Source organism: Salvelinus namaycush, chromosome 7, assembly GCF_016432855.1.
Source record: "Salvelinus namaycush isolate Seneca chromosome 7, SaNama_1.0, whole genome shotgun sequence".
Classification (NCBI taxonomy): domain Eukaryota; kingdom Metazoa; phylum Chordata; class Actinopteri; order Salmoniformes; family Salmonidae; genus Salvelinus; species Salvelinus namaycush.
In genome coordinates this window covers 42,714,859-42,784,445 of record NC_052313.1, presented here as the reverse complement: position 1 = coordinate 42,784,445, position 69,587 = coordinate 42,714,859, and the positions used below count along the sequence as shown (strand labels likewise).

The 69,587-nt window shown below is 42.7% G+C and overlaps 2 protein-coding genes and 1 pseudogene across 3 annotated transcripts in view; 1 reads left to right on the top strand and 2 right to left on the bottom strand.

The window, feature by feature from the left end:
- LOC120051258 (septin-10-like) overlaps window positions 1-5,216 on the top strand; it is a 6,670-nt gene extending 1,454 nt beyond the window's left edge. The window contains exons 3-11 of one of the 2 annotated variants that reach the window (XM_038998024.1): window positions 1-20; window positions 309-495; window positions 1,203-1,364; window positions 2,398-2,494; window positions 2,619-2,787; window positions 2,942-3,074; window positions 3,340-3,524; window positions 3,900-3,988; window positions 4,165-5,216. The exon at window positions 1-20 is cut by the window's left edge and continues 176 nt beyond it. In XM_038998024.1, coding sequence (XP_038853952.1) covers window positions 1-20; window positions 309-495; window positions 1,203-1,364; window positions 2,398-2,494; window positions 2,619-2,787; window positions 2,942-3,074; window positions 3,340-3,524; window positions 3,900-3,987 — 1,041 coding nt within the window. In that variant the 3' untranslated portion in view covers window position 3,988; window positions 4,165-5,216. The remainder of the gene's footprint in view (window positions 21-308; window positions 496-1,202; window positions 1,365-2,397; window positions 2,495-2,618; window positions 2,788-2,941; window positions 3,075-3,339; window positions 3,525-3,899; window positions 3,989-4,164) is intronic. The other variant, XM_038998025.1, reaches the window with a different exon arrangement.
- A 42-nt stretch (window positions 5,217-5,258) lies between these two features.
- Window positions 5,259-11,622, bottom strand: LOC120051259 (annotated as a pseudogene).
- Window positions 11,623-16,935: 5,313 nt separating this feature from the next.
- On the bottom strand, window positions 16,936-44,595 carry LOC120051257 (double-stranded RNA-specific editase 1-like). The gene is made up of 11 exons (XM_038998022.1): window positions 44,375-44,595; window positions 37,913-37,939; window positions 29,027-29,101; window positions 26,051-27,024; window positions 24,853-24,967; window positions 24,391-24,559; window positions 24,066-24,220; window positions 23,819-23,987; window positions 22,741-22,922; window positions 21,337-21,515; window positions 16,936-21,146 (listed from the first exon to the last, which is right to left on the bottom strand). The coding sequence occupies exons 1-11, from the start codon at window positions 44,481-44,483 to the stop codon at window positions 20,970-20,972; spliced, it is 2,331 nt and encodes a 776-aa protein (XP_038853950.1). The 5' UTR covers window positions 44,484-44,595; the 3' UTR covers window positions 16,936-20,969.
- Window positions 44,596-69,587: the final 24,992 nt, after the last annotated feature.

The following is a 69,587-nucleotide window of genomic DNA, read 5'->3' as shown; positions in this document are numbered from 1 at the left end:
CAGATGAACAAGCAGGAGAGGTGAGAGAAGTGCAGTCATGATATACCTGGGTCGTATTCATTAGGCACCAACCCTAACAGCCTACCTGAACTTGTCCAATAACTTAATTAAGAAACCCTTGTTTTAGTGTTCCGTTTCAAAACGTTTTGCTACGGTAGCCTATGCCCTAATGAATATGACGCTGATGCTGAATGACAAAACAAAGCACATTATTATGTCTTTCTATCTAACACAAATCACTTGTTTTACCACATATGCTACACAACTTCTGATGGAATTATGTCCTCTCTGAATGTTTCCTTTGGCAGCTACCAGCATGTTGTGGACTACATTGACACCCAGTTCGAGTCGTATCTACAGGAGGAGTTGAAGATCAAGCGGTCCCTTCACAACTACCACGACTCCCGTATCCATGCCTGTCTCTACTTCATCGCCCCTTCAGGACACTCTCTCAAGTCCCTAGACCTGGTCACCATGAAGAAACTGGACAGCAAGGTGAGGGCCTAAAACTAAAACTGTCACTATTGAATTTTGTTCTCTCTTTTGATTTTGTTTCTGGCACAGTTATACAGCAGTAGTCTATAAATATAAACTTTCATAATTGTTGTTGTGTTTAAATGTAGAATTAAGGGGGTGTTTTACATTTTATTTAGTGTTATGGAGTATTTGGGCAGTTTAGGAAGTGTCATGGCGGTTGGTTAAAAACTGGGAGTTGCATGATGAGTAATTACTACTGTGTTACTGTGACAAGGCTGACAAAGCATAATGTTGACATTGGGCAATCACAGAAGTCTGTCCTGACTGTGCTTTAGTTGTATGTATTTTATTATTTTTTTTTACCTTTGTTTAACTAGGCAAGTCAGTTAAGAACAAATTCTTATTTACAATGACAGCCTACCCCGGGCAAACCCTAACGACGCTGGGCCAATTGTGCGCCGCCCTATGGGACTCCCAATCACGGCCGGTTTGTGATACAGCCGAACCAGGGTCTGTAGGGATGCCTCTAGCACTGAGATGCAGTGCCTTAGACCGCTGCGCCACTCGGGAGCCCCAAAGTTGTGTTTTACAGTACTATTCTTTCACAAAAGGGAATTTGTTTCTTCTTGAAAAATGAATTTCATGTCCTGTTTGATTCTTGAGGGAATAATGTCAATTTAGAAAGAAAATGTATTATTTATAAGACAAACTGTATTTTTCTGTAGGTCAACATCATTCCTGTCATCGCCAAAGCAGACACCATCTCCAAGAGCGAGCTCCACAAGTTTAAGATCAAGATCATGAGTGAGTTGGTCAGTAACGGTGTCCAGATCTACCAGTTCCCTACCGACGACGAGACCGTCTCCAAGATCAACACGGCCATGAATGTGAGTTGTAGAACACTCCCTTGGTATCTTTCAGGATCTCTGCCCAATTCCATTCCTCACAGTGGTGAATTTGACTGTGCTAGACAGTGCACCTCAGTGAGTGGCTACATGCACACAGTAACACGATTATTGTGGGTAACATTTACATGCTTCGCAAGAAGAACGAACGATTTCCCTAATAATCCTGTTTACACGGGACTACCTGATAGGACTTTGACCAATACAGAAAATATGCAATAAAAATAATGTTCTACGACAGCGACATGTTGTTGTTTTTTTAGAAAGAGTTTGGACTTCTAAAGTTTGTATGAGAACTACTTCAAATATTCCTACTTTCCTTTTTTCCCCCGAACTCACTTCACTCACGCTAAAGAGGGAGGCTCGTTCGGCTGGTGCTAGCACATGCGCAGATAACTTATTCATACCTCGCCTATTCCTCTCTGATTTAGAAGATACTGTTGCACAAACTACATGCTGATTTAGGCCTACCACAGCCCTGGTATCAGGGTGTATTAGCTAGCTATGTTTGCTCTGACTCAGTACATTTATTAGCTAGCCAGCGGCTAACAATAAAAACATTTGCTAAGTAAAGGCAAACTATCTGTTTGCAGACAGTAATATACACAAACTAATAGTGTCATTTATAGAATGCTTGTGGATGTGACAAATACAATTGTGTTATATTTTGATTTATATTAAGAAGCAAAGCAGCATCGTTATCATCAACATATTGATGAGAGAGAGAGAGATGAGTCGCATATCACATTTAACAAACCAAACATTGAAATAACACTATAGAAGAAAAAACAGTCCATGCATCAATACCGGTATATAGTAAATAAGAATATAGCGCACAACCCCAGAGTATGCTTTCTTCAATTTTGACCGTACTCCGATTAAGATATGCCGAGTAAGGTGTTTACATGACTAATGCCATACTTATCCTACTGCCAAAATCTGTTTAATATTATCTTAGTGTGCATGTAAATGTACTCAGTGTCTTCTATGCCTATGATCTATTTGCTAATGTCAGGGTATCCTGCCTTTTGCTGTTGTGGGGAGCTCAGAGGAGGTGAAGATTGGAAATAAGATGGTCAAAGCTCGACAGTATCCCTGGGGTGTGGTGCAAGGTTGGTAAACCTGTTTTACCGTGTAGGCTTCAGGCTTACGGCTTGCTTTCTTTGAAGTGAAGTGTCTATGGCTCTGCAGTACAAATGCCAGGAGGTAAAGGTATGTCTGCCTGTCTTGTTTCAGTGGAGAATGAGAACCACTGTGACTTTGTGAAGCTGAGGGAGATGCTGATTTGTGTGAACATGGAGGACCTGAGGGAGCAGACCCACACGCGCCACTACGAGCTCTACCGCCGCTGCAAACTGGAGGAGATGGGATTCACAGACACGAACCCAGAGAGCAAGCCAGTCAGGTACGGAGAGAGCAGTGTGTGCGCGCACAGTTATCATCATTTGGGGCCTGTGATAACTAGATAAGCTGCATAGATTAAAAGGTCTGTGAAAAAACATTTAACGTTATACAGCGAGAGGAGGCTGTATATTTGTATTAAACTGTTGTGTCTGCAGCCTGCAGGAGACCTATGAAGCCAAGCGTCACGAATTCCTGGGAGATTTGCAGCGGAGAGAGGAGGAGATGAGGCAGATGTTTGTCCAGAGAGTCAAGGAAAAGGAGACTGAGCTGAAGGAAGCCGAGAGAGAGGTACTGAACACACACACACACAGGGTGACCTACTGTGACAGCATGCTATACAGGTCAGCAAGAGACATATAGGCCTAGACGTGGCTTTCAGACTCATGATTTGTAACAAAAAAATTGTAGGGGAAATCATCACAGAAAACCCATCTTCAATGATCTTTCATATTAAATGCATGTATTTTTGGTTGAAGAGAAGCGTCTTTGGGTTTTAGAAAAGCACTAGAAATTCGAGGTATTAAAAACACTGACGTTTGATGTTTTCCCTCAGTTGCAAGGGAAGTTTGAGCAGCTGAAGAGACTGCACTCTGAGGAGAAGAGCAAGCTGGATGAGAAGAGACGGTCTCTGGAGGACGAGATCAACACCTTCAGCAAGAAGAAAGCAGCTGCCGAGCTGCTCCAAGGCCAGTCCTTCAACACTAACGCCAACCTCAAGAAGGACAAAGACCGTAAAAAGTAAGATATAAGTTTTTGATACTTAATCACAGGCCTAAAGGGTTGCAAACAGGACAAAGACCGCAAGAAGTATGATGCATGTTCTTGTAAAATACCTTTCAGGACGGCTATTTAATTCCCTTCAAGATGTTTATTGCTGAAATGTTTTGGGACAGCTCAAAGCTCTATTACACATTGTTAATCACATTCAATCTATCCTAATTCAATCATAACTTATTTCCCCTATTCAAACTTTATTTCCCCTCTCAATTTCGTGATGCATGTGCAGAGACTAACAAAAATGTATGTACACCAGAATGATATATTTTGTGTGTGGACTGCAGGCGTTATACAGCCATTTTAGTTAATCAGTGTGATTGCATTTCTGATTGACAGGAGTCCAGAAATGGAAGCGAAGGATGTTAACTTGACTTGTGACGAGGCTACTAACCAAAACCACAACTGTTGCTTCAGAAACCTGTGAAGTCAGTGAGATGATGGGGAGGGAAGTAGGGTATAAAGAAAACGTCAGTTTGTGTTTTTAGATGAGGAAACTATTGATTTGACAGTTGATAGGAAAGCTTAGTTAAGGAGTGTAGCTGTGTTGACACATTTTGCAAATGAGTGATTTTATATTTTCTCTTTTTCATTGGTTCTTTAGCTCTGGGTTCATGTGAAGAAATAAATGGACAAAGACCCCCTCCCACCATCAGTCAGAAGAAATAAATACAAAACGGAATACATTCACCGATAGTCGTCATTGTTTGCCTTAGTCAAAGCACAAATGTTAGTCAAATACCAGCCAGGGTATTGATAAGGCTCTTTAAGACTGGTAACCCTTTGTATTACTTTTCACTTCTACAGCTAGAGGGCACCAAATGATCAAGGTCTGGTTAGGGTTATCCTTTGAAAATACTGTACTTTACACTAAACAGAAATACAATTTGTTTGACATTCAAGATGTATTTAATTGTCCAATCTCGGAATTCGTTTTCTTACCGGGTTGTCTTGAGTATTCATTTTAAATGGGATATCAGATGTTTGTAAACCTTCACTTAATTCTGCAGATAGCAGAATATATTTGCATGTCTTTTAAATATGCTATTCACCAGTAGTGTGTATTATATATAGCTTGATATTTATTCCATGCATTATTATTGTAGACTCGTGGGTTTCTGGATGGATTCCATGTTTAGAAATACCTAGCTCTGATCCAGGACATTAGTGCACGTTCCTCATGTTACATTAGTGGAGGAACGTGGACCAGAGCTAAGTTCTACCCACTGCATGTGTTACATTCCAATCACAGGTATTATTGATATTACTTTTTAAAAACACTTATTTTATGTGCCTTACTGCCACATATGCCTTCCTGGTATTTGATTCAAATGCTAAAGAATGAAGCAGCTGCTGACATGGGAATTCATTTTTGAAGAGTGAAACCATGTTTTTTTTGTTGCTCAATGATCTTTCTAAATAGAGGTCTAGGTCAAGTGGTTTTGACGTTGTAAAGAACCGTCATGCATCTAACGTCGTGTGTGTGTGTGTGGAATGATACTTGCCAAACTTCCCCCCTCTCAGAAGGGATAGCTTTGAAAATAACTTACCTGCAATATTTTTGTACACAGCATTTTTCTCAACTCATATGAACTGAGGTTTGTTCTTAGGTGTGGAGAAAGGGTTTATCACAAAATAAAACATATGTTTCTCATACATGTCATGTTATTTCACTGTACTAATGAATTGAGATCGTTGTTGGAAGAGGTATTAATTCATGTTTATTTACATATCAAAAGTAGAACGCCATAAAATCACTCCAGCAAATACACAAAACATAAAGGCATTGTTACATAATTACAAAGCACCGGTGTTACTCTGCTCTTGACTTTAGTGACCTCAGAACGGGCATGATGTCATCCAGACAGTCAACATCTGTAAGAACAACCAAAATAGACGTACTAATAACCACATGATCAGTAAACGATTTCAAACAAATGCATTATTGGATGGTAATAACATTTCCCCACCTAGAGTCTGGAGCAGCTCCTGAACCAAAAAATAGAATGCAGGGAAAAAAACCATGTTCCTTTACCTTCAAAATAATACTGACAAGCACACATATTTAACCCCAGGCAATAGGCAAATTTTATGACATTAACAACATTACTCAGAATAAAACAAAATAAATTCTGCTGCTTGTACCTGTCAATATCACTGGTTCCCAGGAGGACGTGGCCAACCGTGGCCTCTGGGGAGTCGACCAGACTGGCTACCTGGTTTACCACCTCACTAAGGGGTGCTCTGTCATCTGAAATTAAATTGTTAGAAGTGGGAAAGGAATTACATCCCTCAACCAAGTATACTGAACAAAAATATAAACAACATGTCAAGGGTTGGTTTCATGAGCTGAAATAAAATATCCCAGAAATGTTCCATACACACAATTCTTATTTCTCTCAAATGTTGTGCACAAATTTGTTTACATCCCTGTTAGTGAGCATTTCTCCTTTGCCAAGATAATCCATCCACCTGACAGGTGTGGCATACCAAGAAGCTGATTAAACAGCATGATCATTACACAGGTGCACCTTAAAATGTGCACCTAAGGTATCTGTGACCACCAGATACATATCTATATTCCCCGTCATGTGAAATCCAGAGATTAAGGCCTAATTCATTTATTTCAATCGAATGATTTCCTTAAATTGTTGCATTTTTATTTTTGTTCAGTATTATGTTCTGGAGAACATGAATTGACCAGTACAGTATGTGCTAATGGTGCTGTAGAATAGCTCAAATGAGTTGTAGACAGACAGTCCTACCCAGGGCCAGGATGTCCCTGAGGTTCCTCATAGCGTTGGTCATCTCCCCAAGCCTGGTGTAGACCTCGTTCATACGTGGATACACCCCGCTGAGGGAGGTTATATCAAACAGCTTCTGGAAGTGGGACACCATGGATTGGAGAGTGTTCCTAGTGGGGCTCCTCAGCACCTGGTTAGAGTTGGTTTCACAAAGAGTTCGGCTTTCACCTATACGCAACTTTTCATACATTTTTTTTGAAAGAAAAATAATTGGAGAATATCGCTGTATCACAAACATTGTACATGAGAAATGATCTGCGGTATAATGTTTTGCCTCATCTAAAAGTCTAAATTTACATGGTTACTCCATCCACTGCTGTAAGCCAGGACTACCAACCTTATCCTCCCCAGAGTTGGTCTCCTCTAGCAGAGTGTCCACCAGTAGCATAAGGTCCTCCACTCGAACACTTTCCATAACACTAGTAGCGCCTGCTGGCTGCCATGGTAACAGTCTCAGCATCAACTTACTCAGGGCACAGTGCAGGTCCTAAGCACACAGAGAGAGAGAGAGACAGACAGACAAGTAAAGACTTGGGTCTCTAGACAAGAGACAATGATAAACAGACGTGGTTAAAGAAGCCTATTCAAGCCATACATATCACAGACAACTGAGATGTTGTAGATATGAAGAGTTCTTAAACTCTGGCTTTCAGTGACAGGGCAAGTTGACACTGAACTGTTGGACCTGGCTGCATACATGTTAGATGCGCTTTATAGACAGTCAGTCAGCTCTCACCTTCAGTGAAGCCAGTTGGTCAGCCCACATCTCCAGAGTGGAGAGGAGTTCGTCAAACTCGACCATCTCTGAGGCCCTGTTGGACAGCGGATGGCTGGTTGATGGCCTCGCTCTATGGAGCCTCAGTGGAGCCCCGGAAGTAGTCAAAACCGCTCTGATGTCATTCAGAACCTGAAAGTCAGGTAAGGCAAATAGTCCAGCAAAGTCTGAATCAAAAACATAAAGTAAAGTGAGTTGATACTCGCTCCCGCTTTAGACAAGGGGAGATAAACGGAGTACCTTCTCGTGTCTGGCAGCCAAGGCCCTTGCCTTCACCACCTCCTGGTTACTCAGAGCAGCCCTCCCCTCTTCTTTAAACTCCTGAGCAGACCTGGGGTGGAGGTAAATGAGATATGACTAACAATAGGACAGGCAGCATTCTAGGTTAAGGTAAGGAAGGGGTTAACTATGGGGTTAAGCTGTGGTGCTCGTCATATCCAAGAATGACAGTTGCATAATTTTTTCCCACCTCATGTTACTCTGGTGAATAAGTCTGTCCATGCGTTTCAGTTGTTCTTTGTAGGACTTCAGCTCTTTCACTGTGGGTCTAGATTCCAAGTCTTGCTTCAACTGCTGAATTTCATTCCTAAGCTCCTCCCTCTGAGCTTTGGTGTCCTTTAACTGTTCCCGAAATAGGACTATTGGGGAGAAGTAAGATTCAGAACTAAGATCATGATCATGGAATGTGGGGAAGAGGAACAGCCGTTACACTGTTCAAGACAAGTCATCCAGAACCATGAAGAGTTCTGGTGTTCATCATGTTACAAAAGTACATGAAGTCACCTTCAGGAGAGCTTTGTGATTGGGGGAGACCCCGGTGGTGATTCTCATGCTGCTCTGCAATTGGTCAGATGTTTTTGATCCCCCAGAATCTGCTTTGAGGGACCTGAGGGAAGAAGTAAATGTTGGTTAGTGACATCCGCCTACGTTTCTTTAGTCTTACAGTGAGAAAGGGTGTTGTCATAAAAATGATGCAAAACACTGAAAATAAGATTGTCTTTATAATATTTACTTGATATTATCGCGGAGCTGTTCCATTTGGGCCTCATAGATGTCAATTACATCCAACACCCTGATCGAAAATAAAAGGTATTTTAAATCCTATAACTTCCAGCCATAAATCTGTAATAATCTAGTTAAGCAATGGTAAAATGTTGTATTATGAATCCTAATCTATGGTCTTAACGACAGCAGCGGTTTATCTTACTGCTGGTCCACTGGTGAGTTGGGCCGAGCTGATCTCAAGTGGATCTGCTGAAACACCTGGTTCTGCCTAGCAACCCGCCTCTCTTCCTCTGTCACAGTGAAGTAGAGCTTCCTCTGCAGCTGGGAAACCACATCTTTCTCCTCAGACAGCTTCTGCTCCAGGCCCTGGCACCATTTCTACCAAGCGGCAGAGCAGACAAACAAAACAACAAGAAAAGACAAACAAGAAAGTTACAGTATAATCAGGGGATATCATGTGCTGTCGGAAAAAAAATATTAGTGCCCAACTCTTGTCGCCAGTTCCCCAGACACAGATTAAGCCTCGACCTGGACTAAAAAGCATGGTGAATAGAGAATCTCAATTGAAAGTGCTTTTTAGTCCAGGACTAGACTTAATCTGTATCTGCCGGTTAAACCAGCCCTGGCTATTTCCAGGGCACCACCTACCTGTGCATCTCTCTTGTCCTGCTGAAGTTGGTGCACTTTGCTGTGCTGCTGCGCGGCCGTGCCAATGTAACTGTCTTCCAGGTCCTGCAGCTTGCTCTTCACCCCGTCCAGAACTCCCTCCAACTCGGTCACCCTCTGGGACTGACGGGCAGCGCGGCTAATGTGCTGCTGAGCCTCTTCTCTGGAACAAACACCGGTAACACTTTACTTAAAGCTGACAGGTATAATGGATTATGATACAATACAGATAATTGTAAAGCAACACAAAGACAGAAATGTCACACTTCGAAGCATTGCTACTACTCCTTTGGGACACACAATTAACCCTTACTAAATGCTAGATAGGATTTAATAATCCTATGTAATACTACATTTACATTTGAACATTTAGCAGACGCTCTTATCCAGAGCGACTTATAGGACCAATTAGGGTTAAGTGCCTTGCACAAGGGCAGACAGATTCTTCACCTAGTCAGCTCCGGATTCGAACCAGTGAATTTTCGGTTACTGGCCCAACGCTCTTAACCGCTAAGCTACCTGCCGCCTTTCTATTTTATTGGATAATAAAAATTGAGGATGGGGCATATTGAACTAATTGGGATAAGTACATATCAAACAGAAGATCTTTCGCAGGAAATAATGGTTAAGAGAATATACATAATTATTCAAGTGATCAACTGGGCAATATGAAATATAAAATCCAACTTTCAATCATATTGATTCGTCAGATACATCAATAACCTATCCTAGAAAAACAGTCAAAAACCATCAATTATCTTTCCAGGAGAGAAGCTAAAGTGAGGTAGCCTGGAATCCAAACTGATGTTTTGGGAAAAAATACCATATCAGATTGAATTCCAGGCTAAAGAGAGGGTCTCTGACAAACAGGCTTAACATGGTGATAGATTGATGTTCAGGCCAGGTGATCTCCCTCTGTCACGCCCCAATGGTTAACACTTGCTGGCTGAGCAGCTGGTGTAAGCCGGCCCCATGTCTACCTCTTACCCCTCTCTGCCTCACTATATTAGGCTTACTACTCATGTCCACTAAGACTATTGTGTGACAACAGCTGGCAGGTACATGATCATGGATCTATATTATTAGGTAGATGGATGAACAACAGACCTGCCAAAAACATATTTCTTTCTGACATGGAGATTATTCTAATAAATCATATAAGGTGATGGGTGTGATGGAGGAATGTTTTGAGAGGTTAGAAACAGGATCAAGTAACTGGGGGTTCAAAAATATTAGGCTTCAAGAAGTGAGGTTTCCTACATACTGGAAAAGCAATGTTCTGCATGTCCGTGAGTGTCTAAAATGATAAATATAACGATTTAATATGAATTTTATAACTACTTACTTAAGTTGGTTGTTGGACTGGATGAGCTCCTGAATCAAGGTCTGTCTCCTCTCCGAGTCTGTAAGCATCGTCCGCAGCATAGTCCTGATGTCACAGGCCGACTTCTTCTCCAGAAGAACCAAGTCTATGAGCAAGATGACAGACATTAAAAGTTGAATATCTTATTGTCCATTTTCCGTCCAGTTCTTTTTACCTATAGGCCTATATTGTTTGGGTACCATGACCACTGCCTCACTAAATAACATTGAGAAAACTAGCCAGAAACATTGAGACCCTGGCTGGCAGCCTACCGGAAATAGAAGAGCCAGTAAGTAGAATAGGAGCAATGCATGCGCCGAATGGTTTCCCTTTGGGAAAAGGCTCATCACACAGAGGGGCGAGTTTGAGTGCTAACTTAGACGAGACAATGCACACCTAGAGCCAATAATGATTCATTATTTGCACACACAGAAACACAAGACAGACAGTAGAATGTTCAGCGGTCTAAAGCATTTAACACTCCTCCTTATAGACTTGTTCAACATGATCCAATAAGTGAGTTAAGACATTTAGCTAAGATATGACAGTTCAGAATGTTACAGCAAGAAGATAATACAAAAACCATACTAAACCATTACCTGCAAGGTTCTTATTCGCGACGGGATCAGCAAAGTGAACCGGCTTGAACCCATGGTGCTGGAGGAGTCTGTTCACAGCAACCCACTCTGTCTGCTCCTGCTGCTAGGTCCAAACACACAACAAAACCACCACATCACACAGTCCATTACAATACAACACACAAAGGATGTAGTATGATGCAGATTGTAGTATGATACAATGCTTAATATGAGCTCTGCTCTACCTGAAACTGGCTGTAGGTCCACAGAAACACGTATGTCTTGTCTCTTGAATGAAACACAGCATGTGTTCTCCCTATCCATTTCCTCAGTATGTTATACACTTTAGGCTATACACACCACCCTGTCTGTTCCTGACGAGATACAGAAATTCTAAGCGTTCCTCTTGCTCCATCTTCTATTTGACAGGAGGCTGTCGGTGTGTCAGCCTCCTACTGTACCCTCCCCCCAGTCAACGCCTAACGTTATATGGGGTTATCGAATTACTTGGTCCCCCTTTGAGACCACCATGACAACACACAAACACATATAGTTGTAATACCTGTTCCATCTCTTCTCCACCTGCAGGAGTGAAAATAGGTTAGGTTACTAGCTAGCTGAGATAGCAGTGATGTTGAACACATAGGCTACCTAGATAGCTATGTACTGTTAGCTAGCTAGCAGTCTACGTTGCTAACTAGTTAGCCAAGTATTGCATGTTTCACAAAACAAAAGATAGAATTCCTAAAACATTCTGAATACTAATTTCCTACAATAACGTTTGGCCATAACATATTCACCATGTGTGTGCTTGTTGTGATGATTGGCTTCTCCAAAAATGTCAGTTCCCAAATTTCAAACCAAAAGCGCGGAAGTAAAGTAGAATTTATTGTGGACGGTTTCAACCAATAAAATAAAGCAAAATGTAGGGGATAGTTCATGTAGGATTTTGATTGGTGAAGCCAGATTCTTCTCAGACATGGGCGAGTTTGGTTTCTGGGTATAAAAATACGTTCCATATAATTTTATTGCAGTCACGCTGCGCAGGTAATTCGACCGATGTCGAATATGACGAAGACTAGTTTGTGAATTTAACTATTATGATTACTGACCTTTTTACTATTGAAAGCAAGATGCAATGAGCATCTTGACCCACGATATGTCAAACTTGCTTCAGGAGAATAAAGCCATCTGCTATAAATCTCAAAATAACCTTATCTCAAAATGATAAACGTCTGTTCAGGAAGTTAGTGGCACCTTAATTGGGCAGGACAGGTTTGTGGTAATGACTGGAGCGGTATTATTGGAATGGTATCAACAATATAAATGCAACATGCAACAATTTAAAAGATTTTACTGAGTTACAGTTCATATAAGAAAACCAGTCAGTATCTGGTGTGACCACTGTTTTCCTCATGCAGCACGACACATCTCCTTCACATAGAGTTGATCAGGCTGTTGATTGTGGCCTATGGAATGTTGTCCCACTCCTCTTCAATGGCTGTGCGAATTGGTGGAGATTGGCGGGAACTGGACAACGCTGTCTTACACGTATATCCAGAGCATCCCAAACATGCTCAATCGGTGACATGTCTGGTGAGTATGCAGGCCCTGGAAGAACTGGGATATTTTCAGCTTTCAGGAATTGTGCACAAATGAGGCCGTGTATTATCATGCTGAAACATGAGGTGATGGCAGCTGGTGAATGACAAGACAATGGGGCTCAGGATGTTGTCATGTTATCTCTGCCTTCAAATTGCCATCGATAAAATGCAATTATGTTCGTTGTCCGTAGTTTATGCCTGACCATACCATAACCCCACCATCACCATGGGGCACTCTGTTCACAACGTTGACATCAGCAAACCACTCACTCACACAACGCCGTACACATGGTCTGCGGTTGTGAGGTAGGTTGGACGTACTGCCAAATTCTCAAAAATTACATTGGAGGAGGCTTATAGTAGAGAAATTAACATTCAATTACAGTGCATTAGGAAAGTATTCAGACCCCTTCCCTTTATCCACATTTTGTTACGTTACAGCCTTATTCTAAAATGTATTAAATACATTTCTTCCCTCATCAAACTACACACAATACCCCATAAGGACAAAGCTAAAACAGGTTTTTAGAAATGTTAGCAAATTTATAAAAAATGTAAAACTGAAATAGCTTATTTACATAAGTATTCAGACCCTTTGCTATGAGACCCGGAATTGAGCTCAGGTGCATCCTGTTTCCATTGTCCACCTGTGGTAAATTCAATTGATTGGACATGATTTGGAAAGGCACACAACTGCCTATATGTAGTCCCACAGTTGACAGTGCATATCAGAGTAAAAACCAAGCAATGAGGTCAAAAGAATTGTCCGTAGAGCTCCGAGATAGGATTGTGTCAAGGCACAGATCTGGGGAAGGGTACCAAAAAATGTCTGCAGCATTGAAGGTCACCAAGAACACAGTGGCCTCCATCATTCTTAAATGGAAGAAGTTTGGAACCACCAAGACTCTTCCTAGAGCTGGCCGCCCGGCCAAACTGATCAAACGAGGGAGAAGGGCCTTGGTCAGGGAGGTGACCAAGAACCCAATGGTCACTCTGACAGAGCTCCAGAGTTCCTCTGTGGAGATGGGGGAACCTTCCAGCAGGACAACCATCTCTGCAGCACTCCACCAATCAAGCCTTTATGTTAGCGTGGCCAGACGGAAGCCACTCCTCAGTAAAAGGCACATGACAGCCCACTTGGAGTTTGCCAAAAGGCACCTAAAAGGACTCTCAGACCATGAGAAAGAAGATTCTCTGGTCTGATGAAACAGAGAGATCATTGATGAAAACCTGCTCCCAAGTGCTCAGGACCTCAGACTGGAGCGAAGTTTCACCTTCCAACAGGACAACGACCCTTTGCACACAGCCAAGACAATGCAGGAGTGGCTTCGGGACAAGTCTCTGAATGTCCTTGAGTGGCCCAGCTAGAGTCCGTACTTGAACCCGATCTAACATCTCTGGAGAGACCTGAAAATAGCTGTTCACCGACACTCCCCATCCAACCTGACAGTGTTTGAGAGGATCTTCAGAGAAGAATGGGAGAAACTCCCCAAATACAGGTGTGCCAAGCTTGTAGCGTCATACCCAAGAAGACTTGAGGCTGTAATCGCTGCCAAAGGCGCTCCAACAAAGTACTGAGTAAAGGGTCAGAATACTTTGCTGAAATTTGCTAAAGTTTCTAAAAACCTGTTTTAGATTTTGTCATTATGGGTTACTGTGTGTAGATTGATGGGGGGGAGGGGGGACTATTTAATCCATTTTAGAATAAGGCTGTAACCTAACAAAATGTGGAAAAAGTAAAATACTTTGCAAATGTACTATATCTGGCAACAGCTCTGGTGGACATTCCTGCAATCAGAATGCCAATTGCACATTTCCTCAACACTTGAGACATTTGTGGCATGGTGTTGTGTGACAAAACTGCACATTTTAAAGTGGCATTTTATTGTCCCCAGCACAAGGTGCACCTGTGTATTGGTAATGCTGTTTAATCAGCTTCTTGATATGCCACACCTGTCAGTTGAATGGATTATCTTGGCAAATGAGAAGTGCTCACTTACAGGGATGCAAACAAAATTTGTGCACACAATTTGAGAGAAATAAGCTTTTTGTGTGTATGGAACATTTCTGGGATCTTTTATTTCAGCTCATAAAACATGGGATCAACACCTTACATGTTGCATTTATATTTTTGTTCAAACACATGGTTTGATTCCATTCCATTTGCTCCTTTCCAGCCATTATTATGAGCCGTCCTCCCCTCAGCAGCCTCCACTGACTTCTAGGTATGAATTTTACCCATTTACCCAGACTAAAACACAGTATGGACATTTGAAAATCACTCTGTCCTAAGATAATAATGCTAGTAAGAAAGAGACTAAAAGGATATCTGTCAACCTCTTACACACGAGCTGGTGCAAGCTGGTGGCATTTGATGTCTTTCTCCCGTCACTGGACAGCCACACTGGAGAAAGGGCAAACCTGTAATTGTCTCAAGAAGGTCAAAATGCAAATCTTAGTCGCCACACTATCACCCATACAGTATACTCGTGAATAAATAGACGGTCTGTTTTTTAATTATTCTGTATGCTTCTTTTCAGACTTTTGGCCAGGCAAAAAAATATGAATATTGTACATTACCTGATGTCTCCCTTATTGGCCAATGTGGTGATGAAAAAACAGTGGTCAGATACAGTAAACAACCACTTGAGACTATTGGATATAGCTGAACCATCTAAGAAATCCCATATGTTATCCCTAGAGTATGTGTGAATGCTGTGAGGCTTTCAAATTCAGCTAGATAATTTCTGTAGGCCTTATTCATTCTAGGCATCACCTGCCTCCCTGTGGAAGGTAGACTGGAGTTCATACAGGCAATAAGGAAAGGTCATCCCTTCCCTATACCATATGGAAATACATACTGTTGGAATAGAACCGTCCGAAGAGCCTCCATGGCTACTCACTGTCCCCACATACTGTACATCAAGTCCACCAAGCAGAACATTTTAATAGAAATTTAAGCCTTGAACTAGTGTGAATCCTGTTGACATAAGGCTGTGTTTACACAGGTAGCCCAATCCTGATATTGTTGGAATAGAACCGAGCTGATCTGATTGACCAAAAGACAAATGAGTGAAAACAAATCTGAATTAGATCCGAATTGGGCTGCCTGTGTAAACGCAGCCTTAGATTAATGATTCATGGTAGATGGGTGGTCCCTATAGAATGATACCTGTGACCAAAGTGGATACTGGATATTGGATAACCACCATTACCACCAGCCATATAAGACATTGGGCAATATAAATAAATGTCTTCAAATTTCGAGGAAAACGATGTTGTCTCATTAAATATTTACTTTGACACTTATAAAAGTGTAAGATATTTTGCAAAGAACTAGTTAATTAACCTCATGCTGTTATCTGAAATGCAGTTAAATGCCACGTAATGTCACCAAACAATTGCCTCCTGATTGCAAATGCCAAGAGCTGACATTCACATCACCTCATGCCAAGGTCAGCTCTGCAACGTAGAATTTGGCATCCTTCTTTGTAAAAAAAAACGTACTTGGGGATTGTATAATCTTTTTTAAAATGATGCAGGTTTTTTATTGTAGTTTGTTTCTACTGCAAGTCGCCTATCTTCAGTTTGTTAATTAATGTAAAGAGCTTTTAATGCTGTCCTTGTATTTTAAATGAAACAGTTTAGTGGCATCTGTTTCACGTGGCCTGATGGTATAAATGTGTTTCCTTCTGCAGCCTCAGCAGAAAGCGTGGCATTAGCTTCTGTTCTGCGGTTCTTCAAGTCTCAGGAGACTTATTCTATGAAATAAACAACTAAGCAACGTGTAATGTGCCATCTGATATCTATTCTAAGGCTATTTGCATGGCACACTGGTTCATTCTGTTGTAGCTTTCTCTTTTGCTGACCAATGACCAATGTACTGTATAGAAGTCAGCATTGTATCACCACTATTTGCAGTTGAGAATGAGATGCTCCCAAAACTAACATTAGGCCAACACAGCAGCATGGTTATAGTGCGGGTGGTATACTGCTGATGAGGATGTCATTCTGCTGTTAGGAATGCTGCTATAGGAACTGAATGTTGTTAGGAACTCAAGTTTAGTTTTTATTGTGCAGTGCATGGGGCTGGGGCTAGGAGGGGAGGATAAACACTGCTGATGTAGAGTTCTGTCTGTTTCCTTACCATCTGTTAAGGACTAGTGCTGGATGTACGTTGGGTCCACCGCTCCATTAGGTGGGTAATGGAGGTTGATCATCATCGTCAGGGCAAATGAGCTGTGATAAATGAAAAGATGTCCAAAAGGATGGACCACTACTGTATCCAAGTCAAGAGGTGGAAAATAAAGGGGGGGGGGGGGTGTTACAAAAGTATGCACAAGGTATAACAAAAATAAATTGAAGCTATATGAACGTAAGTTTATGTCCATGTTGTATTATCAATGTCATGCAATTTAAGACACAATATTATTGGAAAGCCAAGAAAGTCGTTTCCATTTTGACCGTATTCTACAACCAAATAATACTGTATATTTACATTTGTTAATTTAAGAGCATTGTCTTTTACAATAATATAACTTGATGTATCGTTTTGGATTTATGAACTGAAATAGACAGGAGAGGGGTACAACAAATCTCCCAGCAGTCACATCTGTCAAGGTCATGGAGGGAGAACCTTTTTATTTTTCACCTTATAGAGACTTAACTTCCTGAAACATCATTTGCAGATAAAACATGAAAGTGGGGAAAGCATGAAGAGCTCTCTCCACTAATCCCACTTCCCCTTGACACACAGCCACTTCCCAGCGTCATTCTTTCATTTGTCAATTTTCATTCATTCATTAACTTCTTTCAACTGTAATGGGCAAAAAAAACATTTCCATCTAACAATTTTTTTTCCTGAATTGGCATGGAACCTGATTACTGAGGTCTCTCTCGCTCTATTTTCTGTTTGTTTTGCTCCCTGTTGAGGCAGAAAGGACAGGTAATCCACGCGGAGATTATCTGGCTCTCATGTAGCACAGGTGCAAGAGGCTGATATGACACAAAGTAACATCCCTGCACCACCTCATGTGGAGATAGTGTTAGGGATTGTCCAGATAACATCTAAAGTCTCTGTCATGCGTTCCAGGTTTCTATGAAATATTTACCTAAAATTAAAGGTAGACTCAATGAAATGACGTTGCCACAAGCAGCACTGGAGATATTGAAATGAGCGAGATGCAACACTTCGCTCTCACACAGTATCTGCGCTTGTGCACGGGTTCGCTTCACACTGTGTATTGCGTGGTAGCCACAGGACCAAAACAGCGGAGAAATTGAGCCTCGCGCTTTAACGCTCTTAGTTGTTGCAGAAATTGACCCACTATGCAGTTTACTTTCTGCATCTATGTCATATCGCTGAGTCCACCTTTAATTAAAATATGAATTAAATAAATTATAAATAAGGATGTTAAAAAGCTATGTGCCCCTGCTTGGCCTGAGTGGAAACAACAGAGTGGTCTGGGGCAACAACAAAAAAAGCATACACTTGGATATAAAAAGTAGCTACCAAATCCATATGAGGCAGGGCTGCACACAGCCTAGCAGGGCTAACCCTTTCCCCCCAAATAGCTAGTATGAATGTTCAGGATTTGGAAACATGATGGAACTACTAGGTCACTTTACTATAACAGCAATAAATGCAGAGTGATTATTTTACAAGCGTGAGTCGTTTCCGTCCATTGCTTTCACTATTCCTGTATTTTTGTTTGTGGTTTCTAGGCGCTACTGTAAATTAGCTAGCTAACTGCTGCTACATATATCAGTCAATCACAGCAAACTAGGATTCCTCTTGGCATCCAACTTTTAACTACAAACCACAGGATTTAAAATATAAGGGAATGGCGATATGGTTGTTGTGTGGAGGATATACTTTGGCTAACTTTCTTGTTGGCTAGTCAGCTAGCTAAGTTAGTCTCGATAGCTAACGTTAGCATGCTAGCTTACTGTTTCTAAACAGCCAGCAGGCCAACTCTTACAAACCACAACATTTGAAATAGAAGTGACTGGCGAGATAGTTGTATAGGCTTTGTCCTGTTTGCTAACACTAGCCGCTTGTGCGCCCTCCCATAGACTCCTTCTCCCCACCAAAGAATTTGGGGGTAAAAAGGAAAAAGCTGCTGGACCCAATCACAGACAGGCCTGTCCCGGCCAAGGAGGATGATATCATTCTCCAAGCAAATTTCAAGCATTTTTTGAGATGGGGTTTAACTGAGTGGGTTTTCTCAAATGTATTATTTGTCCACAACTACAAGTAAAGGATGAGTCAACAACATTATTTGGGTATGAGCAAACAGAATATAAGCTTTTAAAGTTTGATTTTCACTGGACAGTTACTTTAATGCAAACAGAGCAGCTGCCTAGCATTGTGTTAACACCATTGCTATTACACTATTTTCTATAAAATCATCATAGTGCCACTTTTTACTTTTCATACATTTCTGTCACATTTTTTAAAAGTATTGTATTGTCAATATAATTTCTTTTTTTTGTATAAAATAAGAAATTACTTAATGCAGTGAACTTGGCAGCAAATAGTGTATGAAATAAAGACAACTATATACAACATCTACCTATGTTACCATTTATTATATTTCTCATTTATAGGTCTTTTCTCATTTTCTACATGTATGATTTTTGTTTATCTGCTTTGTTTTATTTTATTTTTTCCTCATGCTTTATAGCGAGAGCTCATGCATTAGGGCCCTTATTCTAGAGACTACAGTGGACTGGGCACATCAATCAAACGGTGCATGAACCATTACAGGACGGCAAAAGACCCGGTCAAAGTTCACAGTCAACGCTCACAACTTGGTCAGAGAAAGCAAACATACGTAGAGCAGACCCCTCAGAACACCCAAAGGTTGGGAGGGAGTGATCAAAAGTTATTCACAATGGTTAACCAGCCATTCACTACTGATGCAGTTCAATTTTTTTTTTTTTTTTTTTAACATCACAAGTTGTGCTTGGTCCCCTTTCAAAAACTGCAATTGCCTTGATTCTTGTGGATTCTTACAACTCTATTCAAAATAAACAAATAAGAAAACATGCCAGGTGCGAATGAGAAGTATGACAACACAGAAGGGGGAAAATTACAAAATGGGCTTTTTCACGGGAGTTGTCTGATTCCAATGAGTATACTTAGATAAAGTACTGTACATTAACATTTCCGAGCCTGTTAGAAATACATTTTGGGTATATTTTCTTTTTTTGGTAACATGTTAATTGTTAAAAACGACACAGAACAGGTCAAAATGATCTACAGTTTCATACTTTTAAATTGCTACATTAACACAGGGATCCATTTCAATTCATTTCAAATAAATAGTCCAAAGAGATGACATTGAGCAGTATAAAACACAGTAATCAAAATGAAGTGACCAGAAACTTTGTTCAAACAAACATTACAGATTAAAGAAACAAAAAGCAAATAAAAATCGTCTTTGGTGAGGTAAGGCTTATGATGACAGACAAAGAAAATTAGCTCAAGTTACCTCAACACTCATGGCTAAATATGAGCTAAAATAATTTCAGTCGTTTTTTGTCAAGCGCCCAACAAATGCTACATGATGATAGCAAAATGTTGTCTGTGTGTTCAAATAAAAAGCAGTACACAAAGTCCACTGCATCTGTCTGGCAACCACAAGAGTGTGAGCCATTCTGCAATTGCATAGCAAATAACCGCGCTGCAAGAATATCTTTCCATAGAAATGTACGTTTCAAAGGCCATATGCACTTTAGTATAATTTACGTCATTCACTGTAAAGGGACAAAGGAATCAAATATTTTTCAGAAGTTAATTAGGACCGACTTCAGATAGATTTAGATAAAACATGTCATTATCAGAAAGCATTCTCAATCAAATTTTTGGAATCAAAAAACACACGTATCTACCACTATTCAAAAACAAACAAACATATCGTCCTCAGACAGTGCAATGCTTTACATCTCACAGCAGAAACAAAGAAAAGACTGCACATGAAAAGTGCAAGAGAGGACATAAGCCTTCAAGACAAGAGGAACGGGCACAACACTAATACTTAGGAAAAAAACAGCAAAATAGTTATTGGTATGACCACTACTGGGAGGTGAGCTTGAACGCTTTCTATATATTTGGCATAATCATACAGTGAGTGTAGACAAGGTTTGTCTGTAGATAGCCAACTGATTTCAGTTGATTTTTGCATGTATTGATTTATAAAATGTAATCAACAAAATCCGTTTAAAAAATCCCAGGTTTCCAGTTGTACAGCTGTCGTATGTCACGTGTTAGGTTACTAGTGTAAGTGGAATAAACAACATTAAACTAACAAAACATCAATAACAATCGTTCTGTTGACGCGAACAATAATGAAAACAAGTCTTTACGGTGAGTCAATGAGGAAAAACAACAAGACAAAATTCAACCAAATTCAATGTCTCAACGGTGAAAAGTGGAGTGATCAGGAGAGGGAACAAGGGGTTGGGTGAGCGTCATCCACACACAGAACAAATAAAGTCGAAACAGCTGGTAGGAGTAGTATCTTCATCTGAGCCTCCTCTTCCTCCCGTGACAACAACCATACACATTTTAGAACAACATAGTCATTCTATTTCTATGAAAACAACCCACTCAGGACTGGAGTGAGAACTGGTCCTGTTCGATAGGCTTCTTGACCCAGGCTCCCAGTCCTGCCTTGTGGAATTCCTTGGTCAGAGTCTGCTTGGCAGCATGGTACTCCAACGCTGCCTGTTTGGCGTCATGGTACAAGCTGGGTTTGGCACCTTTGATTCTCAGAGTCTGTGAAAGCTAAAAAGCAGGAAGAGAGAGGTTTTAATTGGACAAGAATATAACACAGTAAGAAATGATTCAACAATCAAGTGAACAAACAGACCTTTTAAATGGAGTTCTTGGAACATAATAAGTCTCAACGACCCAGCCACGCACAGCAACAGCTACCTGAGAGTATATAAGGTGTTGTGCGGGTTAAGTAGCCTACCTTGCAGTATAGGCGCACCCAGCGGCTGTAGAGGGCGTGCTTGCAGAGCCTCGAGGGCCGTCCCAAGTCGTCCTTGCCTGTCATGGCGTTGATAACCTCCAACCCCTGGTCTCCCACAGCCCAGTTCACACTGAAGTTAGGAGCTTTACCCGGTTGCCGTGCTTCTGCGTTGCTTATTCCTGTAGAGAAGAGAAAGTGACGTAAAAAGATTCCTTTGTGAGATATACAGCACCAGTCAAAAGTTTGGACACACCTACTCATTCAAGGGTTATTCTTAATTTTTACTATTTTATGCATTGTAGAATAATAGTGAAGACATCAAAACTATGAAATAACACATGGAATCATGTAGTAATTTTATATTTGAGACCCTTCAAAGTAGCCACCCTGTGCCTTGATGACAGCTTTGCACATTCTTGGCAATCTCTCAACCAGCTTCTTGAGGTAGTCACCTGGAATGCATTTCAATTAACAGGTGTGCCTTGTTAAAAGTTATTTTGTGGAATTTCTTTCCTTCTTAATGTGTTTGAACCAATCAGTAACAAGGTAGGTGTGGTCTACAGAAGATAGCCCTATTTGGTAAAAGACCAAGTCAATATTATGGCAAGAACAGCTCAAATAAGCAAAGAGAAACGACAGTCCATCAGTACTTTGACGGTCAGTCAATGTGGAAAATTTCAGTGCAGACACAAAAACCCTCAAGCGCTATGATGAAACTGGTTCTCATTAGGACCGCCACAGGAAAGGAAGACCCAGAGTTACAGTACCTCTGCTGCAGAGGATAAGTTCATTAGAGTTACCAGCCTCAGAAATGGCAATGCTTGGGCCAAAATTCACAAGCAATGGACATTAGACAGGTGGAAATCTGTCCTTTGGTATGATGAGTCCAAATTTGAGATTTTTGGTTCCAACCACCATTTCTTTGTGAGACACAGAGTAGGTGAACGGATGATCTCTGCATGTGTAGTTCCCACCGTGAACCATGGAGGAGGAGATGTGATGGTGGGGGGGTGCTTTGCTGGTGACACTGTCAGCAATTTATTTAGAATTCTAGGCAGACTTAACCAGCATGGCTACCACAGCATTCTGCAGCAATATGCCACCACATCTGGTTTGCGCTTAGTGGGACTATCATTTGTTTTTCAACAGGACAATGACCCAACACACCTCCAGGCAGTGTAAGGGCTATATGATTCCATGTGTTCTTTCATAGGTTTGATGTCTTCACTATTATTCTACAATGTAGAAAATAGAACAAATAAAGAAAAACCCTTGAACGAGTAGGTGTGTCCAATCTTTTGATTGGTACTGTATGGTTTTCAGGACAATCCAGGGGCTGTTGCCTGACATAAACTAAGTGGGAGCAGGATGTGGGATGAGTAGGACGAGAGCCAGACCCCTTACCGCTCAGAAGTGGCCGGTTGAGGTTGAACGTCTGAGGCAGGTCCTCAATGTCAGCGATCCTCTGGTACATGGCTCTGGAGAGGTGGTCTGCGTGGTACAAGCTGCCCAGGATGATGCTGGAGAAGTAGACGGGCTCTGTGAAGTAACACATCAGAGAGCCCTGGATCCCTACTACGTTCCACCTGAGAGAAGGGCGGCAGTGAGAAGTGGTGTTCATAGGGAGGCACTGCTTTATGAGTCACATGACCTTTTGAGCCTCACCACCACAAAGCACAGATATTCCTGAGCGCAAGATATGAATAAGACCCAAGTCTAAGTTTTAAAAACTCTTGACATTTCGGGATTCTATCCTGGACATTTTGATCAATCTGAACGCAGAGGTTGAATTTGAAAATGTCTACTTGTACCCGGTTTTTCTCCACCTGATAATGCAACCTGGGTTGAAGAAAATAATATGTAATAGCCTCTCAGTTGGACAGTTCCCATTTTTCGAACATTAAGCTCCACTTTTAGTGATGAAGGGTGTTTATTGCCTGGAGTCAGATGCTATTCAAATGATTCTGATTAGTGCATTCCTCAGGCTAGCTACCCTCGCTCAAGTCCCAATCACTTGTGTATCACTCTGCCAACAGAGCAGTGCTACAGGTGTGATTATGCTAGAGCCGTGATTAGCCCTTTGATTAATCTCCACGGAAATGGCATCCCTGCTGGGAGTGCCCTAGGAACTGTAACAGCTCGTCAATCCGCAGGTGTGTAATCATGAACAATATTGTTGATTACACACTTTAGATCTCAGTAAAGTTTGTTAGATTGTTCCTTCAAGGCTTGTTCTCTGGGCTTTTTCTGTCCATGTGATTTGCTCAAGCAAAAGCCTTCTATCTCTGACTTGTGAAAAGTCGGACAAAGTTCACAATAATGGCGTAAATGGTAGATTTACATTTTTGTTGTTTTTATGAATATCACATGTAAATTCTTCATTCCATGGAAATGACTGGACACCTGCTGTATGGTTACAGTTTGACTGGTTGCTAAACTGTAAACATAGTAACAAGGAGTGGTGTCAAAGAGAGAGACAGACCTGGCGATCTTGTCACTGCAGGACATGGTGAGCAGCCTCTCTCCCTGCAGTACCCCGTCCCAGGTCTGGATGGTGTTACTGACTTTCACAGGGATGGTCCCCTCCCCAGACTCTATCTTGGTCCTCAGCTGACCACGAGCCTTCCTGTTAGGGTGCCTGTCTCCCTGATCTGTGGATGAAATGGAAAGGAAATAAGAAGAAGCATTTTTAAAATGAAGAAGAAGAGCCACCTAGGGAGAAGTCTCACCCTCAAAGGCAGCCTCGTGGGGTGAGAAGATGCGTGCGTCTCCGCAGGGCGACGTGCTGATGTACAGGTGGAACTGCACGTTGTCCTTCAGACGGAAGCCCTGCTTGTTCTCACACCTCGTGAATATCGACTTCTGCTGCTCCTCTCTGATGTTACTATGGCAGACGGACGGACGGACGGACGGACGGACACACAGACAGAGACGCGTGGTAAGAAAAGGGTAACCGTTTCTCTACATTGGCATTTGTTTCATCCGGTAAAATGTCATTTTTTTGTTGACCAGTCAGTTTCTACTAACCCAGTCTCCGTGGTTACAGTGACTTACCTGAGGAAGTGCTCCAGCTGTGCGTACAGGTACCTAAGGAGGGAACGACGAGCAATGATCTCAGCATGGCAGTCGTTCAAAGCCAGGCCGCGGTCGCTCATGTACTCGCCGTTTATACACTTGGTCCCCGTGGAAACACAGATCACTTGTGCCTCCTTGACATCGGTGCCTGGGTGGGATGTGTGGATTGTGAGACAAAAATAGTATATAAAACGACATAGTCTACTGAATACAGTATATCATTTGTTCCTCTTGTTTCATGATGCAGTGATAAAATCAGCTAGGAAATGTGAATTGATACCTAATTTACAATGTAAATTACACAAACATCTTTTGTGATTAGTGTCTAATGAAACCCCCCGTTGTGATCCATTCAGCACCAGCAGGGCTCTCTCGATTTGACAGAGAGTCAGAGATTAACAATCAGGTTGAAGTAAAAAAAGAAAGTTATTCTAACAGTACCTGTTGTCATGACAATGCCTGCTAGGACTTTCCGTCGCGCGTGAGGGGATGTGAAGTTATCCGTCAGCTCACTGAACTTGTCAACTACCAGACCGGACACAGCGTCAGCTAGAACCTGAAATAAACACCAAGCAGAGCATGAGATACCGAGCTTCTGCATCATAACATCAGAAGAAAAACCCAGGCCTTAAAACCAGAGACTAAACCCAGACAGAATAGAACGTTCCTGGGGAAGTTCAAACGTTATGACGATGCCCTTCTGGCTTATCATGTAGCTCTGATGAAACATCTATGATCAATTGAAAATCTACATGAATGTGTACATTAGAAACCACAGAGGCAATGACAACCCAGGGTACCCCAAAGAGACACTGCTTTCTCAAACTGAAGCTCAGGTAGCAGAACAGAAGACAGGCTAGTGCAGTATAATAGATTAGCGGTGCCTACTTCTTCAGGGATCAGACATACTAACTGCAGATAAAAGGGTTTAGATAGGGATGAGTGACAGACAAGACACCAGGGAGCTTAAACGCCGCAACGCAAATCATCCATCCGCTTCATTGACTGATCTGCTCGAAAACAGGCCAACGGAGCAGGGAGCTTGTCTAATCAATAGGTATGTTTGAATAGCATTCAGGAGCTGATGTTAATTAAGATTACAGTTTAATTTACCTTGCCTCGTCAGTCGTTATCTCAGGCAGGAGGGATTAGGGGTACGGGATTAAGTGACGTGTAAATAGATTTGAGTGTACACAATGCAACGTGGAACGTTCAAGGCTGTAATGCACCACTGTCTCTCAAAGCCTCGTCTCCTTTTCAATTAAGCCCTGTCAGAGGCTTATAATGAGCTGGTTAAACCATTAAGTCAATTAAACTGAGAATAGTTCATAGGAAGTGAACACTGAATACTGCCTGCAATGCAGGATGAACCAAACGGACATATCTGACCATTGCGCTCTTATTTCATGGGGTTAAACCACCCAGATAGAGTTAAGAAGAGTCTCTGCATACTACTACAATTGTTCTACTGCTCCACAAGATTTTTGATGGGGAGAGTGAGTTTGTCCTGCGTTATGAGTTTACTATGTGCTATTCTGTGCCATACATTCAAAGTAAAACTTTTCAAATAACCAAATGAAACAAGCATGTCATCCAACAGTCTCCTATTGAACGTGGTGTCGGCAGTAGTAGTTCTTACCTGTGGCAGGTGCAGTTGCAGGCCCTCTCTGGGTATGGGCTGTCTGGACGGTGTCTGGTCCAGTTGCATGTTAAAGAGGGCAGAGAGAGCAGCCTGCGCCGCCCGGGCCTTGGCCAACTTCTTATTGCGCCCTGAGCCTTGGAACGTCTGTGTGTCCACCACCACGGACATGGCAAAGTTCTTGGCGTGGCTCTCTCCACTCTCTGACACAAAGTCGTACTTTAGCCCGGGTCGTAGTTCGTTGAGGATCATGACAGGGTTCTTGGCAATAGCGGGGGAGACAAAGGCTGGGACGGAGGGGGTGGGTGGTAGGCCTAACGAGGACTGACTCAGGCCGGTAGTACCTGAGTTCGCTAGCAGGGGGTACTCTACTAGTCCCAGGGTGCTGAAGGAGCCATTGGTACCGTTAGAGCCCAGGTAGAAGGACTCCTCCGGAGGGGCCGGGGTCTCAAACCCATTAAACAACATGTCCGGGAAGTCAGCCTGGTCGGAGGTAAAGTCTGTGTTGACCGTTAGCGTCCGACCCATTGCCATGTGCGCCTCGGAGGCGTTGGGGAACTGAACGAACGACCGCAGAGCCTTCTCAGCCGAGTTGAGCTTAGCCTTCTTCTTGGTGGGGCCGGAGCCCTCGAACAGCTGCCCATTGACCTCGACAGTCATGACGAACACGGGCGCATGGACCGGACCGGTCTGAGACAGCAGCTTGTACTGCAGTCCAGGCTTGATCTCATTCAGCTGCATCAGGGCATTTTTGGGCAGAATGGGCCCGGGCATTTTCTTACGCTTCTTGGGCCTGTACTTGTTATTGTGATGCCCGTTATTACCCTCTTCTAAGGGACGCTTCCTGCCCCCTCCACAACCTGCACTGCCCCCATTAGGGAGGTGAGCTGCCCCCTCACCCCCCAACCCCTCCTTGGAGGAGGAGACCACGTTGTCCAGGTTGCGGTTTTCCTTAACGTCGGTGCTGCTGGAACCTGCGGTGCCCAGAAAGAGTAACTTACAACGCCTTCGTTGCAGGATCTTGTAAATGTAAAATTTATAGATTCCTTTATCTCTCTTTGTAACTGGACAAGTGATCTGTGTTCCTTTGTATGTTAGATTTTCAAAGAGTCATAAGTAGTCATTACAGAAAACAGTGTATGTTAAATACACAGTAATATTAGTATCAACATGAACCTTCAATACAATCAAAGGGGGGCCTGAAAAGAAATTGATGTATTTTTCAGAATAAGCACTACCAAAGACATAGGCAGTGTAAATACAAAAGTAACCCCACCAAAATGTCTAAACATTTCAGTGTGAATCTATCCATCTGTGTTATTGAAGAACGGGCTCAAAACTTCTAGAAATGTCCTGTGAAGGACTGCATGACCAATTTAACTGTAAGGCTTGTATTAATCATGGTATCAATAAATTAGGTATAGCTGTGGTTGAGGGAACACATATCGCCACGTCCTGATTATAAAGCTGATGGAACTTGGTGTAAATTTTCATTTATAACATCCTCCAGCAAAAGCTCGATAGGTTACTCCTTTCGGCGCTCAGGGATTAAATACATCCTTGTACAAAATGCAGGAGGAGAGAAGAAGGTAGCGACAAGGGGCTTGGAAAGAAGAGGGACAAAATAAGGATATCGCCACCTCCCAAAATGGAGGTGCTGGAGACAAACAAACAAGTGTTTTCTGGGATTTTCATGCACCACTGCAGTCAAAAATGTATTCAAATAATAACTTTATTTTCATTTTACTTAGCTCTGGACCAAGCTGTATATCATAATTTTCTGAAACAAAGTTTACAGAGTATATATATATATATCAGATTTTTTTTTCTGACTAGGCTGGTGGTTGTGGTAAAGTAAAAAAACAAGCATGCAAGAGAAAATATAAACGGTGTAAAAAACACAATGCAGCTGTGCAACAGGAGAGGAGTAGTGATTACAACCCTGTTGGGAAAAAGATTTTTGAACAACAGAGCATTGTGATTGACCGCGCCACGACAACACTGTCCGTCGCCAACCATGCTCAGTTCTGACCCAGACACACATACACACAAACACATCCACCAGAAAGCCCTTGAGTAACCTTGGCAACGTCTGCCCGCCAACAACCCCTCCCTGCAGTGAGGACGTCCCTGACCAACACAGTAATCCAAGTGAGCTCCCGTCTGGGTTGGGCTTGGTGTAACAGGGAAGCGGGAGGATTAGGGTTGTCCTAACACATAACATGTCCTAACATCATAACTGTCAAGTGTGTAATGGGATCTGCATGATGTTCCTGGGGCAACGCACTGCCAGCCAAAGCACTGAATTCAACATCTGCTCCATACTGTGGGCATAGATACATACAGCCCCTCTCTCTCTCTCTCTCTCTCTCTCTGTACCTTACAACATGAGAAAGCCTCATTGGGATTGGGGGAAAAAATGTTTTGTTGCCAAACCCTGTATTTTGACTATAGAAAGAGCATCCTTTCCTCAATAACCCTCCCAGGCTTGTTGCAGGTAGTTTAAGACTGAACTATAACTGCTCTCAGAACCTAGAGGAGGTACTCCGTGGGGTTTTAGGAGCTTTGAGAAGAGGAGCAGGGGGTCAAGCTTCAAATCCGTCTCTTAAAATGGTCAAATAACGCAGGAGATATCCCCTCATCCCCCCCTGAATGGGAGATTTAAACTCTGATCCTACCCTCCTGAGCCAGGAAACCCAGTCTGATGGCACGTTCTCAAGGTCAATCCTACACAAACAAGTCAGGAAGAGGAGATTTAATAGGCCTACAATTCTCCTCCCTGGATTCCTTCCAATAATGTGGTGTTATTGGTAACAGTATCCAACTTGAAAACATATAACCGAGTAAATAGTTTTGCACAACTAGGGATATTCTACTATTAGTGTGTGTAAGCACTTCACAAGCAGAACAACAAGACAGCAAGTGGAGGGACCGGTGTGGTGAAATGGGGGGGGGGGGGGGGGGGGGGGGACTCACTCATGCTCTCTTCTTCATCTCCCTCCATGGTGAAGAACCTCGGCTGGTTACGGGGCTGCTTCACACCAGCTCGACCTGTAAGGCAGACAGAGAGACACACACACACACATATACACCCATCAGAAAGGAATCAAGACATATCCTGCTATACAGCGCATTCGGAAACTATTCAGACCAATTGACTTTTTGTTCCACATTTTGTTACGTTCCGGACTTATTCTAAAATGGATAGATTTTTTTCTCTCTCTCTCTCTCATCAATCTACACACAATACCCCACAATGACATAGCAAAAACAGGTTTAGATTTTTTTGCAAATGTATTACAAATAAAAACTGAAGTATCACATTAACATAAGTATTCAGACCCTTTACTCAGTACTTTATTGAAGCAGCGATTAGAGCCTTGAGTCTTCTTGGGTATGACGCTTCTTGGGTATGACGCTAGGTTAATCTTAGAGTATATATTATACATATAGTACCAGTTAAAAGGGTTTTTATTTATTTTTACTATTTTCTACATTGTAGAATAATGTCAAAACTATGAAATAACACATATGGAATCATGTAGTAACCAAAAAAAGTGTTAAACATATTTTAGATTTTAGATTCTTCAACAAAGTAGCCACCCTGTGCCTTGATGACAGCTTTCCACTCTCTTGGCATTCTCTCAACCAGCTTCATGAGGAATGCTTTTCCAGCAGTCTTGAAGTTGTTCCCACATATGCTGAGCACTTGTTGGCTGCTTTTCCTTCACTCTGCGGTCCAACTCATCCCAAACCATCTCAATTGGGTTGAGGTTGGGTGATTGTGGAGGTCAGGTCATTTGATGCAGCACTCCATAACTCTCCTTGGTTAAATAGCCATTACACAGCCTGCAGGTGTGTTTTGGGTCATTGTCCTGTTGAAAAACAAATGATAGTCCCACTAAGCGCAAACCAGACGGGATGGCGTATCGCTGCAGAATGCTGTGGTAGCCATGCTGGTTAAGTGTGCCTTGAATTCTAAATAAATCACTGACAGTGTCACCAGCAAAGCACCCCCACACCATCACACCTCCTCCTCCATGCTTCACGGTGGGAACCACACATGTAGAGATCATCCATTCACCTACTCTGCATCTCACAAAGACACGGCGGTTGGAACCAAAAATCTCAAAGTTGGACTCATCAGACCAAAGGACAGATTTTCACCGGTCTAATGTCCATTGCTCATGTTTCTTGGCCCAAGCAAGTCTCTTCTTCTTATTGGTGTCCTTTAGTAGTGGTTTCTTTGCAGCAATGAAGGCCTCATTCACGCAGGCGCCTCTGAACAGTTGATGTTGAGATGTGTCTGTTACTTGAACTCTGTGAAGCATTTATTTGGGCTGCAATTTCCAAGGCTGGTAACTCTAATGAACTTGTCCTCTGCAGCAGAGGTAACTCTGGGTCTTCCTTTCCTGTGGCGGTCCTCATGAGAGCCAGTTTCATAGTATCAGACTGATTTGTAATGAACTGTCATAACCCCCCAAAAAAAGAAAAGTAAACATTAGCTGTTGATTACATAACTTGGTGGGGTCGCAAACACTTTCTGATATGAAAATGGGGTCGTGGGACAAAAAAGTTTGGCAACCCCTGAACTAGCTCTTCTGGAAAATTCTGCAAGTTCACACACTATACAGTACAGTAGCCTATGTTGTTAATTTGAGAATACACAGGAAGTCCTCCAGAAATATAATACCTCAATTACATTTCCCCAGACAGCCATGAAAAAATGTCCATGTTAAAAAAAATACAGTATCAACGCGACAGTGTATAAGATTGAAACCCACTGACGGAATGGAGTAGCGGATATCTGAAAATAGTGTAACCAGAACAAATGTGCATGACAGTGATAGCAACTGTAGGAAGCTACGGGCCAAGAGATATACCCTTGCCATCGGGAGGAAACCACCGCTCATGGTGTTAATCTCAGATACTATATCAACCCACAAACAGACAAAGCGAAAAGTCAGGGAGAGAGGGAGGAGAAGAGGAGAAAGGAGAGAGAGAGTAAATCAATATAATAATTGTAAAACAGAGAAACAGCCTTAAGCTAATCTAACTCTACTGTTACATTTTACACAGGCCATTTCTCCAGCCAATCAACCCTACGGTCACAGAGCATTAAGGAAGCTGTTGCATATATTCGTTTGCTGAGGAAATCATATAATTAAATAGTGATTGAATCTACAGTTTATACATCAGTCAATACAAGCTGTATTGTATCGGGCATACTGTCGTTTTCCCAATACTCATCTCCACAATCTATCTTGACCAAAGACAAGAAATGTGGAAAAATAGTCGTCTGTTCTCTCTATTCCTCCCTGTGGGATTAAATAGGGTGTTAGATTTGTATTCTGTCCCCCCGTGGTCTGTGGTGTGGCGATAACAACATAGCACTTCTGTAGGATGGAAGAGTAGCCAACAGAATGAGATGCAGTAACTTCATAGGAACACTGAGGGGGAAAACCAATTGCATTGGCGGGTTACAGAAACTCTCAGTGTTGTCCACACAGCTCTTCTTCAGAAGAGAGGGGAGAGACCCTTGAAGGACAATTGCAAATAGGCCCGAAAAGAAGCAGAGATTTTTTCGAATGCACATTTTCTGAGTTTCAGAGAGTGGATATATCCAACTAGGACCACAGCAGCACCTATTGCTCAAACATACCATTTCAAAACACTACTGGAGTAATCTCGACACGCTTGATTTATTTTTTTGGGGGGGGGGAATAAATGACTGAGGGTTTCAAATAGAAACAATAATATTTTGATGTAAATACTTCACATAGACCGGGACAGTATAATTGGTGTCGCCTCTCTCGAAAGGAACCAAAATGCAAAGTCCTCCTGCCAACTGAGAGAAAATGGAGGAAATTGAACGGAGGTGATCTGTGATTGCCGCAGAAGCATTTCTTTGGTGCCGTTGCCTTGAAGCGGTTGCATTTGATAAGCATTCCCACAGAAAAGCAGCCTGCTGAATCTATCCAATCAGGCCAGCCACTACAGACGGAGTGATTGAGGAATACAGACTCCGTATCACTTCCGTAATGACACTTTCAAGAAGAAGCGGGTGCAGACACAACTAGATATAGAACACATAAAAAAAATGTCCAACTGAAAAGTTTTTGCTTTTTTACAACTTTTCTCATTCAATGACAATAAGAAAGGAAAATACTATTTGGGAGCAAACGGCACGGTTGTTGTTGTCGTCTGAAAGCAGAGTAGATAATAGTAGATAATAGAAACCATTCATTTAGACAGCGCTTCTGCAACTGCCACCTTATTGAGTCAAATCAAATCAAAGTTGATTTGTCACGTGCGCCAAATACAACAGGTGTAGTAGACCTTACAGTGAAATGCTTACTAACCAACAGTGCAATTTTTAAGTTAAAAATAGGTGTTAGGTGAACAATAAATAAGTAAAGAAATAAAAAACAACAGTAAAAAGACAGTGAAAAATAACAGTAGCGAGGCTATATACAGTAGTGAGGCTACAACAGTAGCGAGGCTATATAAAGGCACCGGTTAGTCAGGCTAATTGAGGTAGTATGTACATGTAGGTATGGTTAAAGTGACTATGCATATATGATAAATAGAGAGTACCAGCAGTGGAAAACAGGGGTTGGGGGGGGGACACACAATGCAAATAGTCCGGGTAGCCATTTGATTACCTGTCCGGGAGTCTTATGGCTTGGGGGTAAAAACTGTTGAGAAGCCTTTTGGTCCTAGACTTGGCGCTCCGGTACCGCTTGCCATGCGGTAGTAGAGAGAACAGTCTATGACTGGGTTAGCTGGGGTCTTTGACCATTTTTAGGGCCTTCCTCTGACACAGCCTGGTGTAGAGGTCCTGGATGGCAGGAAGCTTATCCCCAGTGATGTACTGGGCCGCACGCACTACCCTCTGTAGTGCCTCGCGGTCGGAGGCCGAGCAGTTTCCGTACCAGGCAGTGATGCAACCAGTCAGGATGCTCTCGATGTTGCAGCTGTAGAACCTTTTGAGGATCTGAGGATCCATGCCAAAACTTTTTAGTTTCCTGAGGGAGAATCGGCTTTGTCGTGTCCTCTTCACGACTGTCTTGGTGTGCTTGGACCATTCGAGATTGTTGGTGATGTGGACACCAAGGAACTTGAAGCTCTCAACCTGCTCCACTACAGCCGCGTCGATGAGAAATGGGGGCGTGCTCGGTCCTCCTTTTCCTGTAGTCCACAATCATCATACATTGAGGGATAGGTTGTTATTCTGGCACCACCCGGCCAAGTCTCTGACCTCCTCCCTATAGGCTGTCTCGTCGTTGTCGGTGATCAGGCCTACCACTGTTGTGTCGTCTGCAAACTTAATGATGGTGTTGGAGTCGTGCCTGGCCACGCAGTCGTGGGTGAACAGGGAGTACAGGAGGGGACTGAGCACGCACCCCTGAGGGGATCCAGTGTTGAGGATCAGCGTGGCAGATGTGTTGCTACCTACCCTCACTACCTGGGGGCGGCCCGTCAGGAAGTCCAGGATCCAGTTGCAGAGGGAGGTGTTTAGTGCCAGGATCCTTAGCTTAGTGATGATCTTTGAGGGTACTATGGTGTTGAACGCTGAGCTGTAGTCAATGAAGGGAAGTGAGTCTAAGCTATTAAATGACATCGCTCACATTTCTTCTTATACCCCTTTCGCCTACCCCTTCCTGTCAGAGGGCCATCACTCCCCCCCCCCCCCCCCCGCCGCCTTAAGCTGCCAGCGCTTGCCTTCCAGTACGATAAGGGACGCGACGGTGCTGTTATTCACGTTAGGTTAATCACCAAACTGCCACTCTACATGTCATCCACCAAGCAGGAAATGTATGAATGAATGAATTACCAGATAATTATCATCGCTGCTTTCTGGGCTGAAACAAACGTTGACGGGATGGTTTTTACTGTGATACTCTTAGCTAGGGATTAGGGACCTTGCTTTCCTGGCTGTGGGGGGTGGTGACTGGACGGTCACTTCCTGGAGAGTGGCCTTGTGGGTAATCGCTGGCATTTCCATGACAGGGGTCAAGGGAGAGGAAGTGTCATATTTGCATCACTGAAGATTAATGGAGGTCTGGGTTAAGTTACAGTCTTACTCATTACTTTGTATAAATGTCATCTTTGTTTGGTTTGCTCTCACTTTCAAGTGGACAAATGCTGAATGAAGCACCAGGTCTATGATGGTTCATATTGCCTTGGCCCTCTGCATGAACAGATCAGTTTTGCTGAGTGATGAAGCATGTGTCAGTGCCAAAATGAGCTCTCACTGAACCAAGATGTCTGTAGCTAATGATATCCAACCTTGCTATAATGGTATCATCCATCCAGACCCCATACAGCCACCCAGCTGCACCACGTCCTATTCCACTAACATGGTGCTGGAGGCAACTGCGTGGCTGTTGGCTCAACATGTGTCAGAGTCATATTGGCCAGGCGCAGGGAGCCAGATGGGTATTAAAGAAAGGGCAGCGGCCATTGCGGCCATAGCCTCCAGAATAGGTTTCATTAGGAATATAGTAGCTCTTTGTCAGCAGTCAGCACCATGGACAGCGCTAGTGCTGCACAGCTCTCAGCACAGCAGGCCACTGAATTGGCCAGAACCATAGCAATAAGCATATGGTGTGGTAATGTGCCCATTGCTATATTTCTCCAAGGCCACATACATAGCTGTAGACTGCTAGGGGCCATAGCTGAGCTAATATTCCATGTAGGGGAACAACAACAACCAGAATCAGCAGGGTGGTCAATGCACATTCCAGGAAGGGAAATCAGAAGGATATGTATGCTGCTCTTAGTGCTAGGAGCTGGTGGACAGGGATGAGAAGAGGGTCTTTACCTTCCTTTCTTTGACACATATGGTATTGCACAGTGCTACATACAGAGTGCTTTTGTTAACCATATGACTCCTTTATTCTTTATGGCAGTCAGCTTTCCCAGGGGGTTTTCTATGAGCCTGGTTTTAGACAGTCTTAGTAGGACGACACACAAGAATTATGCACACAACAGTGAATGGTGCACATCATAGTAAGTAAATCACATAAGTGAACCAAGTAGAAACAAGAAAGCCTTGTTGTTAAGCTGCTTTGGTTGTACGAAGACCAGAGCTGGCTTTTGTGTTAACCAAACCAGCCTCTCTCTCTCAGCCTGAACAGTGTAATCTCGTCTCTCCGCGTGACAAGAAGTGGCCTTGTACCCCCGCCGCCACTCAACTCCGTCCTCCCGAACATTAGCACTGACAATGTTATCAGACCACCGAGCCCTGGCGCCTCGCTCTGGAAATGCTGGCTGCTTGCTTTGTGTGTGCTGGATGGACGGAGACCAAGGCTTAGGTTGTCATTCGCTCACCAAGATAATGGGCGACAGATATTAGCTGGGGCGGAATGAGAAAATGTCAACAAATGTAGCTATCTGTGAGGGAGTTTGTGTACACACATTTGAAGAAAAGGGAAGTAGGGAGACAGACTTCAAGGATTTGGAGTGGCATTCTGTTCACTGTCAAAGCTCACAGATATCAACACTGGATTGTATCCACAGCCTGTATAGCCTCTGTTAGCCATTCATGTTAAAAGGTTTCACATTAAAAACATGATTGAAGTTTTCTTGTAAGAACTTTAGCTAGCATACAGTTGAAGTCGGAAGTTTACATACACCTTAGCCAAATACATTTAAATTCAGTTTTTCACAATTCCTGACATTTAATCCAAGTAAAAAATCCCTGTCTTAGGTCAGTTAGGATCACCACGTTATTTTAAGAATGTGAAATGTCAGAATAATAGTAGACAGAATGATTTATTTCAGCTTTTATTTCTTTCATCACATTCCCAGTGGGTCAGAAGTTTACATAAACTCAATTAGTATTTGGTAGCATTGCCTTTAAATTGTTTAATTTGGGTCAAAGATTTCGGGTTGCCTTCCACAAGCTTCCCACAAAAAATTGGGTGAATTTTGTCCCATTCCTCCTGACAGAGCTGGTGTAACTGAGTCAGGTTTGTAGACCTCCTTGCTCGCACACGCTTTTTCAGTTCTGCCCACAAATTTTCAGGGCTTTGTGATGGCCACTCCAATATCTTGACTTTGTTGTCCTTAAGCCATTTTACCACAACTTTGGAAGTATGCTTGGGGTCATTGTCCATTTGGAAGACCCATTTGCGACCAAGCTTTAACTTCCTGACTGATGTCTTGAGATGTTGCTTCAATTTATCCACATAATTTTCCTCCCTCATGATGCCATCTATTTTGTGAAGTGCACCAGTCCCTCCTGCAGCAAAGCACCCCCACAACATGATGCTGCCACCCCCGTGCTTCACGGTTGGGATGGTGTTCTTCAGCTTGCAAGCCTCCCCCTTTTTCCTCCAAACAGTTCTATTTTTGTTTCATCAGACCAGTGGACATTTCTCCAAAAAGTATGATCTTTGTCCCCATGTGCAGTTGAAAACTGTAGTCTGGCTTTTTTATGGTGGTTTTGGAGCAGTGGCTTCTTCCTTGCTGAGCGGCCTTTCAGGTTATGTCGATATTGGACTCATTTTACTGTGGATATAGATACTTTTATACCTGTTTCCTCCAGCATCTTCACAAGGTCCTTTGCTGTTGTTCTGAGATTGATTTGCACTTTTCGCATCAAAGTACGTTCATCTCTAGGAGACAGAATGCGTCTCCTTCCTGAGCGGTATGACGGCTGCGTGGGCCCATGGTGTTTATACTTGAATACTATTGTTTGTACAGATGAACGTGGTACCTTCAGGTGTTTGGAAAATGCTCCCAAGGATGAACCAGACTTGTGGAGGTCTAAAAAAAAATGTCTGAGGTCTTGGCTGATTTATTTTGATTTTCAAATTATGTCAAGCAAAGAGGCACTGAGTTTGAAGGTAGGCCTTGAAATACATCAACATGTACACCTCCAATTGACTCAAATGATGTCAATTAGCCTATCAGAAGCTTCTAAAGCCATGACATCATTTTCTGGAATTTTCCAAGCTCTTTAAAGGCACAGTCAACTTAGTGTATGTAAACTTCTGACCCACTGGAATTGTGATACAGTGAATTGTAAGTGAAATAATTTGTCTGTAAACAATTGTTGGAAAAATTACTTGTGTCATGCACAAAGCAGATGTCCTAACCGACTTGCCAAAACTATACTATGTTAACAATAAATTTGTGGAGTGGTTGAAAAACGAGTTTTAATGACTCCAACCTAAGTGTATGTAAACTTCCGACCTCAACTGTATGTTTACAAGGATATGTAGCATCAACATATTTGAGCTTATTGCTATTCACAGTCACTATCCCCAAGTTATCAATGTTGGGAGTCTTAGGACTATGAACATCAAACCGCGATATTAGCAAATCAATGCGAGCACACTATTTCATCCTAAAGACCAACATGTCAAAGCCATAAAGGATTGCTATAGACATATTTACATTGCTGATCCACCATCAAATATGTGGTTCTACAGTACAGTATCTATAGCAGCATATGCTGTCTGTGTGGTGTAAACATGCATTTAATCGGAAACCTAGGAGAGTCTGGAGCTGTGTGTCTGATACATGAGAAGCCTGTCATTCACATCCTATGGAGAAACAGACAGTATCTCACACAGCCTGGACCACGGAGACCAACACCTAGTTACCATGTCTGCCGATGTTGTTCACCTTCAAATAATACACTCCTGTCTCAGACATACATAGACATTCATGCGCCACAGCACACAGATACGCAGGCGGAACATATCTTACAAATCGTGTTATGTACTCATAGTGTACTGTACACACAAGCAGGCTTGCACGTGAGCGCACACACACATGCTGTGAAATGGCAGGACCATATTAAAGTGTGTTGAAGTAGCATAGAACTAGACAATATGAGCAACATACCTTCTGTCATTGCTTTGCTGATAACACCTATGAAAATAAGAGAAAATAAGAATATTATTATTATTATTATGGAAATATAAAAATGATATTCCATAAAATCGGAGGTATTGTCCCCTGATAAGATAAACCCATTCCATGCTTTCTGGTGATGAAAAAGAATCATTCGAATTTTTGGGAGCGAAAATGCAGAAATATGAAATGTAATGTTATGATATACTAACATGAAGTTCACCACAATATGTATTTAACCACCTGGTACCCTGGTCTCAATCAGCAGTCAACCATCATCAGCCCTTGTCAAAAGCTGGTAATACCCTCAATAAACCACCGACTCAAATCCCATCAGAGAGGAAAACAATGCTAAACTCATGATGATGATGACGGGAGACGCTGTGAGGAAGACACCAGCCAGAGGTGTCAGAGCTAACCAGACAACGCATGAGGAGACACTGATGAATGGAAAGTTGGGGAAAGTTTTTGTTCTAGAAGTGGAATAGTAACACAGCTGGAGGGGAATTCTGAAACCAACTGTCAGAGCCACCCCTCGGTGGTCTAATGCAGATGGATCGATCCACTGGGTTTGGGCGGACTGGGGAGAAATAAGGTGTCGGTGCCGGCACAAAAAGCTTCCTTGAACATTGCCGGCAGCAGCGGCAGCATATATTTCTCTCTCACACCCTCCATTTTCTCCCCGTGAAATATCATTTTAGACACGCTGGATAGGACCCTCGACCAGGCACCGTCAAGCCACAGGCGTGACTTATCGATGTGCCATGGTGAGGTGATGAGATGAGATGGTGGAAGGGAGACGGAGGCAAGTGAGAGCTGAAAGGAACAGACAGACTCTGTTTAAAAAAAAATGTAACCTTTATTTAACTAGGCAAGTCCGTTAAGAACAAATTCTTATTTACAATGACGGCCTACACCGGCCAAACCCTAACCAGGACGATGCTGGGCCAATTCTGCGCCGGCCTATTGGACTCCCAATCACGGCCGGTTGTGATACAGCCTGGAATCGAACCAGGGTCTGTAGTGACACCTCTAGCACTAGAGATGCAGTGCCTTAGACCGCTGCGCCACTCGGGAGCTGTCTGTACCTCACTACTTTTTATTTGTCTTCCTATAACAGGTTGAGAGAGTCAATCCAAACATAAGATGTATCAAATTAGAAGACCAAACCTCCAACCAAATCATCAGAGTTCCTACTGTATAAAATGAATCACAATCAACTACCAGATCGAGAAGGAACTGAGCAGTAGGCTAGTTCATAGCTTTTCCTTTTATTTTCTTCATCAGCAATAGTGTACAAACTGAGGGAGCTAATTGAAGATGTAACAATGACATGTTATTAAAATCACACAATTGTTGACCTTATAATGCAATCGGGTAAATCAACCTTATTGGTTGACCTTTTTCAGTTTGTCAGGTACACATGTTGTGGCTATTAAACTGAAAGTTCCAAGGGGAAAAAATCATTTTGCAGTAGTCGATGGAAATATGACATTTAGGGCGAAATCACATGAAAATCTAAATATTAAGAAAGCATACCTATTTAAACCCTGAAATGGGCTGAAACTGAACTGCAATAAATCAAAAAGCACTACAGTATATATCAATCTGTCTGATATACAGTACCAGTCAAAATTTTGGACACACCTACTCATTCAAGGGTTTTTCTTTATTTTTGACTATTTTCTACATTGTAGAATAATAGTGAAGACATCAAAACTATGAAATAACACATATGGAATCATGTAGTAGCAAAAAAAGTGCTAAACAAAACAAAATATATGTTATATTTTAGATTCTTCAAAGTAGCCACCCTATGCCTTGATGACAGCTTTGTACACTCTTGGCATTCTCTCAACCAGCTTCATGAGGTAGTCACCTGGAATACATTTGAGATTTTTCCCCCCAACCTTCTTAGTAAGGGTGAGTCCTGTCCATTTTATTGTAAATGGTAGCCTTAGCTAATATAGATCAGTGCTCCCATTGCTGCACAGCAGCGGGCTAGGGTCGGTGGGGTCAGCCCACCCTGTGGGTCTTCTCCAATGGGAGAGAAGTCTCCAGATCTATGCTGATGACAGCCTGGCATTCATACGCAGTATTCAGTCACCTCTCTCTCTTAACTCACGCACGCAGGCACAAACACACACAAACACACACTATGCCATCACCTCTCACCTTCACTCTAAGGGCTCAGCAGAGCAGAGGGGTCTGTCACTGTCATGCTCAAGGGTAAACAAGGGTTAACCTTAGGCTTATATCTCTCAGCCTCTGGTCTGCAGGTCTGATGACGACAAAGGCAGAACACACAATCATAATCACAAGTTGATATTATTTGATCTTTCTGGGAATACCAGGTCAGACTGGAAGCCAATATTCCTGTTCAATTCTTCTAGCTGCCCCGAGTCCTGAAACCTTGATGCAACCCACCGAAGCAGCCCCTCGTCCTTCCTATCCAGCTGGCTGACTGGCAGTTGGATCAAATCCATTTAACGCCATCACAGGTTGCCCTGTGGTCCCTGGCCTTCAGTGCTGAAAATTGCTACTGTGTAAATGCCCTGTATGTGACAGTCCAACTGTGTCACAGGTAGCCAGCTACCTTCCTAGACTCAGGCAGGTGATTTTGTACTCTCTCCCACACTGTACATTGAGGAGGCACACCATTTTTTTCATGTGCTCAGCAGGTAGGTACACGACAGATGAGAGATTCCAGGTTCCTAGCTCTGCCTAGCTCTGCCGCTCTCTTCCCATCCCCAGCCATTCTCTCTGCACCACTACCCCCATAGCTCACAACAGATGACTATCGCTGTCTTCCCCTGCTGCCGCTGCCATCAAGGCCGGGCTAGGTGCTCCTCTATCTCTGGGAGAGAAGGGAGGGAATGGAGAGAAGGGAAGGGTAAGATGTTGAATTTCACACCTCACGGCTCCTGGATTAACCAGGTCTGGAGGTAATGTTGACAGACAGGCCGACTACCCAGGCGAGGGGTGAGGTGGGGGATGGGGAGGGAGAGGTGGCCCCTATTTGAGAGGGTCAGCTGCATGTAACATTATAGTTAGTGGTGTAGTGGAGGTTATACGCAGGTATACGGTGTATACCCATTTATTTTTCAGTGGGCATTGCGTATACTCACTTCTTAAGCCCCATGATGCGTATCATGGTAGTGTAGTGGAGGTATATGCCATATCAATTAATAAGGCTGATAGATCAGATCAGAATGTTTAGCTTAAAATGTTGGTAAACTATTATTTCTTCACATTTTCAGCGCAGCAATGTGCACATGGCAGTAGGCTAAGCACAAATGTTCTAAAATACAATTTGCAGAAAACACATGTTCTAAAATGCAAGTGGTTCCATAGACAGAAATATCCATTCAAAATGTAGAAAGAGGGGAGATCTAAAGATGCAACAACTAATATGACGAGGATAATGCCTTCTAGACAATGAAAGAACGTTTAAAGAAAACCAATAGAACAGGAGAATGCAAATGAGGAAGTCTTTATAAAATAATTGCTTCCACATTTCTATGGTGGGATTTACGCTATAGGCAACTTTGACGCAAGGTAAAATGTCTTTATAAAATAATATGAAGTAAAACGTCCAGGTTACAAACAATTAAAGAACTGTCACTGTTTCCTTCGCTGGGTGGGACAATTTATTTATTTTTGTGCAAAATTGGATTATACCCACTTCTCCAGCTACCACTGATTATAGTGGCGGTGGTATCAAAGCCAAAGCTACAACACAACCTAGGTTCATTAAATCATATGCCTAGAACAACCTAGAACGGAACGCAGCTATCTTAGGGTTCACTGGAGACCAGGATTATCTGGATACAGCAGAGCCACTTAATCAAGTATCACTATCAACCCCCACCTATCAGAGAAGAGGATACTGCTATGTCTGACAGACAGACTGACGGAGATTCGTGACGTACGGCTCAGGCAGACTAGACAGACGCATTCCTTTAGCGTCACGGGGCAGCCAGGTACGTCTCACAGAGGAGCCGTGTGCGCTGTCCATCCGCTGACCTTGTCTGGAATTCACTTTCCTCCCCAGTAGATTAAACTCACACGTCACCTCACCTCGCAGCACACCAGTTAGCATGAAGGTACAGCGGAAATTACGGTACGCATAGCTTCCCAGTGTGCAGGGTGTAAACAGTGGGGAAATTCTTTGTAATATTGTTTGAACTATTTACCTTGTTTTTACAATGGGTTAGAGCTACATTTATGTATTTTATACATGGGGCAGAAGGAGACAAAAGTAATTGCTGCGTTGCCTTTTGAGTGTTTCAAGATGACAGGGAATCTGCATTCAAATATTATGTGAGGGTTGTGCTGAGTAAGCTTCAGAGTTATTAAGCCACTGAAATATTAGCAGCCATTGACAATCATGTCTAAACCCAACGAAGCGAGAATATTACAAAAATGACTTCAGCAGGCAGCACAGCACATTACAGATAATGCTCTGAGAGACAACAATATCTTCAGTCCCAAATATACTCACTAAATGTTCCACTACAATAGATTTGATTTACTCATTCAGTCACGGGAGGCTGCTTTATGCCAGAATATTAAACGTGTCTAATAATTAAAAGGTTCTTCTGAACTTCCCTTTAATTAATTCATATGATTAATCTGCCAAGGTGGCAACTCATTGTTTACCTCTTGACAGACTATTATAGCAACAATGCAATAATCCCTACTGGCGGCCTTCCTCATAATGCGTCAACAGATAGATTATTATGTCGCTCTGAGGAATCAGACCAAGCACTTCAAGAAATCATTGGAAGACTGGGGGAAACTAGATTCCTCTAGTTTCTTATAAAGTTAGACATTGTCTATAGCGCTCGCGCTGTCTATAGCGCTCGTGGATGTCGATTATGGCAGATTCAGAGGGGTTGGGTTTAAATGCGGAAGACACATTTCAGTTGAAGGCATTCAGTTGTACAACTGACTAGGTATCCCCCTTTCCCTTTCCTAAAAAACGGAAACGAGTTACCTCTGGTTCGTTCAGCCTGTCTTATGGGGAAAATGAATGGAGAAAGAATGGGGTTTTGGCATAAACGCCAAAAATAAGGTCTGAGGTCAACACGGCCTTAGGAGATCTAATACGTTTTGTTCTATGAGAAAATATCTGTCAGTTAACATGACCTTTATGAATTAGGAAGCCTTTACGTTCTTTACCTGCTTTTTAAAAATGACATAAATGCTTAAAAAAAAAATCACAAAAAGTGACATTAGCTGGTGAAGATTATCTCATAGAACAAAACATATACGATATCCTCAGCCTGTGTTGACCATAGACCTTATTTTTAGCATTTATCCCCAAAACCCCCCTCCCCAAAAACATTCATTTCCCCATAGGCTTTGACCAACGAGGCATGGCGGAGAGACGCTATTACTATTTCTCTCTATACCTTCCAGACTCTATATAGGGTGAACAACTGAAGAAACAAGTGCACAAGAGTTCATCCACTTCAGGAATATTATTTGATTTGTGTATTTTTTATAAATCAACATCAGATATTTTTTTTTTACTAAACCATCACATTCCTAATCTCCTTTCAGTTTCCCCTTTCTATAGTAGAGCTTTGGATCTCAAAGACTGTGTATGACGGGGACACATTACAGTACGCAAAGAGACAAAACTGCCTATCGCCATGCTGTACCCATGCTCCAGAGATTAAAGCCCAGGAGTGGAAGGAGGGTTTATACTTCCTGCATGGACACCTCTCTGAATTGAAACTCCTATCTGCTCGTCTTGCAATAGACTACCGGTTCCCCCATCGTTGCAGAAAGTTCATATATCTGCCTATTGCCATCACCCAAAGCAACGGGCGTGGAACTGAGCCTGTATCCTGTCATAGAAAATGACAGAATACATAAGGCGTACTGTATATAGTGTGTGAGTCTGAGTGGCACTGACAGTACGCTTCAGAGTTAAATGTACGACAACTATAGTGCTGTTTAAAGGGGAAAAACTAGATCCATAGAGAAAGTGACAACAGATGTGTGGCCTGAGGCAGGGCCGGTCCTGGCCGTTCTGCCACCCTAGCATGACTGCAGCTCCTACTAGAATAGTCCAAGAAATACAGGTTTGCCTCAAAAACTTTGAACATGCATTTTAGGCACTCAACCACAACATTGTACATTTCTATGCCTGAATTCTCCACCATATAATCATCACAAACTCAATGACATATTTCCAGTATCTGAAAACTGCCTGCATCATTCTCAGACACAACATACACAGTAATAACGCTCACAACTCTGTAAATACCAAATACACAAGCACACAAGCGCAATCCTTGCATTAGTCAATCAACCAATACATCAACGTTACGTACAGTCACATAAAAAAAACAGACCTACAGACACACACACAAGCCCACACGAGCACTCCCCTCCACACACACAATGCCTATCCCTCCGAGCTATCCTGGAGAGGAGTACCTTTGCGCTCGGAGCGTTTCTTGCGCCTCCTCTTGAACCTCCTCCGGATCAAGCAGTAATAGGCCCCCGCGGTTCCCACGGCCTGGGAGCCATCCAGAAACAGAGCCATGCCAAACAGGGCTCCTCTGTTGCCCCTAAGCAGTCCTTTTGCCCCTTAGGCTGCCCTGTTGCCCCTAGGCTCTCTTTAGCCTGGAGAGTCTAGGAGGCACTGCACTTCCCCTCCCTCTCTCACTCCGCTAAGTACTGTACAGGCGCCAGGCACAGACCCTCCCTCCTTCCCCTCACACTCAACTTTGGGAGGAGGAGGAAGGGCGAGGAATAAGTGGAGGAGGGGCAGTCAGGCTATGACAGAGGAGGAGGAGGAGGGTGATGTCTGGCATGTTGATCCAGCATGGTAAACAGCTGTCAAATGAATATAGCAAAATACGCCTCTCTTTCTTGCTCTCCTCTCTCTCTCTCTCTCTCCTGTCTGTCGTTCACACCCTCAGATGTCATGAGCTTTGCCAGCCGGTACTTTTACATGAATGCTGTAAAACGAACCAACGTCACTCCAGTGGTAGCCAATACTCGCCCTCTCCTTACGGACCCTCGTGATCTGAGGAGACACATGTCACAGTCACATATGTCACATTCAAAGGATCTATATTGTCCCATTGCTGTCATGGTGTCACAGTTACCCCAGTGTCACATTCAGGTATTGCCTAACACCTGTCCCCCATCCAGACCTCTCTAATCCTGGGGGTAATTATTGTCCTGACATGCACCAGTGGCTCCCTGGCTGGGTGTCTGTAGAAGCGCCACACCACTTAGTGTCCATGTCTACTATCATTCAGGCATCAGCTAAATCTGGCCTGGAATTATAATGAAACTCCCCACCCTTATAAAGAGAGGGAGATTAGCTGTAATTGTATTGTATAATTGTATATTAATTACACATACAGTAAGAAAATACATACAAGTAGTGCATTGTGGGTTTCGTGAAAACACCCAAAAGACGGTATAACTTACTAGTGGACCTCTGTCTCCCTCCAGTGAACAGTGACCGCGATCCAGATATTTTGGAACGAAAACCTGACATGGTATCACAGAGTTTCTTAACCCAGAGGCACAACATCGCGAGACTTCCGGGAACGCTTGCGAAACAGACCAAACAGACCAGGCCGGAGTTTTGGGTTTGAAGAAGTCAATGAGAGAAGTGAAGAATTCTACCTTAGTTGTTACTTTTCTCGAAATCTAAAGGCACAACCCTCGATTATAGCCAATGTCTTACATAGTTGAACATGTTACTCCTCCAACCTTCGTGAAAGTGACAAACTAACACGTTTTCATTTTCGACAAAGACAACTTCATATCGAAGGAGCGCCTTTTATTTGACGGCCTGCACATGCACAGTTAGACGCGATGACGGCCATCTACTGATAGTAATGCTGTAACAACGCCAGATGAGAAACAGGTTCTCAGGCCTACACTGCCACCCTGTGGGATGTCTTGGAGTGGTGTACCACCACAAAGGAACCAAGCCCATTTGAACAACATCATCATCGACCCATTTCCCGGCCGCGTCATGAAAAGTTGCACGCCGTTTCGAATCAGAAAGGGGCTTGTTTACATTGAAGGGAATGTGAACACATACAACTTCAGATGCAGCTCATGTAAGTTAATATACTTGTACCTGTATACGGGTTGAAAATGGCAGATTTGGGCATTAATAAGTGCCTGAATTGGAACACATTGGTTGTACAGTAACGTACTATCAATGACGTCAGATCTCAGGCTCTGCGATTCACAGCATTGTATGGGTTTTGACTGACAGACATTCTGAACTTGTGCACCCCATGGAGAATTTGCCCCCCATCTTTTCCGCTAATTGGGCAACTTTTGCTAATGTTTTGCTGTCTGAGTGATGGAAATGCTGTATATTAAGAGGACTCGATGTCATTTAAAAGACGAGACGTCGAAGATTATAATAAATACCGCTTTGACGTCATACGAGCAAGCCAAACACCCGTCCAAAGGTGCACTTCACATTTCAAATCATACAACTCATGTCAAATACAGTGTCAACGTTCATGATCCGGATGTTTGATGTACAGTTACAAGATGACATGGCTTTATACCCTGGGTTGTTCTGAACATAATGAGCCTGTGTTTGTCTATTGTGAAGAACACGCACCTAAATGCACTCATGACTCCTTTCTATGCTCACCAAAATGACAATTTGTTTCTCTGATTTGCCCTGTGAAAGCCTATCACTGTAAGATTATATTTTATAACTTAACTAGTCATGCTGGCAATAGAACAAGCTTTCCAATGATGCCCACCTGGTCCAGATTGCGATTTGTAATGGGCCGTTTTTCGATTGCGTAAACAACAAAAGTAATTGTGTGTGATGAGGGGGGTTGTCTTCCAAACAAAACAACTACAAGTGTGCTTGCTCTAGTTCCTCAACGGCACAGCTAGGAGACCTCAAAAAAGCACCGGAAGACCATTCTTTGAGTCATAAAAGTGCATTGAAATTACATAGGAACTGTGCACACGTTGGTGAGGTGTGTGGCTACCTCTCACTAAAACCCTTTGTCTTCTCACTCAAACCCTTGTCATTTTTTTTGTCTTATGTTGCACCTACTCCACATTTTCCAGGAATATTCTTATCATGTTACTGAATGTATCCAGAGTATTTTCAGATTTTGTTATCGACAAATGCGGCAAAAAGTACAGTAAATGTAAAACGCACATCAAATCAACAGTGTAATGTTTGGACCGAGTCTCACGTGTGTCCTCAACTTTGGTCGAATAATTTCCCCATAATCTCCAAACTGTTCCCGTTCTATTGCGTGCATGCTCATGCATATGCATTTCATATTTCTTCTGTAAGAAACATTTCAATTTATCCCTTTCCATATAGGCCAATTCCACACAAGTCTAAAGGGTTAACAAACACGTAATAACATGGTTATCCTCTACAACATTGCAGATGTCAACGGATGATTGATTACCTAGCAAGCTAGCAAGGCAAGGTGAAATATCACAAATAGAGATAGATTAAGCCAGAAGAAGAATATACTTGTCGATCATAGCTAATCAGTCTTGTGCTTTTACACAGCAATCATCCACTCACTGCTAAGTTTGTCAAGGTCCCGACATCAGTGTATAGCTATTCTGCTACAGGGCTTTTTGATGCAAGCATACGCACGTATGTATCACTTAACATGACATTTGCTTGTAAACAAAACATTTCTCTATATAAAAGTTGGTTATACAATGCCAAAGTCGGGACACAAATATTTTTTTTATTATCCATTTTGTATTTATATTTTTAAAGCCTGCTATTTTGTTAATCCATAGAGAAAATGACCACAGATGAGTGGCCTGAGCAGGGCCGGTCCTGGGCGATCTGCCACCCTAGCATGACTAAAAAACTGCAGCCCCTACTAGAGTAGTCCAAGTAAGCAAAATTACGTTGAAAAGACATATAAAATATGGATTTTTCCAAACGTTGAAGTTAGGTTCAATTTAGGTTCTGAATGAAAGGTGAAAAGAAGTCTTTTCCGGGCGTTGAAATCAGGTTTATTTTCGGTTCTGAATGAAGTTGAAAAGACGTAATTTATAGACTTCTATGTTTGAGCCAAAACAAGGCTGGTCCAGACCGGACAAAATCTTAACCAAAAATAGACGTCTATGATTGGTTCAAATTTGATCTGGACCAATAACCGACGTCCTTGGACGTGCAAATAAAGGCCGGTCTGGACTGCACCAAAAAAAGACATCCAAAAGGCGTCAGTGTCAGTCCGTGCTTACTGAGGTATAGCCTACAGTGTCGCCTGAAATGGAATTTTAGGAATGCCCATCTATGTCTTAGGCCTACCTTCTATAAAACACCGCCGATCCGGTCAGGAACAAAAAAAAAGACATCTGAAAGACAGAGTGTAGTCCATCATGTTGGCCACAATGGAATTTGATGAATGCCCATCTATGTGAATTTGATGAATGCCCATCTATGTGAATTTGATGAATGCCCATCTATGTGAATTTGATGAATGCCCATCTATGTGAATTTGATGAATGCCCATCTATGTGGTAGGCCCACCGTTTGTAAAACAGGCCGTTGCCTTGGCTTTATTAGTCCTGATTCCTGTGACCTAATCAATTTGGCTATTTAAGCTCTGAACATCAGCTACATGAACATATTTGCAATGTGTTTACACAGCAGGAAATGAAGCAGTATTTTATTTTTCGCTATGATCAGCTCGTAAAAAACTTGAAACTTGAAACCACTGATCATGGCAATTTAGCCCATGGGATCAAACTCCTGGACATCAGTTGTGAGTAGGCTGATTGTCCATTCCATATTGTCCATTTTACTTTGACCTGTAGGATATACTGTTTGTTAACATGTCAGTGAATTTTTGTATTTGATTTGGCACCATTTAGGTTCGGCAATTTGATCTGAGAAACCTACATGATGTAAACGTTTCTGTCTCATTACATTGTCATCCATTTTATCTCCAGCCTGTAGGCTACAGAAAAGGCCACATACTCTTTCTTACCATATGCTTCATTTGCTACGTGATTTATATTCGATTCTTTTTTGGACGAAATGTTGGCAGCGATGCATCCTTCCAACAGCACCCTGGAGAGGAACGCTGGGAATGGACAAGATAAATATTTAGTGTCCCTGACTTTGGCAAAGCGGGCACTGCTTATCACAGGGCGCCATCATTGCTCACCTAAAAAGCCCAAATGCCACTGGTTGAGAGAAACTGTCATTGGTTTGGGGCAGAATTATGTGAGGTTTTATGTGTTGATGGAGGTGCATCCTGGTCAGTTTAGCTCAGAAAATGCTGCCACAGGGAGTCGCCTAAATCCTGCCTAACGAGCGGGCCGGCCCCTGGGCCTGAAAACTAAATGAAAAGTCAATCAAATTAGAAAATGGGTCACCCACCTGATTTATACCTGCTGAGGGCTCTGGGTGTAATTGGTGGATCCAGTGATCTGAAAAATGATAAAAACAGTAAGTAAACCACTTGTACAGTTCAAACTGCCAAGCCTTTGCAGTCCTCTGGCTGTGGTAACAGTGGACAATCATGTAGTAGCATCAAACACCCACTAGATGGAACTCTTGAACTACTCACATTATAGAATTCTATGACATTTTGGTATATCACATTGAAATGCAGTGGTGTGGTGTCTGGGAGCCACACCGGGCACATTCATTACTCATGCTCCTTGGTCAGCTGCAGTATGATGCTGAATCACACCATTAATGCAGGGTCGGGGCTAGATCCCAACCTCTGACAACACAGCACGGAATAGCCCCACACGACAGTAGGATCATTTCAGTGGCTGCTCGGGCCTGTTGAGAATACACTGTAACAAACAGAGTGTGATGACGATCAGAAGTGGACGCGCTAGGATGGCGAGTGTATGGGACTCCGCTCACTGCTCGGTTTGTCAGTGTGCCACGGGGTCGGTCTGACTTGACGGCGGAGCTGCCTCTAACCCCAACCTGAAACCTGAAATGAACTAAGGACTGGACAGAATGACACTCTCCCCTTATCTAATATCAACACAGTTACAGCCTACTCTGGCAGCCCACAGAACTCAAAGTCAAAGTAACAGTTGTAGGTGCAGGGAGCCAGGGCCGGCCATATTCATCAGAAAACGAGAACAATTGAACATAGCATTGGTACCGTTACGGTAACGGGGTACCCTCACTCGTGTCCTGTGAAGGAGTCGAACGCAGTGTGTGCTCTTGTTAAGCAGCGAATCAAGCAAAAATAAGGGTGTGTGTGTCTTATTCACAACATCTGAATGTAATTCCAGGGCACAGATGCTGCCTGCTGGACATCACAGAGATGCACTTCCTTTGACACATCACAACTTCCTCCACAGACAGCTGTAGGCATTCACGGCTCCAGAATAATGCTAACGAGGTCCTCCATTCCTTCATAGATCTACTGCGTGCTCCATTCCAAAACGGCAGCTTAATTTACAGCACAATGGCTTGTGCCATGGTTCCAATGTTCCAATGTGGCGTAACACAGGTTTCTTGACCCCCCCCGCAAGGTTAAAGTTTGCCCCCCCTCCCCTCCATAAAAAACGAATGTGGAATGCGTCAGCTAGACTTACATCGATGATAGTCTTTCTGTGGTACCAGGGCATGTAGCCTATAGCCGTGCTTTAGGCATTTGACATTTTAGTCATTTAGCAGACGCTATTAGCAGACGCTATTTAGCTAATGGATATATATTTATTGGTAGGCCTATTTGGTCATTATTTTCTCATGTTAAGCCAAACATTTCACGAAGCTATACATGGTGTCGCAAAGCTGCCATGATTTAATGAAATGAAATACAGCATACTAATCAGCAACCAATATTTTTTGGTTTGTTTAAGCCCATTAAGAACTGTTCTCCACTAAAGATGATCTGTTTGCACCTGCCAATGAATTGCCTGTCCAGTATCCAGATGACATATCCCAGAGCTCCCTATACAGTTCATCTCTTTCCGTAACGTGCTGAGGCCGGGAAAATAAGGAGAATGCGAGAGGCTCAATTAAAGTTACAGAACTGCGGCGTTTGAAGCACCACTCCCTTCTGCCCAGTTTCCCTGATGTTGCTACGGCAATCAAGCTGTTTTTTACCATTCTGTTACTTCTGCGGAGAGATCGTTTTCTAAACTAAAACTCTACCTAAGAACAATGCATTAAACTCCCTGTCACGTTCCTGACCTATTTCTGTTAGTTTGTTGTATGTGTTAGTTGGTCAGGACGTGAGTTTGGGTGGGCATTCTATGTTTTCTGTTTCTATGTTGGTTTAAGGGTTGCCTGGTATGGCTCTCAATTAGAGGCAGGTGTTTGGCGTTTCCTCTAATTGAGAGTCATATTTAGGTAGGTTGTTTCACAGTGTTCGTTGTGGGGGGATGTTCCTGTGTCAGCGTTTGGGCCACACAGGACTGTTTCGGGTTTGTCACGTTTGTTGTTTTGTATGTTGAAGTGCTTTGTTGTTTTGTCATTAAATAATGAACACTTATCCCTCCGCATCTTGGTCCGATCCATGCTCCTCCTCGTCCGAGGAGGAGAACGACATTGACAGCCGTTACAGAACCACCCACCAAATAACCAGAACCAAGCAGCGGTGTAACGGGAGGAACGGACAGCGCAAGAAGGAGGAATGGACATGGGAGGATGTTTTGGACGGTAAAGGTTGCTACACATGGGAGGAGATCCTGGCTGGAAGGGATCGCCTCCCATGGGAACAGCTGGAGGCACTGAGGAGAGCAGAGGCAACCGGAGAAGGGAACCGGCGTTATGAGGGGACGCGTCTAGCACGGAAGCCCGAAAAGCCCGTGAGTACTACCCAAAAATTTCTTGGGGGGGGGGGCTAAGAGGTAGTGGGCCTAGGGCAGGTAGGAGACCTGCGCCCACTTCCCAGGCTAACCGTGGAGAGCGGGAGTACGGGCAGACACCGTGTTACGCAGTAGAGCGCACGGTGTCTCCTGTACGTGTGCATAGCCCAGTGCGGGTTATTCCACCTCCCCGCACTGGTAGGGCTAGATTGAGCATTGAGCCAAGTGCCATGAAGCCGGCTCTACATATCTGGCCACCAGTACGTCTCCTTGGGCCGGCTTACATGGCACCAGCCTTACGCATGGTGTCCCCGGTTCGCCTACATAGCCCGGTGCGGGTTATTCCACCTCCCCGCACTGGTCGGGCGACGGGGAGCATTCAGCCAGGTAAGGTTGGGCAGGCTCAGTGTTCAAGGGAGCCAATACGCCTGCACGGTCCGGTATTTCCGGCGCTACCTCCCCGCCCCAGCCCAGTACCACCAGTGCCTACACTACGCACCAGGCTTCCAGTGCGTCTCCAGAGCCCTGTTCCTCCTCCACGCACTCTCCCTATGGTGCGTGTCTCCAGCCCAGTGCCTCCAGTTCGGGCACCACGCACTAAGCCACCTGTGCGTCTCCAGAGCCCTGTACACACTGTTCCTTCTCCCCGTACTCGTCCTGATGTGCGTGCCCTCAGCGTGCCGCCACCAGTGCCGGTACCACGCACCAGGCAAATAGTACGTTTTGAGAGTCCAGTGTGCCCTGTCCCTGCTCCCCGCACTAGGCTTGAAGTGCGTGTCTCCAGTCCGGTGCCTCCAGTTCCGGCACCACGCACCAGGCCTTCAGTGCGTCTCAGCCGGCCAGAGTCTGCCGTCTGCCCAACGGCGCCTGAACTGTCCGTCTGCCAAGCACCGCATGAACTGCCCGTCTGCCATGAGCCTGCAAAGCCGCTCGTCTGCCATGAGCCTACAGAGCCTTCCGCCAGACTGGAGCCGCTAGAGCCTTCCGCCAGACAGGAGCAGCCAAAGCCTTCCGCTAGACAGGATCAGTCTGAGCCATCCGTCTCCGCAGCGCCATCTGAGCCATCCGTCTCCCCAGCGCCGTCTGAGCCATCCGTCTCCCCAGCGCCGTCTGAGCCATCCGTCTCCCCAGCGCCGTCTGAGCCATCCGTCTCCTCAGCGCCATCTGAGCCATCCGTCTCCTCAGCGCCATCTGAGCCATCCGTCTCCCCAGCGCCGTCTGAGCCATCCGTCTGTCCCGAGCCATTAGAGCCGCCCGTCTGTCCCGAGCCGTCAGAGCCGTTAGTCAGTCAGGAGCCGCTAGAGCCATTCGCCAGACAGGATCTGCCAGAGCCGCCAACCAGACAGGATCTGCCAGAGCCGCCAACCAGACAGGATCTGCCAGAGCCGCCAACCAGACAGGATCTGCCAGAGCCGCCAACCAGACAGGATCTGCCAGAGCCGCCAGCGAGCCATGAGCGTCCAGAGCCGTCAGCTAGCCATGAGCGTCCAGAGCCGTCAGCTAGCCATGAGCGTCCAGAGCCGTCAGCCAGCCATGAGCGTCCAGAGCCGTCAGCCAGCCATGAGCGTCCAGAGCCGTCAGCTAGCCATGAGCGTCCAGAGCTGTCAGCGAGCCATGAGCGTCCAGAGCCGTCAGCCAGTCATGAGCTGCCCCTCAGCCCAGAGCGGCCATTAATCCAGAACTGCCCCTCAGTCCAGAGCTGTCTCTCTGTCCGGAGCTGCCTTTCAGTCCGGAGTTGCCCCTCTATCCTGAGCTACCTCTCTATCTACCTCTCTATTCTCACCTACCTCTATGTCCTGAGCTACCTTGTCCCGGAGCTGTACCTTTATTTTGTGTTGCCTATATTAGGTGGGTGGAAGAGAGGGGTGGTCATTCTGAGGGGGATTAGCAAGCTGGGATTGACTATGGTGGGGTGGGGACCTCGTCCTGAGCCTGAGCCACCACCGTGGTCAGATGCCCACCCAGACCCTCCCCTAAACTTTGTGCTGGTGTGCCCGGAGTTCGCACCTTGGGGGGGGGGTTATGTCACGTTCCTGACCTATTTCTGTTAGTTTGTTGTATGTGTTAGTTGGTCAGGACGTGAGTTTGGGTGGGCATTCTATGTTTTCTGTTTCTATGTTGGTTTAAGGGTTGCCTGGTATGGCTCTCAATTAGAGGCAGGTGTTTGGCGTTTCCTCTAATTGAGAGTCATATTTAGGTAGGTTGTTTCACAGTGTTCGTTGTGGGGGGATGTTCCTGTGTCAGCGTTTGGGCCACACAGGACTGTTTCGGGTTTGTCACGTTTGTTGTTTTGTATGTTGAAGTGCTTTGTTGTTTTGTCATTAAATAATGAACACTTATCCCTCCGCATCTTGGTCCGATCCATGCTCCTCCTCGTCCGAGGAGGAGAACGACATTGACAGCCGTTACACTCCCGGTCTGATTTGTGCTTTTGAACCCCTAAGTAAGCTCCACTCATTCCACCGGCACCGTCGTAGCCGTTACCCCGGCATTTGTTCACCGATATCCCCTTACTTTCAATCAATTATTTCTATTTCAAGGCCTGAGGCACTTTGATCAGTCACATTCTTGTGGCCCAAGAAACAAATACTTAGCTTCCTAGTGCATATGCAAATAAAAAATGTTCAGGAATGACTCTTTTGAGGATTTAATATTTTTTTTTACATCGATGACAGGCACATGGGCCCCCCAGAGCTTGTGGGCCCCCACACCTTGCAGGGGCTGCGGTATGCCAGTGGCTCTGGTCAAAAGTAGTGCACTACATAGGGAATAGGGTGCCATTTGGGACACAACCCAGAGGGCTCGAGGGCTATGGGGTAGGTTACTCAGGCAGACCCACATGTGCTGAGGGTAATTTGCTGCACCAGTGATTCCATTTGATGCTTTATGGTGCCTGATGTTTAGGGTAATTTCCCTGTGCATAGAGAGACTGTGGTCACGAGTGACAATGGTTTGAAAACTCAGGGTGTTCGACAGAGTATTGGTACAGTTTACAGAGTCCATAGTGCTTCTAATTGCCAAGGAAATATGACACAAAAATAAAAAATTAGAGCACATTTTGTGGGAGCCACATGCAAATAAAACCTGCACTAGCTCTATTTAAAAAAAGACTGGATATCTCCTCACTGAACCATGCAGAGAAACCAAACATTCCCAAAGTCTGTTTAAGAGGGTCTCTTTCTGAAGGTGGCCCTCGTAAAGGGCTGATAGAGCTATCCTTGTCCACAACCAGACCACAGAATGAGAGCGAATGAGAGGAGGAATACAATTTTGGCAGGTAGAAGGTTGCAGTTAACAGCGCACTTGCATATTGTATTGTGTGACGATGAGCCTATGGATTTTTTCCACCTTCTTCCTGAGGGGAGTTCACTTCCTCACTCGTCTGTTCCGACCCCTTGGCCTGTACGGTGATGTTGACTCACTGTCAGAGTGCTCTGCTTTCGGACAGTCCTGATGACGAGCAGTCTGGGGTGGCTCTTTTAAACATGTGGGATTTAGTGTATACGGCTATTTCATTACAGTTTCACTTAATGGAATTCATGTTACATTAATGTTACATTGACGTTACATTGACACTACATTAACGTTACATTGACTTTACATTAACGTTACATTGACGTTACATTAACGTTACATTGTGATGACCGATTTGTTTCACTGTTAAGTATTGGTGTGTGATCTGTTAAAATCAATAAATGACAAACTGGGTATACTTGAATTAGTTAGTAAAGATATAAAAGAGTTGAAGGCAAGCCTAGAGATGAGTGATGAAAAAGCTGCGACATTGGAGAAGGAAACACACAAGCTAAAAGGGACAGTCAATAAGATTGAAACCGAAATGAATGAAATTAAAAAGGAGAACACCGTTCTGAAGGAAGCCTTACTGGACATACAAACTAGATCCATGAGAGAGAATTTGGTACTTACAAATATCCAAGAGAAAGAAGGAGAAGTTCCTGAATCTGTAGTTAGAGAGTTCCTTCTTACAGCGCTTCAGATTCCACGCGAAGTTATCGACAAGATCCAACTTGAACGTGTACACCGCTTCGGACAGAGAGGGCAGAGGTACGAACGCCCAATCGTTGCCAAATTTGCTTCATTTAAAGATAAAATAATGGTTAAAAGCCTGGGTAAAAGACTTGCTGGGACCAAAATTGGCATGAATGATCAGTTTCCGAAGGAAATTGCAGAACGGCGCAAAGTTCTGTATCCAATTTTCAAAGAAAATAGATTAAAAGCGAAACGAGTAGCTCTCGTCGTTGATAAACTATATATTGATAACCAGTTGTTCAGAGACACAAAGACTACTCCATGGTTATTTTAAAAATTATAAAGTTCCCATAGATGAGGAAAATAAACACAATTCAAGCCCGGTTATTGATTGTAACAATACAATAAAAAATATAGCTTTTCTATAAATCTTCACATATAACTAATTGAACACACAAGCACTATTTCTACATAGTGAAGATAAAAACGAAGTAAACAGAAGGCACAGTATGTGTGAATGGTGTGGTGTGTGTTTATTTTATTTGTTATGTTTGGAAAGTTGAGTGAGTGAGTAATGAAATGGTTGCATATCCCAGAGCCAATGTATTGCTGTGAGCCGGGTATGAGAGGGCTTTCAATGTTGTTCAGATGATGGATATACTTTTATAATGAATTATACGTCTTATTTATTTATTGTCCTATCATGGGGAACTACATTTTTAAAATATATTATATCTAATTATTTAATATCCTATTTTTAATGGTACGGTCCATGGCCCTATACCCTAGACACCCACATGAATGGCCCAGATACTAAGGAGAAGTCCCTAACTGTTTTATGTGCATGCTGTAAGCGGTCTGTATGCAGCCAAAATGAGGTCAGAGACCAAGAGCAGCACTGCCCCCTCAAGATTCTGAGCCTGCTTGGCAGGGTTGATCCTGCAAAGCCAAAGCCCCCTAAAGGGAGAGCATAATAAACAAGGAAATTCTCAAAGCTGCTAATGAGAACCTTGATGACCTTGTACCTAGCCGGTGGGGATTCCGGTGGGGTGCCCCAACCCAGGCAGTGGCAGTGCTGGCAACACTAGCTGCAGTAACCCATGGGGAGGGGGTCACACTCGGACATTCAGAGAGGGGGTATATTATTGTGGCCCTGGTGGCACGAAATCAAAGTCGGACTGCATGGAGATGCTTGGGAACATGGTCATGACGGATGACCGTATTGTGGGTGTTTCAGGAAGAAGGTGTACATTTGACCTCCATCATCTAGGATGTGACAATGGTAAATAAATCTCTACATTTATGCTCATTTTTTGTGCGGTCTTGCAGGCCTTCTCATGCAGCTGCAACTGCAAGTACATTTGTAAATCATGACCTATCTTGAGTTGGGCTCTGGGATGGTGCAATTGTTGAGAAAGTGAGCTTATGGTTGTGTGGGGGTAAGGGCTGAATGTGTGTGGGTGTATGTGTGTATCCCACAACTGTTGCGAAGGAAGAAGTAAAGGATGTTAGGGACTATAGAGGATGATCCACAGCTATATATAATACAAATCGAGGTGAGGGCGATGGAAATGCATTTGGCAATGGATCTACTTCAATTCGGTAAATGGCACTGTGTGCTCTTTTCAAAGGATGGATCCCAGTCGGTCCAGGGCTATGGGATACAGGGGGTCGAGGGTGGTCTGCCGGGCATTGGGATGACAACCCAACTCGAGATGAGGGCTTTTAGCGGGTGGAATAGTAGGGACCAATTGGAGGTTTACTTAGTAGCAATGCAAATATCATGGTACAACTATATAGACACTCAATCATTATGTTACTTTTTAATAGGACGTTTACAAACATATATTTTGATAAAAATAATTGAAAGGTGTGTCTCATTATGGTAAGTGGTGAAATAAGTATAGCCAGTTACAATTGTAATGGCTTAGCAGACAATAAGAAAAGACGATCAGTATTTACCTGGCTAAAAGAGAAGGATTATAATATCTATTGTTTACAGGAAACCCATTCAACAGTTTTAGATGAAGTTTTGTGGAAAAAGAACTGGGGGGGCGAAATATATTTCTCCCATGGGCAAAGAAATTCAAAAGGGGTGATGGTTTTAATTAACAGTAATTTTGATCCAAATGTGCAACTTGTCCAAACAGATCCTCAAGGTAGATGGATTATTTTAAATATGTTATTGGACAATAAACAGATATGGCTTATTAACCTATACGGTCCGAATAATGATGATCCAAGCTTCTTTGACAATATATATAAGAATGTATCAACTCTACAAGCAACACTAGACTCTATTATTATAGTGGGAGATTTTAATACGGTCTTAAATACCTCTATGGACCGGAAAGGAAATCACACTACAAACTATCACCCTCAGGCACTTAAGGAAATCAGGAATGTCATGGATATATTGGAATTAGTGGATATATGGAGACTTAAATACCCTGACCTAGTGAGATATACATGGCGGAGGCTTAATCAAGCTAGTCGCCTTTACTACTTTCTTATATCATTCTCTCTGGCACCAAAAGTTAAAAAGTGTTTGATAGGGGACAGAATGCGGTCGGACCATCACATAATTGGCATATATATTACTCTTACAGAATTTCCACGTGGGCGAGGATATTGGAAATTTAATCAAAGCCTACTAGATGATAAATTGTTTAGAACTAGGACAGAAGAATTTATAACTGACTTTTTTAGACATAACATAGGTACAGCAGATCCCCATATTGTATGGGACACTTTTAAGTGTGCCTTTAGAGGCCATGCAATTCAGTACTCATCTATAAAACAAAAGCAATTTAGATCAAAAGAGTCCATATTAACAAAGGAAATTGAAGGACTAACAGTACAGTTAGATAACAATAAAAACGGTACCATAGAGGCACAGAATAAGTTAGAGGAAAAACAAAAAGAAATGGAGGAACTTATTCAAGAAAGATCCAGTGTAATATATTATAAAAATAAAGCGAACTGGATGGAATATGGGGAAAAATGCACCAAATTCTTTTTCAATCTTCAATATAGAAATGCTACCAAAAAAAAACGTATTAAAACTTGTTACAAATGATGGAGTCACGCATGATTCACCAAATGATATTTTGAAAGAGGAAGTAAAGTACTTTAAGAATATGTTTTCGTTTCAGGCTCCTCCATCTCCACTAACTGAAACTAATTGTATGGATTTTTCCCCTAATAATAATGTAAAATTAACATCTGTACAGAAAGACTCATGTGAAGGCCTAATTACAGAGGAGGAACTACTTGATGCAATTGGGGCCTTTAAGGATGGGAAAACTCCAGGGCTGGATGGCATACCAGTGGAAGTATACATTTTTTTTTTTTGATATACTCAAAGGACCATGATTAGCTTGTTTTAACCACTCCTATATAAATGATAGATTATCAGACACGCAACAAGAAGGTGTGATATCATTATTACTGAAACAGGACCCAAGTGGTATATATAAAGATCCAGTCCATTTAAAAAATTGGAGACCTCTTACACTTCAGTGTTGTGATGCAAAAATCCTAGCAAAATGCTTGGCGCATAGAATAAAAAAAGTTTTGTCAGATATTATTCATCCTAATCAGACAGGTTTTTTACATGGACGATACATTGGAGATAATATAAGGCAAGTACTGGAAACAATAGAACACTATGAAATATCGGGGACACCAGGCCTGGTTTTCATAGCTGATTTTGAAAAGGCTTTTGATAAAGTACGACTGGAGTTTATATATAAATGCCTAGAATATTTCAATTTTGGGGAATCTCTTATAAAATGGGTTAAAATTATGTATAGTAACCCTAGGTGTAAAATAGTAAATAATGGCTACATCTCAGAAAGTTTTAAACTATCTAGAGGAGTAAAACAAGGTTGTCCACTATCGGCATATCTATTTATTATTGCCATCGAAATGTTAGCTGTTAAAATTAGATCAAACATTAATATTAAGGGATTAGAAATCCAGGGCCTAAAAACTAAGGTGTCATTGTACGCTGATGATTCATGTTTTCTTTTAAAACCACAACTAGAGTCTCTCCACGGCCTCTTAGAGGATCTAGATACATTTGCTATCCTCTCTGGATTAAAACCAAATTATGATAAATGTACCATATTACGTATTGGATCACTAAAAAATACACATTTTACATTGCCATGTAGTTTACCAATTAAATGGTCTGACGGAGATGTGGACATACTCGGTATACAAATCCCAAAAGAAAGAAATGATCTCACTCCAATAAATTTTTATAGAAAGTTAGCAAAAATAGATAAGATCTTGCTACCATGGAAAGGAAAATACCTGTCTATTTGTGGGAAAATCACCCTGATTAACTCTTTAATCATATCACAGTTTACCTATTTGCTTATGGTTTTGCCTACACCTAGTGACCTGCTTTTTAAATTATATGAACAAAAAATATTCCATTTTATTTGGAACGGCAAGCCAGATAAAATTAAAAGGGCCTATTTATATAACGAATATGAATTCAGAGGGCAGAAATTATTAAATATTAAAGCGTTAGACCTCTCACTAAAGGCATCAGTCATACAAAAGTTATACTTAAATCCAAACTGGTTCTCTAGTAAATTGGTAAGAATGTCTCATCCTATGTTCAAGAAGGGCCTTTTTCCCTTTATTCAGATTACACCTGCTCACTTTCGGTTGTTTGAAAAGGAAATAATCTCCAAAATATCTTTATTTTTTAAACAAGCCTTAGAAAGTTGGTTGCAATTTCAGTTTAATCCACCTGAAAGGACGGAACAAATAGTACAACAAATATTGTGGTTAAATTCAAATATAGTAATTGATAAAAAAACTGTATTTATCGAAGAAATGTTTAAAAAAGGTATAATTTTTGTGAATGATATCATAAATAGGACTGGTGGAGTAATGTCACACATGCAGCTAACACAGACATATGGAAATGTCTGCTCTACCCAAAATTACAACCAATTAATTGCAGCATTACCACAAAAATGGAAGAGGCAAGTAGAAGGGGAAAAAAGTAAGGAACTTGTATGTCGGCCCTATATTAAAGAACATAAATGGTTAAAGAAAAGTGTGATAAATAAAAACATATACCAATTTAATTTAAGGACCAAAAAACTGACAGCTGTGCCATATAAATTGCAAAATAGTTGGGAAGAGATTTTTGATGTACCCATTCCATGGCACATGGTTTATGAATTGATACGCAAAACAACGCCGGATTCAAAACTTCGAATTTTTCAATTTAAATTACTGTACAAAATTCTTGCAACTAATAGAATGTTATATATATGGGGGATACAATCTTCCCAGCTCTGCAGATTCTGCTGTGAGGAGGCAGAGTCACTAGATCATTTATTTTGGTATTGTCCGTATGTAGCTCGTTTTTGGTCACAGGTGCAGGAATGGCTGAAGAATTGCAACATTTGCGTAGAACTAACGCTACAGATAGCAATACTGGGGGATTTGAAAAGCCATAGTCAATCAATCAATAATATAATAATTATTTTAGCAAAAATGTTTATTTTTAATTTACAATCCGTGGAAGCTATGAGAATAGGAAGATTCAAATCTTTTGTGAAGCATCACAGCACAGTTGAAAAATATATGGCAAATAAAAATCCGAAATGGATGATGTTGGAAGATAGATGGGAAGGGTTGAGTGGAGCTGAAGGGTGGGACTAATAACAAGATAAACAATGTAGGGCATACGGGATCTGTGAAATGTGTATAGGGGCGGAGCTTTTGTGAAATAGCACAGTTACAAGTGGAAATCAAACTGGATGGACAACAGAAATAGAGGAAGGACTAAGAACAAACAAGAGAGAACTATTATAAAGTAGACTGTGTCTGTAAAATGTGTATAAGATGTATAAATTGAAGGTAAAAACAGAAATGTTTATCAGTTTACTCCAATTGGGGGATCGGTGGTAGGGTTTGCGGGGAATAATAATAAAGGTATATTCTTTAAAAAAGTATGTATGTCTATATAGGTATGTGTATGTATATATGTGTATATGTATGCATACGTGTATGGATATATATATTTACCCAAAAAAATATGGGGGATTGGAAATGATGCAGACGATTACATTGGAAGCAACATTCTTTCCGCAATATTAAGCTGATCCACCCCTAAAGAAAAAAAAGAAAAAAGAAAGAAAAAATAAGAAAAAAAAAGAAAAAAAAGAAAAAAAGTATTGGTGTGTGAAACTTATACAGTAGCCTATGTAATGTTAATTTACAAGCAGAGAGAAACATCAAAGACATTCTCTGGTACTTTAGCGACTAAGAAAGCATTTTTTAAACCTCCCGCTTTGGGCTGGATGTGTCAATGTGTAGTTCACACATGCATAATCTATGAGCAGAATTACTGTCATACCTCAATTTTCTTGAAGCTGTGCCATGCCATTTTCCCTGCATTTCCCCCCACCTTGGCAAGGCCTCTAGCAATTTGAGTTCTATCCAATGAGGTTCAGCCCCTCGCATTTAAGTGACAGATGGCAAGAGGTCTGCCCAGCGTTATCCAATGAGGCTGCAGGGCAGGCCCAACAACGCAGTGGACACAGCAGAGAGAGAGAAGAGAGAAAGAGAGAAAGAGAGAAAGAGAGAGAGAGAGAAAGAGAGAGAAAGAGAGAGAGAGAAAGAGAGAGAGAGAAAGAGAGAGAGAAAAAGAGAGAGAGAAAGAGAAAGAGAGAGAGAGAGAGAGAGAGAGAGAGAGAGAGAGAGAGAGAGAGAGAGAGAGAGAGAGAGAGCAATGATGCAGCGCACATATCCGCACATATATGATGTAGTACGCAATTTTCGGGGACCACTTTTGGCTCGTGATTGCTATTTTCAGAACTACTGGCTAAAAAGTACACAATAATCTCTTTATGGGGCAATCTGCAGTTAAGCGGTCACCCACCAGCTCTGATTTGGTAAACAGATGAGGGATGGGACTGGAAAAATGTTACCCCTCTAAAATGCATAGACAGAGCTATGGATGCAAGGACCGCCCATCTGTGATCAATATGATAGTTTTAACCATGTTTTAAGGCTATACAGTGGCGCAGTGGTCTAAGGCATCTCAGTGCTAGAGGCGTCACTACAGACACCCTGGTTCGAATCCAGGCTGTATCACAACCGGCTGTGATTGGGAGTCCCATAGGGCGGCGCAAAATTGGACCAGCGTTGTCTGGGTTTGGCCAGTGTAGGCCGTCATTGTAAATAAGAATTTGCTCTTAACTGACTTGCCTAGTTAAATACATATATATTATTTACATGGTTTACAAACAAAGGAGTAAAACAAGCTTTTATTTTGGGTTCTCAAATTGGTAAGACAACTGAACTAAGCTGATCAGGAATTTATAAGTTACATTCTTCAAAAATGTATTCTTCAAAAATATAGTGAATTTAAAAGTCCAAAAATGTATGCAGCAATCACAGATTGCACCTTTAACAATCTGGTTTACGGTATTGGGCTGATGCACAGGCTCCAATAAATCACTGAGGTGACAGTCTCTACAGAGAATGACTCCCGTGTGACCATCAAACCAGTTTTACGGCTCTCAGCAGTGAAACGCATGACTGAATATTATGGATTTATTTAATGCACAAGAGTAAAATCCCTATTCATCTATTCACCGCTGGTAACGTCCCTTTTAAATGATGATGGCATACTGATGGAGATATATGGCTATACATATTCTGCATAGCTATATCTGAAATACTGCATTGCTGCAACAGTTAAAAACGAAATATTTTTATGTTCTATTGTCACATACTCTGGATAGGTGCAGTGAAATCTGTTGTTTCACAGGGTCAGCCATAGTAGTGCAGCGCCCCTTGGTGCAAATTAGGGATAAGTGGGCACATCGACAGATTTTTCACCTTGTCGGCTCGGGCATTCGAACCAGCGACTTTTCGGTTACTGGCCCAACGCTCTAAAGCTTCTAGAACACCATTATATTGTCATTGATAATACACTACCACTATGTCTGGTGTAATTATCAAAGGACAGGCCTACGTACATATCCGACTGTACACACAATACATGCATAATCGATTGTTCATACACTGTAACGAAAAACTGTCATTCATACAGTCATTTTGAGTATTGTCAACAGTAAAATACTCTGAAATGGTTTACTGCAGCATACTGTAAATTATGGTGCATTGTGGGAAAATGTTTGTGGGCGGGGAAAGAATTGCTGTATTTCCAACGGCACTGTAATCAACCCCCACAGAATACAGTGCCGTACCATATCTTTTTTTAGAGCCAAAAACCTTTTGACCACTAATAGTTGCATGGTTTGTTGTTTTTGGCTCATTATTAACATATTGTGAGGTGTGCCTTGTAAGAGGCTTTATTTGTTGCACCCGTGAGTGAGGATGCGGTAACCATTTTTACTCCTATGTGGTTATAGTGCCCCATCAATTTGTATAGGGGACAGAATGGAGTGGCAGCAAGTCTTAAACCTTAAACGGTTGAGCAATTTCCCATGTCCTTTTGTTCTGTTTTGCCCTGTAGTTGCTGCCAGGATGGAAGCCTTCGTTAAGGCCTCTAGAAGTGCCACCAAATATTCATTAATATGGTGTAATGTGTAAACACTTTACCTAGCAGCCAACCTGCTTGCACCATTCGCTTGTAATTACAGTAAACTACTGTGAAATACAAACCCTCAATGAATTTCATTCATCCATTTATTCTGATTAAGGTAGCGTTGACTTTTTTTTACAGTATAATACAGTACATTTTACGGCATTGTATTGTGTCATCACACAGTACTTGCTCTGATACCGTATTTATATTACAGTAGGTGTACTGTAATATGAAATACAGAATTTGACTTGCCACCTAGCTGCCTGTAAACTACTGTGAAAATCATGGTAACCCCTTTAGTGTAGGGATACATACATAACCGATGATTCAAGGCAACACAGTAAGGGCGATGCCTGCCCTGCACACTATGTCTCTATAGTGCACAGATCAGCATGTTCCTATCAGGGTGGGGCCCACAGGGCCAGATGGCGCTTCTCCTGGTTTCTCTGCATTTAATCTGTTTTCCAAAAATAATTTACAAGAGAGGAGATTAAGATTCAGGGGATTATATTACTGGGCCTACAGTATGACGGATGAGCACCTGCAGTGGGGGATGGCAGAAGAAAATAATCCACACAGAAATAAATCATTTGCCCTGAAGAAATAATAGAGAGATCCAGGAGAGGATGCTCGCCCCACTGTATCAGAATGCCTTCACATCCTGGTTGCTCATATTTAAATGATTATGTGGAAAACGGTGCAGCCAATAGCCATCACTCCTAATCTGTGATACCCGGAATAATGACAGTGGGAACTGAATCATGGTTTATTAAACTTCCTAGAGCTTTTTTACACAACACCAGAAAAACCTCACAGACAGGCCTCTGAATTTATGTTAATGTCACCTTTCTGTGTTATTTCCTGTCTGAGTTCACTAACCATCAGGGAAAAAACAAGTCCCGTAGGGCAGGGAGTACAGTACACATTCTTCTTCACCTCACAGGTAGTGGAGATTTTTCACCTTTAGCCTTTTACTGCAGTGGGCTAAATCAGGGTCACACAGAGTGTTTCTTGGTAGTCTTGAACAAATACTTTGAAACCAAAGTCTAAACCTCACACACATGGTTATGGGCTTAAAATCCATGTCAGATATAGAGTTGAAATGTATTACATTTTGAGTTTGCGTTGCAATATTACACTTCATATACATCACAGAAGACGGAAATATAACAAAACCGTTTGACATAGAAACACCAGATTTTCAGCGTTACATTTTTTAGTTTTGTTTATTAATGATGAAAAATATGAATAACATTCCACCTATGAGGCCACTAGAGGGTGATTTGGTCATTTGACTGCAGGAAAGGGCTAATTGGTGAGACAAGGTACTGACTGCTATTGACCCGTTTTCTGACAAACATCATGTAGCATGGGAGGTCTGAGTTCTTGGTCTGTACTGACACTGTCTAAGGCTGCGTTTACACAGGCAGCTCAATTCTGATATGTTTTTTTTTCTCACTAATTGGTCTTTTGACCAATCAGATCAGCTCTGAAAAAGATCTGATGTGAAAAGATCGAATGTGATTGGTGAAAAGAGCAGATAGTGGGAAAAAAAATCTGAATTGGGCTGCCTTTGTAAACGCAGCCTAAGAGTATAGCTGATCTATGTCAGGTCTCCCCTGTCCAGATAATCTTATTTATTATTATCTAATAATAACTACACTTACACTTTATAAATACCTTCTGACTTGTGCTCCTTCTCAAAATTAAAATCCAAAAAGCCAGCAAAGTGTCCCTTTGGAGTCATTTTACTCACTTCTGTCAATACAAACAACAGTGCTCCCACTGAGACAGATGGTTTCTGATGCATTAAGAGACACAATGCATCGAGCGGTCCCGGTCTCCATGTAACTCTACCGTACTCTGGGGACTCATTCACTGTAGTGGCCGTAAAGAGAAAAGCTCAGAGAAATGTAAGCGAGATTTCACCCTGTCTGAGACCATGAAGAGCCAGGCCATGAAATCTGCCTTGCTACAGATGTAGGGCCTTCATTTGAGCCAGTTTGCTACAGCGGGGAAATAATCCTGCAGCAACAGGAAACGTGAATTATAATTAATTGATATTTTTGTAGGGGTTGATACATTTTTCGTTAGTGCAAATCAAATCTGAAATTTCAGAGCGGGAAATTACCAACTTTAGAAGCCTTTTTTTTTTTTTTTTTACTCTTAATACACAAAAAATGTGCATTTCCAAATTCTCAGAAACAGAAGAAGGATCAAATTAAGGACAAACAAATAGAGCCTTAAACTTTGAAAAACATATGCCACTTAGCAGACACTGTCTTTATCCAAAGCGACTTACAATAGAATATGATCCTAGAAAAGGATGTGCTCCCATTGCTGGGAGTGTTAAGCAATCATGTGAACACGATCCTGGACCAAGGACCATAAAACATAAATGTAACCTTTATTTAACTAGGCAAGTCAGTTAAGAACAAATTCTTGTTTACAATGACGGTCTACCGGGGGAACAGTGGGTTAACTGCCTTGTTCAGGGGCAGAACGACAGATTTTTACCTTGTCGGCTCAGGGATTCGATCCAGCAACATTTCGGTTACTGGCCCAACGCTCTAACCACTAGGCTACCTGCCGCCCCTACACTCTAACCACTAGGCTACCTGCCGCCCCTACACTCTAACCACTAGGCTACCTGCCGCCCCTATGCTCTAACCACTAGGCTACCTGCCGCCCCAAAGACCCTATCCCTTTTTGATTGAGCTTTTCTAGCAGGCGGAATTCAATGTTCTTCTGGACAGACTTAAAAGCTGCTAAACACTCTCTCAAGGACACGCCTGTAGAAGCAGGCAGTACATTTGGCTACCAAGCAGGTCAGGAAAAGACCCCAGGGTGACACACACCACACCTCCAAGTTCAAAATGTCCTACAGCTGTGCAAATAGCACTTAATAAATATCCAAACCATGCAGAGTGAGTGTAAAAATCATGCTGAACCGATACCATGTGTGGTGTGTTATAAATCAGAAAGGGGTGGTGAATGGAGCAGCAGAATCCCTGGTGGACAGAGAGATGTCTGGACAACATACACACCCGACACGAAGCAGCTCAGGCTGGAAGAAGAGGCTAACATCTGATAATGTACCGCTCCAGACACTATTTACTATTTATGTTGTCTGTCTGCTGCCACGGCCCACATCTGCACTGCATTTCACGCGCGCGCACAGACACATGCACGTACGCGCACACACACACACACACACTGGAGGTGGATGATCGTGATCGAAAGGGCAGCAGTGGGATGCAGTGGCTCACACTCTCCGAAAAGCTGCAGTCCCAGGCCTGTCTAGTCCACATTGCCTGCAGTAATTTGCCAATGGAGGCCGCAGACAAACAGGCCTCCGACACAGTGACAGGGAGAGGAGGGGAGCGCGACAGAGAATGGCTCTCCCCTCAGGTGACGCAGTGAAGCAAAACCACCGTCAATCCCCGAGAGACAGGAGAGTGAGGTAGAGCGTGTTATGTTTGTGAGGATTCAATCTGTTCTGTCAAAGCAGTCCAGCCATGTCCAGTCCAGCGTGCTACTGGACAAATGAAAGCCGACAGAGAGCAGTAAATAAAACGCTGGAAAAAAAGTGTTATTTGTCACATGCACAAGTACAGTAAAATGCCTAACCTGCGAGCCCTACCCAACAGTGCAGTATTCAATATCCAAAAAGTATAACTATAAGAAAATGTAAATAAATAAAAACGCAAGAAATACAATATACAGAATATACAAAAGTATGTGGACACACCTTCAAATTAGAGGATTCGGCTATTTCAGCCACACCCGTTGCTGGCAGGTGTATAAAATCGAGCACACAACCGTGCAATCTCCATAGACAAACATTGGCAGTAGAATGTGACTTTCAACGTGGCACCGTCATAGAATGCCACCTTTTCCAACAAGTCAGTTCATCAAATTTCTGCCCTGCTAGAGCTGCCCCGGTCAACTGTAAGTGTTTTTATTGTGAAGTGGAAACGTCTAGGATAGACGGTTGCAACACTCACTACTCGGTTGCAACACTCACATTCCCGAGTTCCAAACTGCCTCTGGAAGCACAAAATAACTGTTCGTCGGGAGCTTCATGAAATGCCTTTCCATGGCCGAGCAGCTTCACAAAAGCCTAACATCACCATGCGCAATGCCAAGTGTCGGCTGGAGTGGTGTAAAGCTCGCCGCCATTGGACTCTGGAGCCGTGGAAACGCGTTCTCTGGTGGGATGAATCACGCTTCACCATCTGGCAGTTGCGTTTATACTATTGTTCAGTATATATACGGGGTCAGTTCCAACTCCATATTTACAATGTGCAGGGATAATGGATCGATAGAGGTAGATATGGTGAGGGGTAAGGTGAGTAGGCAACAGGATATAAGACAAGCAGAGTAGCAACAGCTTGTATGTGAGTGGGTGTGCGTGTGTGTAGAGTCAGTATAAATGTATGTGCATATTACGTGTGAGTGAGCAGGTGATGGAGTGAGTGAGTGTGTACGCGTGTAGGGCCCTGTGAGTGTGCATAGAGACAGTGCAAAAATACAAAGAAACGGTCAATAAAGACACAAGGTCAACTCAGATAGTACGTGGAGCTATTTTGTTAGCTATTTATCAGTCGTATTACTTGGGGATATACGCTGTTCAAGAGCCCGTTGGTGTCAGACTTGATGCGCCGGTACCGTTTGCCGTGCGGAAGCAGAGAGAATAGTCTATGTCTTTGGTGGTTGGAGTTTTTAACGATTTTCCGGGCCTTCCTTCCTTCCTTCCTGATATAGATGTCCTGGATGGCACTGGGGCTGAGCTCCCAGTGATGTACTGGCTCCAGTGAAATAAGAGAGGAAGTATTTGATGTAGATATGTACACTACCATTCAAAAGTTTGGGGTCACTTAGAGATTTCCTTGTTTTTGAAAGAAAAGCAAAAAAAAAATGTCCATTAAAATAACATCAAATTCATCAGGAATACAGTGTAGACATTGATAATGTTGTAAATGACTGTTGGAGCTGGAAGGCAGATTTTTTATGGAATATATACACAGGTGTACAGAGGCCCATTATCAGCAACCATCACTCCTGTGTTCCAATGGCACGTTGTGTTAGCTAATCCAAGTTTATCATTTTAAAAGGCTAATTGATCATTAGAAAACCCTTTTGCAATTATGATAGCACAGCTGAAAACTGTTGTCCTGATTAAAGAAGCAATAAAACTGGCCTTCTTTAGACTAGTTGAGTATCTGGAGCATCAGCATGTTGGTTCGATTACAGGCTCAAAATAGCCAGAAACAAAGAACT

Coding starts and splice junctions, on each gene's coding strand:
- LOC120051257 (XM_038998022.1), bottom strand. CDS start 44,483: ATGGCTCTGTTTCTGGATGGCTCCCAGGCCGTGGGAACCGCGGGGGCC. Junction 27,025..29,026: donor AGATGAAGAAGAGAGCATGA/GTGAGTCCCCCC, acceptor TGGGCACCGCAG/GTTCCAGCAGCACCGACGTT. Junction 24,968..26,050: donor TGCAACTGCACCTGCCACAG/GTAAGAACTACT, acceptor TGTTTATTTCAG/GTTCTAGCTGACGCTGTGTC.